We start from the raw sequence: 72,089 nt of genomic DNA, 5'->3' as shown, positions 1-72,089 counted from the left end.
CCAACAGCAGTGGTGGTACTCCATATTTCCACGCACCGTGGGTGGCGTCACGAACTTCTAACTCCCCTGTACATATTCCCCCCCTTTTCAAATTCGAGTATCCGCACGAACCCCTGGGTCCGGAGACCCCTCGAGCCACCGCGGCTCCGGATCCGAGTGGCTCGGCCGCTGACATGGGGGCGGTACACATGAATAGGCTCGGTGCTGAGGCAAAGATGTATAGCAGAGCAAGGGAAAGCTGGTTGCTGAGGGAATGATGTATAGCACAGCATGGGAATGCTGGGTGCTGAGGGAAAGATGTATAGCAGAGCATGAGAAAGCTAGGGGCTGAGGGAAAGATGTATAGCAGAACATGGGAAAGCTGGGTACTGAAAGAAATATGTATAGCAGAGGATGGGAATGCTGGGTGCTGAGGGAAAATTGTACAGCAGAGCATGGGAAAGCCGGGAGCCTGAAGGTAAAATGTAGAGCAGAGCATGGGAAGCCAGGTGCTGAGGGAAAGCTGTATAGTAGGGCATGGGAAAGCTGGGTGTTGAGAGAATGATGTATAGCAGATCTTGGGAAAGCTGGGTACTGAATCAAAGATATATAGCACTGAATGAATAAGGCTACTTTCACACATCCGGTTTGAGCAGTGCGGCTCAATCCGGCTGTGAAACCTATGCAACGGATGCGGCGAAAACACCGCATCCTTTGCATAAGTTTTTACATGCGGCCCGTCCGTTTTTTTCCGGTTGCGGCATGCTACTGAGCATGTGCAGTGGAAGAAACCGCATGCGGCGGTCGGATGCGTTTTTTTCCGCATCGCGCCGCATCCGGCGTCCATAGGCATGCGCCGCAGCGGCCGGATGCGGCGCGATGCGTTTTTTTTTTGCCGGAGCAAAAAACGTTGCAGGCAACGTTCCATCCGGCCGCGGCATCGGCTAAATCTGCCACATGCGGCAAAAACCAGACCGAACGCAAGCCCATGCGGCACAATACGACACTAATGTAAGTCTATGCAAAAAAAAAACGCAACCGGCAGCAAAAAAAACGGTTGCGGTTTTTCTGCAGAGTTGCCGTATTGTGCCTCAGAGCAAAAGCCAGATGTGTGAAAGTAGCCTAAGCTGGGTGCTGAGGGTAGAATGTATAGCAGAGCAAAAGAAAACTGGGTGCTGAGGGAAAGAAGTATAGCAAAGCATGGGAATGCTGAGTGCTGAGGGAAAGATGTATAACAGATCATGGGAAAGCCAGGTCCTGAGGCACAAATATATAGCACAGCATGGGAATGCTGGGTGCTGAGGGCAAATCGTACAGCAGAATATGGGAAAACCGGTTGCCTGAGGGTAAGAGGTGTAGCAAAGCATGGGAAAGCTGGGTGACTAGGGAAAGATGTGTAGTAGAGAATGAGATAGTCGAGAGCTGCTGAAAAGATGTATAGCATAGCATGGGAATTCTGTGTGCCGAGGTAAAGATTTATAGCGGAGCGTCGGAAAGCTTGGTGCTGAAGCAAAGATACAGTGCCTTGCGAAAGTATTCAGCCCTTTTGAATTTTTCAACCTTTCCCCACATTTCAGGCTTCAAACAAAAAGATAAAACATTTTAATGTTATGGTGAAGTATCAACAACAAGTGGGACACAATTGTGAAGTTGAACGAAATGTATTACTTATTCTAAACTTTTCTAAAAAAGAATAAACTGAAAATTGTGACGTGCAATATTATTCGGCCCCTTTATTTTCAGTGCAGCAAACTCACTCCAGGAGTTCATTGAGGTTTTCTGAATCATCCAATGTTGTCCTAAATGACTGAAGATGATAAATATAAGCCACCTATGTGTCATCAAGTCTCCGTATAAATGCACCTAGTCTATGATAGTCTCAGTGTTCTGTTTAAAGCGCAGATAGCATCATGAAAACCAAGGAACACAATAGGCAGGTCCGTGATACTGTTGTAGAGAAGTTTAAAGCTGGATTTGGTTACAAAACGATTTCCACAATTTAAACATCCCAAGAAGCACTGTGGAAGCGATCATATTGAAATGGAAGGAGTATCATACCACTGCAAATCTACCAAGACCCGGCCGTCCCTCAAAAATTTAATCTCAAGCAAGGAGAAGACTGATCAGAGATGCAGCCAAGAGGCCCATAATCACTGTGGATGAACTGCAGAGATCTACAGCTGAGGTGGGAGAGTTTGTCCATAGGACAACAATCAGTTGTACACTGCACAAATCTAGCCTTTATGGAAGAGTGGCAAGAAGAAAGCCATTTCTCAAAGATATCCATAAAAAGTCTTGTTTAACGTATGCCACAAGCCCCCTGGGAGACACACCAAACATGTGGAAGAAGGTGCTCTAGTCAGATGAAACCAAAATCGAACTATTTGGCACAATGCCAAAGGATATGTTTGGCGTAAAAGCAACACAGCTCATCACCCTGAACACACCATCCCCACTGTCAAACATGGTGGTGGCAGCATCATGGTTTGGGCCTGTTTTTCTTCAGCAGGGACAGGGAAGATGGTTAAAATTGATGGGAAGATGGATGGATCCAAATACAGGACCATTCTTGAAGAAAACCTGTTAGAGTCTGAAAAAGACCTGAGACTGGGACGGAGATTTGTCTTCCAACAAGACAAAGATCCCAAACCTAAAGCAAAATCTACAATGGAATGGTTCACACATAAACGTATCCAGGTGTTAGAACGGCCAAGTCAAAGTCCAGACCTGAATCCAATCGAGAATCTGTGGAAAGAGCTGTAAACTGCTGTTCACAAACGCTCTCCATCCAATCTCACTCAGCTCCAGCTATTTGCAAAGGAAGAATGGGCAAGAATCTTAGTCTCTCGATGTGCAAAACTGATAGACACATACCCCAAGTGACTTGCAGCTGTAATCGCAGCACAAAGTGGCGCTACAAAGTATTAACTTAAAGGGGCTGAATAATATTGCACGCCCCACTTTTCAGTTTATTATTTTTTATAAAAGTTTAAAATAAGCAATAAATTTCGTTCAACTTCACAATTGTGTCCCACTTGTTGTTTCTGCACCATAACATTAAAATATTTTATCTTTATGTTTGAAGCCTGAAATGTGGAAAATAGTTGAAAAATTCAAAGGGATGGATAAAAGCACTATGTCACAAACCAATGGCGCAAGTGGGCGTGAACGGACGCCTGTCAGCTCCATTTATTATTAGAAACGGCACCAGACAGGGGTGCCCCCTATCGCCATACCTATACATTTTGGTAATGGAATCCCTGGCAAATGCACTCAGGAAAGATCCTTCGGTAAAAGGGATACAGATAGGACAAACATCTCATAAACTAGCACTGTTTGCAGACGACCTCTTGACATATGTGACACAGCCAAGGACTAGTTTGCCCATCATACTACAGGAGTTCGAGACCTTTAGCAGACTCTCCAATTTTAAAGAAAAATTACACAAAACAGAGATCCTAAACGTATCGCTACCGTCTGTAGAAGAGAATATCCTCAAACTCGCCTTCCCTTTTAAGTGGACCAGCAATTACATTAAATATCTGGGGATCAAGGTTTCTCCCAAACACCAAGACCTATATGACCACAATTTTCCAGACCTCTTAAAAAAAAAATATACAAAAAGACCTCATGGCATGGCATAACCTCCCCATTTCGTGGTTCGGTAGAGTCAATACAATTAAAATGGATGTCCTACCCAAAATACTGTATCTGTTTCAAACTATTCCACTGAACCTGGGAGAAAATGTCTTCCTCAAGTTAAAGAAGATGATTAGCAATTTTATATGGCGCGGTACCAAACTCCGATTGAAATATTCTGTGCTGACTAAATGTCGCTGGGACGGAGGGGCGGGGCTACCGGATTTTAAAGCTTACCATGCAGTGGGCGGCTGCATACTGGATCTTCTCCACAATAAAGACAGAAAATTGTGGGTGGAGATTGAGTGTGACCTATGCCCGACTATGACACAAGGAATCTTCTGGATGTCACCTAGAACTGATCTAGAGACCCTGGGAGTTTCCCCGATTCTCTTATCTTTGGCTACCGCGTGGAGGAAAGCCAATAGACGATATAGATTGACAGGAGAAACGGGTCCTATGACGCCTCTGGTGGGCAACCAGTGTTGGCTTCACGAGCCTCATCCCAGTGTCATTTCAATGCCGATAAGAGGCATTGAAAAGAGGCATTGATCCCACGGGTTAAAGACGCAATTACCCAACAGGGTTTCAAATCATTGATGTCCCTGCTTGGAGACCGGCTAAGGGAACCAAGTCATTGGTTTCAATACCTACAACTATGCAGCTTCATAGACTCTCTGGCCCCGGGATCTGAGATACATAGGGATCTGACTCCATTTGAAAAGCTATGCCTCCTTCAAGAAACACCTCCTCACATAGTCTCAATAATCTACAACATGACAGTGCCTGGGGGGGGGGGGGGGGGGCGACCTGCCTGATTACGTTAGACATTGGCAATCAGAATTGAGTCAGACTTTTCCCAAAGCACAATGGCATAAGTCATTTAACCTAACACATAAATCCACCATTTCTTGTAGATTGCAGGAACTCAATTATAAAATCCTCTTACGGTGGTACAGGACACCCGCCAGATTACACAAAATGTTCCCAGAGGTATCGGACACTTATTGGAGGTGCCAGACCTCAGTGGGCACAATGCTACATGTTTGGTGGACCTGCCCGGGGATACAGGGACTCTGGAAAGATGTTTTTGCTTTCTATAATCATTTACATCACACGGCCACCCTCGCCAGAAATAGCTCTCTTATCAATGTACACGGGGACAGTCTCCAAGGCGAAGAGAGGTCTGCTTTCGTACTTCATGATTTCAATGAGGCAAATCATACCGAGGCATTGAAGGTCCCCCTGTACATTGAGGAGAGCAGACTGGGTGGAGGCTGTAGATAATCTGCGGCGTCTAGAGGAGATGAGAGCTTTTGACGAAAGGAGAGACTCCCTGTGTTTCTCTGCTTGGTATCTGTGGCTCCAATTCAGAGAGACACAGCAATTCCAAACTTGGCTACTTACAGGTGCGCTATCACAATAAATACTCAAGAAGTCGGGATGGATTCCCTGATAAAGAGGTGGTGCGGTATCACGTCACAGAATTTCCCCTCCTTCCCCCATTCTCCCCTTGTCTTCCCCTTTTTCCTCTCCTTTCCTCTACTTATCTTTCTCTTATTCTTTCTCTACCTCTCTTTCACATAATTGATATACATAGGTTCACATGTTTATATATACAACAAGATTATACAGAAGGATGTTGCCTTCTATATTCTAAATAGAATAAAGATAATGGATTACTACATGTTTGTATTAGGTGTCATATAGGATGTTATACAGATTTTATCTTTCACACGACTTGCGATATATTTTATTGTACCATATGCTTTATGAGACTTAAAGGCCCAGGTCATATTATAATCTTTTCATATTCTGTAACATTGGGCAACACGAAATACCTATATTCATTTTCTATCTTCTGTTGTATAAATTCTTGAAATAATAAAGAAATATTAAACGAAAAATTCAAAGGGGCCGAATACTTTCGCAAGGCACTGTATATAGTAGCACATGGATAAACTGGGTGCTGAGGGAAGGATATATAGCAGAGAATGGGAAAACAGGGTGCTGAGGTAAAGATTATAGCAAAGCATGGGAAAGACGGGTGCTTAGGGAATGATGTATAGCAGAGCATGGGAAAGCTGGGTTCCGAGTGAAAGATGTAGACCGGAGCTTGGAAAAGCTGGGTGATGAGTGAAAGATCAATAGCAAAGCTTGGGAAGGCTGGCTGCTTAGAGAAAGATGTATAGCAGATCATGGGAAAGCTGGATGCTGAGGTAAAGATATATAGCAGAGCCTGCGAAAGCCAGATGCTGAGGGAAAGATGTATAGCAGTGCATGGGAAAGCTGGGTGCTGAGTGAAAGATGTATAGCAAAGCATGGGAAGGCTAGCTGCTTAGAGAAAGATGTATAGCAGAGCCTGCGAAAGCCAGATGCTGAGGGAAAGATGTATAGCAGAGCATGGGAAAGCTTTATGCTGGGGGAAAGATGTATAGTAGAGCATGGGAAAGCTAGTGCTGAGGGAAAGATGTATAGCAAAGCATGGGGAAGTTGGGTGTTTAGAGAAAGATGTACAGCAGAGCATATGAATACTGGGTGCGGAGGGAAAGATGTATAACAGAGCATGGTAAAGCTGAATACTGAGGAAAAGATGTCTAGCAGAGCATGGAAAGCAAGGTGCTGAGGGAAAGATGTATAGTAGAGCATGGAAAAGCTGGGTGCTGGGAGAAAGATGTATAACAGAGCTTGGGCAATTTGGGTGCTGAATCAAAGATAAATAATAGTGCATGAATAGGCTGGGTGCTGATGGAAGGATGTATAGCAGAGCAAGGGAAAGCTGGGTGCTGAGGGAATGATGTATAGCAGAGCAAGGGAAAGCTGGGTGCTGAGGGAATAATGTATAATAATAGAAAAAGGCACTCCCAGATTAAAGTGAAAAACTTGGAAATGTATTAAACATTCAGTCTTAAAGGCCGCTTTACACGCTACAATATATCTTACGATGTGTCGGCGGGGTCACGTCGTAAGTGACGCACATCCGGCTTCGTAAGGTACATTGTAGCATGTAACAGCTACGTGCGATGGCGATTGAACGTTAAAACGTTCATCGCATGCACGTCGTTCATTCCTCAAAAAATGAACGACAGGTTGTTCATCGTACCCAGGGTAGCACACATCGCAGTGTGTGACACCCCGGGAACGATGAACAGATCTTACCTGCATCCTGTGGCTCCCGGCCAGCAATGCGGAAGGAAGGAGGTGGGCGGGATGTTTATGTCCTGCTCATCTCCGCCCCTCCGCTTCTATTGGCCGGCTGCCGCGTGACGTCATTGTGACGCCGAACGTCCCTCCCACTCCAGGAAGTGGATGTTCGCCGTCCACATCAAGGTCGTATGGACGGGTAAATACATGTGACGGGGGTTAATCGTTTGTGCGGCACGTTCAACAAATTGAATGTGCCACACATACGATGGGGGCATTGCAAATCGCATACGATATCGTATGCGAAATTGCAATGTGTAAAGCAGGGTTTAGGGTGCTTTACACGCTGCAACATCGTTAACGATATATCGTCGGTGTCACGTCGTTAGTGACACACATCCAGCGCCGTTAGCGACATTGCAGTGTGTGACACCAATGAGCGATGATCAACGAGCGCAAAAACGTGAAAAATCGTTGTTCGTTGACACGGCGTTCTTTTCCTTAATATCATTGCTGCTGCAGGTACGATGTTGTTCGTCGTTCCTGCGACAGCACACATCGCTATTTGTGACACCGCAGGAGCGACGAACATCTCCTTACCTGCGTCCACCAGCAATGAGGAAGGAAGGAGGTTGGCGGCATGTTCCGGCCGCTTATCTCCGCCCCATCTCTGCTATTGGACGGCTGCCGTGTGAAAGGAGGCGGATCGCCGGCCAGAGCGATGTCGCAGGGAAGGTAAGTCCGTGTGACGGGTGTTAGCGATGTTGTGCGCCACGGGCAGCAATTTGCCCGTGTCGCACAACCGACGGGGGCAAGTACACACGCTGGCGATATCGGTACCGATATCGCAGCGTGTAAAGTACCCTTTAGTGTATCAGACATTTTGGCACAGAAAATGGCCTTTGTCAATGACCAACAAATGCATTATACCTTCAAACCATAGAAATTCCTTGAGTAGGCAACATGTGCAAAGCGCTATTAGGTATGCGCTTGTGAGATAAGGCTCTATTGAAAATGGTATCCACTGCTATGTATTTATAAAGCACTAGATGGTGGCCCGATTCTAACGCATCGGGTATTCTAGAATTTATTGTGTAGTTAATGTATGATTTTTGTTATATATATAGATGTTGTTGTGTGTAGTTGCCAAGTGTTTGTGTGGGGCGCTGTAAATGTTCTGGGTGTTGTCTGGGTGTGGGGGTATGTGAGAGCGGTGGTTTTTGTGTGTTGCGTTGTGTGTGTTGCATTGATTGTGGAGCACTGTGTGTCTGCAGCGTTGTCTGTGTGTGGTGCTGTGTGTTGCGCGGTTTGTGTGGGTGTGTGTGTTTTGGGGAGGTATGTTTTGTGCAATGTGTGTGTGTTGCGCGGTCTGTGCGTATATTTGTGTGTGCTGCGGTGTTTGTGTGTTGTGTTGTCTGTGTGTGTGTCTGTGTAGGGCGGTGTTTGTGTGTTGGATGTTGTGTGCTCTCTGTGTGTGTCTGTGTAGGGCGGGGTTTGTGTGTTGGGTGTTGTGTGTTGGGTGTTGTCTGTGTGTGTGTCTGTGTAGGGTGGTGTTTGTGTGTTGGGTGTTGTGTGTTGTCTGTGTGTGTGTCTGTGTAGGGCGGGGTTTGTGGTTCCCAGTGTGTGTGTGGTGTGTTGTGCCTGCCCATGGTGCCCCTTGGTTGCTGCCCCAGTGCTGTGCCCTGCTGCCCCCCGTGGCTGCTGCCCACCTTCCCCCAGGTGCAGGGGATTGATGTCTCCTCTTCCTCATTCCCCTCCTGTTTACCTCTGTCTCTTCTCCTCTTTTCTTATCTGCTCCTTGCCCTTTTCTCCTCCAGCTGATTCCTATCATCTGCACTGCAGCACTAATGCTGGGAGTTGTAGTACAGAAATATTACTCCAGTCCTTGTGCCATTCTCCTCTGTCAAGTTCTTATTTTTGGGAAATGTCGAGTATGGAATGAAAACCACGGTCGCACTGACAGCGACTATCCGCACCGCCCAAAAAAACAGAACCGAAAAACTTACACACAGACGGGGCCAAGCGGGCTAATGTGTGTCGGGGGCGGGGCTAAGCGGGTCGCCGGGGGCGGGGCCAAGCGGGCCAATGTGTGCCGGGGGCAGGGCCGAGCGGGCGAGGCGTCAGCGTATGCCGGCTCCCTGCACATGTGTTACGGGAACCGGCGTACGCTAGTAACCATGATACATATCGGGTAACTAAGGGAAGCGCTTCCCATAGTTATCCGATGTGTATCATCGTTACCAGCGTATGCCGGCTCCGTCACGATCCCAGCATTGCAAGGTTATGTCTGGGCTGGGTTGCAGCAGTCACCTGGGAGTCGGGGCTTTGTTTGAATTCGAGGGAAGGGGCGTGGTCGAGCGGGCGATGCGTGCGGAGGGCCGGGGCGAGCGGCCAATCCGTGAGGGGGGCAGAGCCTGGGCGAGCGGCCAATCCGTGCGGGGGGGCGGAGCCGAGGCGAGCAGCCAATGCAACGGTTGTCACTGTAACGACATAATTTTGGAGCAAGACAGACAGACAGACAGAATAAGGCAATTATATATATAGACTAGATATGTGCTGCAAGATAAGCCTCTATTGAAAGCGGTGTCCACCGCTATGTATTTGTAAAGCGCTGTACGGGATCTATGAAGCAGCGGTATCTTCCTTTGAAGAAGGAAGCGCCAGTGTGTCAGGGAAAGGCGTCACAACCCATAGCCTGGTGCCTGGTGCATTAATCAGGTAAAATGTACTTTCTGACTTTTTACACTTAAAGTGCCAGCACCTGGATGGCATTAGTACTGATCACTGGTTCGTGATTAGGTGTTTGTGTGCATTTATACATGACTAGACATCTATTTACTTATGGTTATTTAACCCTCTGTTGCACATGACACTTTATACCAACCCTTTTCCTCTGTGGCAACATAATAGTTTTCCTTTGATTACTTATACTATATATTGTGTAAAGGCCCATTTACACACAATGATATCGCTAAAGAGATATCATCGAGGTCACGGTGTTGGTGACGCACATCCGACCTCATTAGCGATATCGTTGTGTGTGACACCTTTTTGCGATCAGTAACGATAGCAAAAAGGTGTCAAATCGTTCGTCGTGTACACGTCGTTCATTTTTAAAAAATCATTCCTCGTTTGGAACGCAGGTTGTTTGTCGTTCCTGCGGCAGCACACATCGCTATGTGTGACACCGCAGGAACGAGGAACAACATCGTACCTGAAGCCGCCGGCAATGAGGAAGGAAGGAGGTGGGCGGGATGTTCCGGCCGCTCATCTCCGCCCCTCCATTTCTATTGGGCGGCCGCTTAGTGACGCTACTGTGACGCCGAAGGAACCTCCCCCTTAAAGGAGAGATTGTTCGGCGGTCACAGCGACGTCGGTGAACAGGTAATTGCGTGTGACGCTGCCGTAGCGATATTGTTCGTTACGGCAGCGATCAACCCGTGACGCGCTACCGACGTGGGCAGGTGCTATCGCTCGCTAGCGATGTCGCAGCGTGTAAAGCCCGCTTAACACATGATTTTTACATTGATAAGCACTTTATTTTACATATATATGTATAACCTTTGGATAACCATATATGTGCCATAATCATCTTTTCATGCATCACAGTTTTATGAAAATTATATTTCTGATTCCATATATTTTTCCCTGTGCATAAATTTAGCTTATGGTGTGACGCCTTATTTCATTCCAGTTAATGGCTGGTATCTTATGAGATTTTTTTCATTGTATTTTACACTCAATAAAGGTTCTTATTATTATTGATCTATGTTCGGTTTTTCTTTCCCCCTCCCCCTCCTCCTCCCCTTTTGGTGTTTCATCATTCCGAACGATCCCCACGGTCTGGTTAGTCCCCACACATCGGATATTATTATAAGTACATAATTAATTTGTATTACATATTTTTTCACCTCGATGTGTGGCATGAGCCTATCTTAATCAGCATCTGTGATGCTGAGGGAAAGATGTATAGCAGAACATGGGAAAGCCAGGTCCTGAAGGAGACATGTATAGCATAACATAGGAAAACTGGGAGCCTGAAAGAAAGATGTAAAGCCGAGCATAGGAATGCTGAGTGCTGAGGGAAAGATGTATAGCAGAGCATGGGAAAGCAGGGTGTTGAGAGAATGATGTATAGCAGAGCTTGGGAAAGCTGGGTGCTAAAGCAAAGATATATAGTAGTGAATTAATAAACTGGGTGCTGAGATAAGGATATATAGCAGAGGAAAAGAAAGATGGGTGCTGAGGGAATGAAGTATAGAAGAGCATGGGCATGCTGAGTGCTGAGGGAAAGATGTATAGCAGATCATGGGAAAGCCAGGTGCTGACGGACAGATGTATAGCACTACATGGGAATGCTGGGTCCCGAGGGATAATTGTACAGCAGAGCATGGGAAAGCCAAGTGCTTGAGGGTAAAATGTATAGCAGAGCACGGGAAAGATGGGTGATGAGGGAAAGATGTATAATAGAGAATCAGATAGCCGAGAGCTGCAGAAAAGATGTATAGCATAGAATGGGAAAGCTGGGTGCTGAGGGAAGGATGTATAGCAGAGAATGGGAAAGCTGGGTGCTGAGGTAAAGAGGTATAGCAGAACATGGGAAAGCCGGATGCCTGAGCGTAAGATGTATAGCAGAGTATGGAAATGCTTGTTTCTGAGGGAAAGATGCATAGCAGCGCCTTGGAAAGCTGGGTACCTGAGTGTAAGCTGCATAGCGCAGCATGGGAAAGCTGGCTGCTGAGGGAAAGATGTATAGCAGAGCATGGGACAGCTGGATGCTGAGGAAAAGACGAATAGGAGAGCATGGGAAAGCTGGGTGCTGACAAAAAGATATTTAGCAGATTTAGGCATGCTGGGTGCTGAAGGAAAGCTGTTTGCTGAGGAAACAATGTAAACCAGAGCAGGGGAAAGCTAGGTGCTGAGTGAAAGATGTATAGCAGAGCATGGGAAAGCTGGGTGCATAGAGAAAGATGTATAGCAGAGCATGAGAATGCTGGATGCTGAGGGAAAGATGTATAGTAGAGCTTGGGAAAGCTAGTGCTCAGGGAAAGATGTATAGCAGAGCATGGGAAAGCTAGATGCCTGGGGGTAAGTTGTATAGCAGAGCATGGGAAAGCTGGGTGCTAAGGGAAAGATATATAGTAGAGAATGAGATAGCCAGGTGCTGCAGAAAAGATGTATAGCAGAGTATAGGAATGCTGGGTGCTAAGGTAAAGATGTATAGCGGAGCATGGGAAAGCTGGTTGCTGAGAGAAAGATGTACACTAGAGCATGGGAAAGTTGGGTGCTGAGTGAAAGATGTATAGCTGAGCATGGGAAATCTGGATGCTGATGAAAAGATGTATTGCTGAGAGATGTTTAGCAGAGAATGATATAATTTGATGCTGAGGGAAGATGTGGAGCATGGGGAAGTCGGGTGTTGAAGGAAAGATGTATAGTACAGCATGGAAAAGTCGGGAGCTGAGGGAAAGATGTATAGCAGAGCATGGGAAAGCCGGGTTCTGAGGGAAAGATGTATAGCAGAGCATGGGAAAGATGTAAGCAGAATATTGGAAAGCTGGGTGCTGAGAGAAAGATGTAAAGCAGAGCATGAGAAAGCTGGTTGCTGAGGAAAAGATGTATAGCATAGCATAAGCATGGTTGGTGCTGAGGGAAAGATGCAGAGCATGAGGAATCTGGATGTTGAGGGAAAGATGTATCGCAGAGCAGGTTGGCATGTGCGCGTTTAAGGAGTATGTCAGGTTAGCATCTGTGAGTGCTTTTTTTTTTTGTATGTGCTGTGTGAGTTGTGGGGAGTACATCAGGTTGGCATGTGTGAGTGTTTTATTTTGTTAGTGCTGTGTGAGTTGTGGGGAGTACGTCAGGTTGAAAAAAAAACAAAAAAACTCATCAGAACAAAAGCCACCAGCGAATTCAGGTTCATGGGGGGCCGGCTGCATCCTGCAAGTGCATTTGCTATTTTGACCTGAGTTGGCTGGTGGCTTTTTTTCTGGTGAGTTTTCGAGTACATCAGGTTGGCATGTTCTGGTAATGTTATGGTTAGGTTATGGTATATTCTGAAGCAGTCTTTCACACACAGTCCAGGTTTGTTGGGGCCATGTGGTGTCCCTTCTAATCCCTTTCCTATAGCACATGTGGCGCCCCAGGACCTGGTCGCCACAACAGCATTGCCCTCCCAAAAGGGTTAATGCTGAGCCTGGAGGTAATTGGGAGATCTATTGGCCAGTAAGTTAACACTCAACACAGTTCTCCCTCCGGCCAGCAGGGGGAGCTCTGAACCTGGAACTTCAGGGAGCATTCCTTAAGTCTGGCTGGAAGGAGGAAGTGGTGTTTAGTCTGGACACAGGAGTGAAAGAGTGCAGACGCAGAGTAGTGCTGCCTTGTAAACTGGGGCCTAGAGCTTGGATAGCTTGGCCCAGTGAAGCAAGGGGAGCAGAGAGGCACAGCAGGGACTCGGACATCGGAGTCTGTAGTTGCCAGGGCATAAAATCCATCCCTGGTAGCTGAATCCGCAGGGCAGGAGAGCTGCAAGCCCCCTGTCCCAGAAGCAATCTGAAGGTACAGCTGCATTCCAAGGGCCTGGTGTGGGCTCCAGCAGAGAAGCACCAGAGAGGGCCTGCGCAGTCTACCACACAGAAAAGGGGACGAACAACAAGTCCCAGCAGCAAGAGGGCAATTGCAAACCCAAAGTGCAGTGTCCTAACACAGCAGAGAAAGATTAAGGAGTAGGCCTCATACTCAACTGGCCAAAGATCACCCCAGGCACTTCCAGGCCGGCCGGACCATCTTTACCATCTGTGACGGTCTCCCTGGACTAAACTTCTGCCGAGTAAAAGAGGAAAAGGTAAAGAGACTACTGTTTGTGCCTGTTTCTTTCATTGCTGGTCGGCCCTGCACCGTGTTAGTCACGCAGCACCATAGACTTCCACAAACACCAACCGTGCCCCGGGCATTGCTCCACCTGTGGGGAGCAGTACTACCATTGCTGCCATAACATCATCCCGGAGGCCTCACACAGCAGCGGCGGCTTAGTAGCCGCATACCACAGGTGGCGTCACGAACACAAACTTTAACTTAAGCCACATATTCTACTGACACCCACCAGGGCCACGGAGCCGGGCCCAGCCACCACTGACTACCACCGGACTAGTCCAGCCCGGCACCGGGTGTCCCATAGCCCTGGGGTGGGCGAGTCAACTTTGGCGTCACGAACAGGATTTCGTGCCCGGTCACACCGGGTACTGTGCGCCTGAAGAACTGTGTAAAAGACTGTGTACTGGTTGTAAATTGCCGCCGCCATTAGCCGCGCCGAGCGCAGGAAGAAGGGGGGCGTGCCTGACAAAGAGCGCGAAGGGAGCGCGCCATCAGAGCAGAGCGCTGTTAACCCCGCGCGACCCGGAAGAAAATTTGAAAAGTGAACGGAGCCTGGTAAGGTTCACTAAGGGGGAGGAAGATGTCCGACTCCGAGGGAGAGCAGGTGGCTGCCATCGCCCAGGGCGCCGCAGCACCGGCCGAAGTAGTCCCAGTCGCCGTCGCCCCAGCCCCCACTGTAGCGCCGGTAATGCCGATCACCATGCCGTACATACCAGGAGCAGAATGGCTGCCGCAGTACTCCGGGGAGTCCCATACCTTGAGTGACTTCAGAGAAAGCCTGCACAGCTTGTTCCGGGTGTATCCTCTGACTGAGAGCCAGAAGGTGGGCCTAGTAATGGGACAGCTAGCCGGCGCAGCCCAGCGTGAAGCGAAGTCCTGGCCTGATACAGATAAAGGGACAGCAGCCCAGATACTGGCCAAGCTAAAGAGTACTTATTAGGATGTAAATAGTTATGCAAAATGTCTGTCATGTTGTGTACAAAATGTTTTCTTTTTCTTTGATTGCGAAAATGGACAATTGGGCCACTGGACTATGGGTGGCCAACACCTAAATTGTTCATAGTTAGCACCAGTGTGCTCAACACCCCTGAAGAAAAACCCGTCCGGCGTGCATAGAGTGGGGTCATCAATGCTCTGACGCACGCCCAGAGCCTACGTTGGGGGTTTGAACGCGGCGGGTCCCCCATGGAGCAGTGTAATGGACACCCGGCAGGGAGCCACACTGGACTCTTATAGTAATGTTTAAGGTTGTAACGTTAAAGTATTTGCGCCTCCCATAATGGGATGAAATGTTCTAACATGTCATGTTTGTTTCTACAGTCCGGGAGTACTGAATTTAACTAAGGGGGAGTGTGGCGCCCCAGGACCTGGTCGCCACAACAGCATTGCCCTCCCAAAAGGGTTAATGCTGAGCCTGGAGGTAATTGGGAGATCTATTGGCCAGTAAGTTAACACTCAACACAGTTCTCCCTCCGGCCAGCAGGGGGAGCTCTGAACCTGGAACTTCAGGGAGCATTCCTTAAGTCTGGCTGGAAGGAGGAAGTGGTGTTTAGTCTGGACACAGGAGTGAAAGAGTGCAGACGCAGAGTAGTGCTGCCTTGTAAACTGGGGCCTAGAGCTTGGATAGCTTGGCCCAGTGAAGCAAGGGGAGCAGAGAGGCACAGCAGGGACTCGGACATCGGAGTCTGTAGTTGCCAGGGCATAAAATCCATCCCTGGTAGCTGAATCCGCAGGGCAGGAGAGCTGCAAGCCCCCTGTCCCAGAAGCAATCTGAAGGTACAGCTGCATTCCAAGGGCCTGGTGTGGGCTCCAGCAGAGAAGCACCAGAGAGGGCCTGCGCAGTCTACCACACAGAAAAGGGGACGAACAACAAGTCCCAGCAGCAAGAGGGCAATTGCAAACCCAAAGTGCAGTGTCCTAACACAGCAGAGAAAGATTAAGGAGTAGGCCTCATACTCAACTGGCCAAAGATCACCCCAGGCACTTCCAGGCCGGCCGGACCATCTTTACCATCTGTGACGGTCTCCCTGGACTAAACTTCTGCCGAGTAAAAGAGGAAAAGGTAAAGAGACTACTGTTTGTGCCTGTTTCTTTCATTGCTGGTCGGCCCTGCACCGTGTTAGTCACGCAGCACCATAGACTTCCACAAACACCAACCGTGCCCCGGGCATTGCTCCACCTGTGGGGAGCAGTACTACCATTGCTGCCATAACATCATCCCGGAGGCCTCACACAGCAGCGGCGGCTTAGTAGCCGCATACCACAGGTGGCGTCACGAACACAAACTTTAACTTAAGCCACATATTCTACTGACACCCACCAGGGCCACGGAGCCGGGCCCAGCCACCACTGACTACCACCGGACTAGTCCAGCCCGGCACCGGGTGTCCCATAGCCCTGGGGTGGGCGAGTCACACACTCAGAACCTTTTTTGTTTCCTCCCTGTCCTTGCTTTTAGAGGGACCTCACCTGGGAAATGTTGCCCTGGTACAACAAGACTACCTTCAGTTTCAGAGGTACTAGGGCCTGCTGCCTCCTGATCTCCAAACATCAGGGCCTTGATCACTACCTCCTGAAACTGAAGGAAGATGTCGGTGAGGCCTGCACATCATGATAGCACACATGCATTGTACAGCGCCATCTGTACGATGTGCACGGCCAGCTTCTTGTACCACACCTTAGCCTTTCGCATTGCACTGTAGGGCTGGAGGACTTGATCAGAGAGATCATCTCCCCTCATGTATTGGTTGTACCCCAGGGCAAAGTCCATGGAATCCATGGATTGTGGTCAAGAAAAAGACATCCGTCTTGTCCTTGAACATTACCACTAGCATGTTGTCCCTACACTGGGCTCTGCTCTCGCCCTTTCGGAGCAGCTGCCCAGTTAACCACATCGGGAGGCCCCTCTGGTTTCTGCGCACAGTACCGCATGCTGTGGTAGCTCCGGCAGAGAGGGACTTGAAGAGTGGGATGATGGTATAAAAGTTACCAACATACAGGTGATAACCCTTATCCATCAGTTGGTGCAGTAAATCCCACATGATTTTCCCACTCACCCCCAGAGCAAGTGGGCATTCCGCGGGTTTGAACTGGGTGTCTTTCCCTTTGTAAACTCTAAAGCTGTGGGTGTACTCTGAGGTACTTTCGCAGTTTGTAGAGTTTGATCGCGTACCTGGCCCTCTTGTTGGGCAGGTACTGATAGAATCCCAGCCTCCTCTTAAAGAGGATGCGTGTTTCATCCACATAGATTTCCCTTTGGGGAATGCACACTTCAGCAAACTTGTTACTGAAGTGATCGATGACTGGGCAAATTTTGAAAGGTTGTTCAAAATTTGGGTCATCTTGGGGAAGGAAGATACTCCAAATTGTCCCTGAAATGGAAAAATGTATGAATGGCCTCAAAACGCTTACGGATCATCACCATGCGAAATACTGGAGTGTTATATAAAATATCTACACTCCATTATTGGCAGATTTCAGGCTTCTTCACCAACCTCATGTGAAGAACTAGACCCCAATACTTCATAATTTCCACTGCGTCAATGGGAGACCAGTCAGAAAATGATGAAGCAGGCTTTTGAGCAAAAAAACATTCCGCGTACAAATTGGTTTGCACCACCATGAAACTTACAAACTGGTCAGAGAAAAAGACTTTCAAAAAGTCTAATTCTGTAAGGTTGGCAGTCTCATTTTGGATTCCTGATTGGGGAATAAAATCAGGAATCCGTGGTGCAAAGTATGCAGGGGCCGGTGACCAGAGGGGCTCACTAGTGCTAGGCTGGGGGGTACAAGCAGTAGTGCTGTAGTGCTGGGTTGGGGATTAGTAACTCTAGTGCTGGGTTGGGGGTTAGTAGCACTAGTGCTGGGTTGGGGTTCACTTACCCTTGGCTGTTGCTGGCTTCTTCTCCTGCAGCTTCTCCATGGTGTTTCTTGAATCCTGGAGGAGGAAGAGTGGGGGGATTATAGAAATGCTAGTGTGACGCCCTGGCAAAACCAGGTTGTCACAGGAGACTTCTTCCATCTTCAAGATGCAGGATCCCCTCCTCCTTGTCCTACCAACACCACCACACACACAGGTACAAACACCAGCCACAAAGCCTAGTCAACCCCCAGGACAATAGGGATACACCAGTGGACGGGGCCAGGAAGATGGTGACGCCCACCTAGATGTCCTGAGGTGTCAGGGGAGGGAACAAGTGAGTCTGAGTCAGACAGAGAAGCAGAAAGAGTCTAGCAGAGGAAGTGAGAGGAGTGAAGTGGTAGTCGGGGATTGTAGCTCCTGGACTATCGGACTACCTGAGCTGATTAGGTGGTAGACGGCAGAGCAGGGCCACAGGCGACGGAGATCCGGTCGCGGGAGACCTTAAGTGGACTGGGGCAGGGTTGTAGCCCGCCGGTGCCGACAGCGGGAATTCGGTCCTGAGGCCGTGCACAGTCGGGGTGCCTGCACCCTAGGGCGAGCACAGCTTCAAGCCCCCTGTCAATTAGCCAGCAGGGGACAAGATTCCACGTCTTGTCCCACCAGTGAGCCCAGATAGAGCGAGCTGGAAGCCCAACGTGGGGGATAGGGCGTCTGCAAGTGCCTGCAAAAATCCCACGGACTAGTTAACACACAAGACAAAAACACAAAAGTCAAGTAATGCCAAAAAAGTGGGTGTAATTTTATTATTATAATTATGTGCAACCAGCAAAAAAAGAAGAAGATAAAAGTATAAGGGATGTGAAACACATAAGCAGTTATGGATTTTTTTCATGATACAGAAAAAAAGCTCAGGATCCAGGATACGCTGGTCCTAAAGGGACTTAATGAAACAATGAGCTTTGCCCCGTTCCTCTGACATTTTTGATTTTACATTTCATCATCACTGGGTGGATTTTATATCCATCCTAGGGTTTGTGTGTGTTTTTGTCTTTATTTATTTTTGTTTTTATTACTATTTTATTGCTGTGCTTTCTGTTGTGAATGTTAGTTATGTCTTGGCTGCTGGGAGACTCCCTCTGGTGGCCAGGAAAGGTTTGGACAGAGACCAGGTGTGTTGTGCAGTGGGTGTTTCCTTTGCTAACTCTCTGCTTATTTAAGTCCTGGTCTGATTGCAGGCTGTTGCCGGATGTCAGTTGTTCTTTGTATCTCTAGCCTACTTAATCCTGCTCTACACCACATCTACTCCAGATAAGTGCTTGCTCTTTATTTATTGTCTGGTTCTTTGCTTATCTGGGTTTGTCATTTGTTGTGGTTGGTTTCAGTTTATTTCCTTCCAGGGATTTTCCCCCTCAGTGGATTGTTGAGGAACTCCCTGCAGTTCTGTGTGGAGTATAGCTCCTTTGGGTCCATGTGTTTGTAGCTTGTTGAATTTGTTATAATTCTTGTTTTCTGCTCATTGGTATGACAAGGGCACCTGGTATAGGACGGAGTTCAGATCGAGCGATCTGAGGACCTTTTTGTACTATGAGGAAGTTGGTATTTTGCAGGGTTTTTCTCTGGCAACCATCAGTCCCTTTCCTGTCCTTTCCTATTTTAGTCAGCGGGGGCCTCACCTTTTGCTAATCCTGTCATCTACCTGTGTATTGTGTTTTTCCTATATCACCGCAGTCTTTGAATGTGGGGGGCTTGCTATTCTTGTCTATTTTCTGAGGCAGAGAGTTATTCATCTTTCCTACCTTTAGGATAGTTAGTTCTCCGGCTGGGTTCGCGGTGCACAGGATGTTAGTTCACCCCTCGACTACTTCTAGTTGTGTTGGTTAGTAAGGGGATGGCAGCCAGATTAGTTGCCAATGCTCTTGTCACCTTTTTGCCAATGATTTGTGGTGGTCTTCCATGGTTCCGGATCATAACAGCTTTCCCTTTCTCTCTCTCATTACTTGCCATGTTGGGGTTTTATTCTGTATCATGAAAAAATCCATACATTTATTTTTTGCGCCCAGCTTTGTAATCTACATGCTTTTTATGTATATTTCCAGCATTCTGTCTACTTGGACTGTTGCCCCTCTTCTTTTTTTGAAACTGGATTTTCACCTCCTCCGGACATATTGTACCATGACAACATTCAAGCCAGTCTCCGGATTTGGTTTCTATATCCATGTTATATTTATAATGCCTCTATGTCTGTAATTTATATTGTTAAGAATTTCTTTACCTCATTTTGTAGTGAGTCACAGTCCAGCCCCTGTGTTTACATCTCCCATGCTCACACACCTCTGCACGCGCAGCGCGCCTGTGTCCTCCTGTTGGTGGCACGCCCGCCGTCGCAACTGCGGCTGCGCTCTCGCGGGGGTGGGATGACGCGTCCCTGCTCCCGTGCGTGTGCATTGCCGCTTGAAGGCTGGCCCGCCCCCACCAGGACGCCACTGACGCGTGTGCGCGTCATCTGATGAAGTGACAGATGCGGAAATTAGCGGGCACACTACAATAAAAAAAAACCTCGACACAACGAGCATGGCGCTGCCTTCTCCCTCCCTGAGGAAGCCGAATTTGGGCACCTTATCCCAAAGAGGCGAACTGTACGTTGGTGGGGTATGGGGGAGCTCTTTTCTCACATACTCAGGACTATGCACTGGCCACTTTAGATGCACTGGCCACTTTATCTTTGCTATAACAACTATTACACTTAGTGATTTGACCTGATTCTAGCTGTTTATTGGGGGTGTCTGGATGGGCTTATTTATATGCATTCATTATACTGTATATGCACATGCACTTTTTTGACCTTGATAATTCGTTCCGACATTACCCCGCATATTATGCTTATGTAATTGGTCACTTCATAACATTATCTGTATGACTGTCCTGCTTATGTGTTTCACATCCCTTATGCTTTTATCTTCTTCTTTTTTGCTGGTTGCACATAATAATTATAATAATAAAATTACACCCGCTTTTTTGGCATTACATGACTCTTGTTCTCTCATTTTAAAATGTCTCTTTGAGTCTGTGCAATGGTCTTACTGACCAACTTGGGCTAAGCCATGCCCAGTATAACTTTCTATACTGCTGTATGGGGATCCCTATATTTAACAAAAACACAAAAGTGCAGGAATAAGGGCACCTGTCCTGTCAACCGGTGTGCGGGACCCGAGCACACCCCTCCGGAGGCTACCGGTATCCGGCACTTGGTTTACTACTTGGACTTTGTGTGGTTTATTCAACAACAGTGAGTACACCGGTGTCATCCGGTCCAGCCTGCAGACGGCGCTTCAGCACTGCACTCCACCTACACCTGGGCCCCGGGACAACACTTCCCCTACCCGTGGAGGGGATACCATCCTGCTGCCTCGCTCCATAAGCCCCGGGCGTCCCACACAAAGGCAGCGGCGGTGTTACTAACCATCACCACAACCCACGGGTGGCGTCACTGACAAACTCTTCCCCTGTAAATACCCCCTTTATTACGTTGTGGGCGACGGGCTGCTGCAAGAGCCCCGGATCCGGCTGCCACTCGAACCACAGCCACGCTCCCGGATCCGAGCATCTCGAGTAGCTCCCTCCTGGCCGTGGCCTGCACCCCTGCTCACGAGAAACGTTGGCGTTGTGAACAGGATACTTACCCCATCCACTAACCTGGGTGAAGTGCGCCTTTTTCTGGACTGTCAACCCGTGAAACGCTGACATTTTTGGACTGCTGACATCTTGCCTGCCATTTAAGTGCCAAAAACAACAATCTCACCTTCTTCATCCCCAAAAAGAGCGCGAATCTGAAGCTCCGCCCACCTCCAGTGAACGCAGCCGGTGATTGCTGCCTTGGAGGAGCGGGTAAGCAGTGACCCACACCTCTATGTTTCCCAAGAACTGGCCTCCCCGGCTGAGGGGTCCTGTCTGCTCCCGTCCGCCACGCCGCCTCCCTCGTCACCCGTGTCTGCAGCCAACGCCCTGACCGACCCGCTGCCTCAGTCCGTGGCAACGGAGCCCGTACCATCTGCGGGGAAGGACCCAGTTGCTGGGCCCTCCGGCCTTACCGACACTATCGCCCCGACACCGTTGACGACATTTCACCCGACCCCGAGCCAGGCTGCACCGCATGTGACGTACGTCCCGGCCCCGAGCCTGGCTGCACCGGTGATGACGTCGGCCCCGGCTATCCACCCGGCCGCTACGGAGGCGGCACCTGTTCCTATCTATACCCCAACTGCAGCACTAACAGCTCCCAAGCACCACAACCCGGCTGAGGAGCAGCCGGCGTGTTCCTGCAGGGAAGCGCAGCAGGCCACCGATCGTTGGGGCCCACGGCAGTATGAGAGGCCGGTCGTAGCCGGCACCGAGGGCATCCGAGTGGGCCTGGCTCCTGCGCAGGAGGAGGAGCATGGAAACCGTGCCCCTTACTGGGAGCAGCAGCAGCAACAGCTCCGCAAAGAGATAGCTGCCCAAGAGAAGAAAAGGGCGGATGTGGTTGCCCGAACCTACCAGGAGAAGGATTGTCTCCAGAAGGCTACTTTCCGGGTCAGGGGCCTGACGTACCAAGGACAGGTCCGCCATTTTGACCCCCAAAAAGGGTGGGGGTTCATCTACGAGCCAGGACTGGAAGCTGAGATATTTGTGTCCCGTAGGGATGTAGCCCCTCATCTACCGACCGGCCATCCAGACAGGAATCTGGAACCCGGAGATATAGTCGGCTACACCAGGCATTGTGGAGAGCGAGGGTGGTTTGCCCTGGATGTCAAGAAGTGAGTAGTGGTCAATGAAGAGCCATGCCTCTCCTCCCACTGTCATTTGTATGAAAAGAAGGGGTAATAGGTAGCAGAACCCGGCTACCCCCCTTTCCCAGTTAACCCAGCTTTTCCCTGTTGTTATGGACCATGGCCTCAGGACTGGCAGAGGCCGCCCAAAAACTTTCTTGGGTTATTGTATATACTCCACATTTGCCTTCTTGTTTTCCCCACCACCAGAACTGTAACATCCGCTGGAGAGGATTGGTTGGAAGAAGAGCCTGCGGTAGAGTCGGCTGAGGCCCAGTCACTAACAAAACCGGTGGCTAACCTCAAGGCCAGAAGGTTCCGGGACTGTGGAACTCTTTGGGGTGGACTGGTGGGGAAGGGACTTCTATCCTGTCACCAAGGACACTGTAAGAAACTCGGGGTGGTGTGACATCAGAGTTAGCGGTGGCACCAGGGGTTCAGGTGTTTTGGGTGGCGGGTTGAAAGGAGAAGAAAAATTCATGCAACGTTTAAGAAAAGTGCCTCCCTGTAAAGGGAAGAAATGTTTTATTGCTCTAATGTTTACATGTTATGCTTTTACCCATTTTCTACGTTTACAGTTCCAGAAAAATAAATACCGGTACCGGAAAGCCCGAGGACGGGCTGTGGTTTACCAAGGGGGAGTGTGACGCGCTGGCAATACCAGGTTGTCACAGGAGACTGCATCCATCTTCAAGATGCAGGATCCCCTCCTCCTTGTCCTACCAACACCACCACACACACAGGTACAAACACAAGCCACAAAGCCTAGTCACCCCCCAGGACAATAGGGACACACCAGTGGACGGGGCCAGGCAGATGGTGATGCCCACCTATGGGTCCTGAGGTGTCAGGGGAGGAAACAAGTGAGTCTGAGTCAGACAGAGAAGCAGAAAGAGTCTAGCAGAGGAAGTGAGAGGAGTGAAGTGGTAGTCGGGGGTTGTAGCTCCCAGGCTATCGGACTACCTGAGCTGACTACGTGGCAGACAGCAGAGCAGGGCCATAGGCGACGGAGATCCGGTCGCGGGAGACCTTAAGTGGACCGGGGTAGGGTTGTAGCCCGCCGGTGCCGACAGTGGGAATCTGGTCCAGAGGTCGTGCACAGTCTGGGTGCCTGCACCCTAGGGCGAGGACAGCTTCAAGCCCCTTGTCAATTAGCCACAAAGGAACAAGATTCCACGTCTTGTCCCACCAGTGAGCCCAGATAGAGCAAGACGGAAGCCCAACACAGGGGATAGGGCGTCTGCAAGTGCCTGCAAAAATCCCAAGGGTCAGATCTCACAGGCAACAGCTCCCACAGCAAAGACACCGGGAGCGGACTTTTCCTGTTTCATGAGGACTAGTCAACACACAAGACAAAAACACAAAAGTTCAGGAGGAAGGGCCCCTGTCCTGTCAACCGGTGTGCGGGACCCGAGCACACCCCTCCGGAGGCTACCGGTATCCGGCACTTGGTTTACTACTTGGACTTTGTGTGGTTTATTCAACAACAACAACAACAGTGAGTACACCGGTGTCATCCGGTCCAGCCTGCAGATGGCGCCCAAGGCACTCCACCTACACCTAGGCCCCGGGACAACACCTACCTGTGTAGGGGATACCATCCTGCTTCCCCGCTCCATTAGCCCCGGGTGTCCCATACAAAGGCAGTGGCGGTGTTACCAACCATCACCGCAACCCACGGGTGGCATCACTGACAAACTCTTCCCCTGTAAATATCCCCTTTATTAAGTTGTGGGCGATGGGCTGCTACAAGAGCCCTGGATCCGTCTGCCACTCGAGCCACAGCCACAATCCCAGATCTGAGCGTCTCGAGTAGCTCCCCCCTGGCCGTGGCCTGCGCCCCCGCCCTCCACATTAGGTCTTCTCCCTCGCTATCGGTGTCGGAGGCAATTATTTCATATGCCTCCTGAGCCAAATAAAGACTGGGATGAGCGGGACATTGTGTGTGGTGTGTGTAAACAAAATAGCTACATTTTATTGGTGGGTTTGTGTGCGAACGTTTCTGAGAATCTTTATTTTCTTCATAGAAAAGTAGAAAAAAATCTAGAAAGAAAAAGAGGAAAAAAAAGATTAAAATTTGGTAACATAAAAAAACTTATAAAGTAAACTTATAAGTAAACAGATGTCAGTAAATTTAAAAAAAAAAAAAAATAGTACTGAGCTCTGGCAGCTGGCCCTAACCCTGACTATACTCAGTAAAAAATACTGTAGATGACGACGATTACTATGGTATATTTTTACTGTCTTTACTCTAGGCCTAATAACTACATTTTGTATTTGATTCTTATTTTACTCTAAAACAAAACAAAAAAACAAACAAACGACTAGATGCCGATCAGCCGCAGCAGGACGCACGCACGGATGAAGTGCAAAAAAGGATGGAGAAGACGGAAAAAACGAAAAAATCCTGCCCAACATCGAACAGATGCCAATAAGTGATATGGATCACTGATCAGCGCTCAGAATGGCGCTGTATCCAACTCTTCCAGCTGCCCTGATGCCGGGTGGCTCGCTGGGTAATAATGGGGTTAGGGTTAGCTGTATATTATCAGCTGGCCCTAAGCCCGAAATTCATGGTGTCACGCCAATATTAGACATGGCCACCATGAATTTCTAATGAAGATAAAAAAAACACAACACACAGAAAAATATTTTTATTAGAAATAAAACAGAACACAATTAGTGACTCCATCTTTATTGAAATAAAGTACCCCCCCCACCTCCGCAGTAATCCTGGGTCAAGGTTCCCGCGCCGTCCAATCCGGATCCAACATCATCTGATCGGTTTGCTGGAAGGCAAAGCGATCAAATGATGTGTCAGGCTCAAGGACGTGAATCACATCACACATCAGCTGATTGTATAAAAGCCGTTTATACAATCAGCTGATGCATCAGTGCAAAAAAACCCCCAAAAAACTCACTTATGTGCAGACTCCCGTCCGATAGCTGCAGGAGCTGCCAGTAATCAGATGATGAAGTCTCCTGACGGCATCAGCTGATAGTTTAAGCCGGGCGGGCGGTAAAAAGCCGGCGTCACCGCGAGACTTACGATCAGCTGATGCGTCAGGTGCCGCATCATGTGACCACATCAGGTGATCACCGCCAGGTCCTGCAGCCATCGGACGTGCTGCCCGGGAGTCGGCACACAGCCGGAGCGGGGGTGGTGGTACCGGGAGAGGAGCTGGGAGCGGACATGGCACCAGGAGTCTGCCGACAGGTGAGTATGACTGTTTTGTACTGTTCACTTTTGATTTTGCAGCTGCTTCCATCTCCCGCCCGGACATGGCGCCGCACGGCAGCGGACATGGCACCGGACGGGAGGTGGAAGCAGCGGTGGGGGTACCAGGAGGATTCACGCTTCTGTGTTTACCAACAGAAGGAATCCTCTTCCTGTACATGTCACTTTACTACCCACCCCTTCCGTTTATAGCTGCGTTTTTAGTCATGGAAACGCACTAAAACGCAGCTATATTTGCAATTTGCGTTTATCATTGTGTTTTTGAATATCTTATTGAACTCAATGGGTGGAAAACGCAGTGAAAAACGCAAAAATAATTGATATGCTGCGTTTTTGTGGGCACCACAAAAATGCAGCTAAAAAAACCGCTGTGTGCAGACAGCAAAAATGTAAACTCATAGGCTTTGCTGGGGAAGCAAAGTCATGCAGTTTTCTGAGCAAAAACGCACCCGGAAAACGCGCAAAAACTCCGCAAAAAATCAGTGTGTGAGCTTACCCTAAATGTCCTGCTGTCCCCGGAAGTGAGGGCACCCGGCAGCGCATGTGCAGTGAGACATGGTCACGTCACTGCTGTTCCCTATTTCTGCTGCTGTGAGGTTGAGATGTACTCGTCTGCGCATGTGCGGCATAACACAGTTGCATCCACGTTGAGTGTGGCAATGTCCGTTCCAGGAAGTGGGGATTCATAATGCAGACCATGCGCAGATTATGATAATCCGTCACCTTGCCTTTCTGGAATGAATACATTTCTCATGCAACAGCATTGGAGTGTTCAGTAGCTAGAATTAAAACATGGCACAGGCTGCATGGTGTGTGAATGTGTAACTAGATACTGGATGAAAACATGAAGTATAAATTCTGTGTACAATTATATTACAATAAGTAAATGGGTGGGAAATGGTGTAGATATGCTATGGGAAGGACCACTGTCTTACCGTGCGTGCTCAGGGGAAGGAAGGAAAGGATTTGGTGGGATTTCAGGATGGGATTTGGGAATTCAGGTGCAGACATCACGATACCTAATAAAATAAAGAGACTCATGTTATCCAATCTATTTCCCTTTTAAAACCTCTTGCTGTTAAGGTTTGTAGCGTAAAAATCCAGTAACGTTCTTGTTCCTTGAGCCGTCGGACATGATTCTCTCCTCTCCTAGATCTTGTGACCTGTTCAAGAATCTGAAACCTCAGTTGGGCTACGTTTAGAGTTGAGTGAATACCTAATTATTCGTACTCGCTATACTCATAACGAGTACGGTCTAATTCTCTAGTATTCATTCCCAATAGCGTGCGCAGTGCAAGTCAATGGGTAAAAACTCGCAAAGTAACGAGTAACCCGTATGACGTACTTTTCGTACGAATAGCGAAAAGTGCGGAATTCAGGATACTTGTTCCATGGCGAGTATTCCCCATTGACTTGCATTGCACATACTATTCAGAACGAATACGCAAATAGTAGTTAGGTACTCGCTCAACTCTAGCTACATTATGTCTTGCTTGGCAAAAGTGATGTGGAAAAGGGAGCCAGGTTTTGTTACATCTGATTGTGGATTTTTGGCTCGCAATGCAGTCTCTTACATGCTGGGTGGTCGCCCCAACATATAAGGCTATGTGCGCACTTTGCGTCGAGTTACTTGCAGTTGTAAACGCATCCTTTGGCAGAAATTGTCTTTATTAAATTTAGTTTTGACCAGAAAAATGTTAAAAATACGCATGCGTTTTTACCGCGTTTTACATGCTTTTTCCTTGCTTAAAGTCAGATGTGTTTTGAATACAAATACACTGCTAAATAAAGTTTAAACATTCAAACACTATGAAAAAAAATCGGAAAAAAATGATAACAAATATCATGAGTGGGGGCGGGGCGATGTAGCCGACCAGAGAGGACGTATGGGAAGAGAGCTCCTATAATCCTGATCTTATCCTGGCCATTTACACCCGGTTACCTGACCCATTTACTCACTGACCTGCTGCTGTGACAGGAGACACCATCTGGAGGCTGGCGATTTCCACTGGAGCTATTCCCTGACTCTCGCACGGCGTTGCTGGATCTCCTGAGGCTGGAGAGTGTGGAGCAGCAGCCATCTTCCCTACAGCCTGCATTTTCACAGTGAGCAGCAGGGCATGACTCCAGACAGCAGTGAGGAGTGACAGATTTATGGCCAGAGGTGAAGACCCGGGAGTGTGAGCACAGGGAGTTAATCCCTTAGCTGTGTAACTGGCAGTCAGTGTGCAGCACATTAAGGGGCCGGTGGCTGTGTGGGAGACTATAACCCATAGAGTGCTGGAGGGTCTGGAGTGTGTGCCTTGCAAAACAGGCCCTGCAGATTCTTCCTGACACATGAAAACAAATATGTGGCACATATTGAAGTCCCCACGCTGCGCAGGCCTGCATAATCCTGATAAATACACCCTGAGTGCTGTGCTGCCCTGGGACTCCCTTCATTCTTATTATCCACCATATAAGTGGCTGTTTTCCGGCTCTCTGGACGTGGTGAGGAAGTGGAGACAGACATATTACTAAATATACATTATAAAGGCACAGATTCAGACGCACGGGGGCACGATAAGAGAAGGGTGCAGAATCAGCAAATCCCCAGTGTATCAATATGAGTCCCCCTAAACAAAGTGGAGCTATTGACAAACTTAAGGAGTTCGCAAGGGGTGGTCAGGCAGATGCCCCTAAAGCCAAGAGAAATGCCACCCCAAAAGGTCAGGCACTATTGGATGACGAGTCAGAGGATAAAGATGATTTAACCCTGAGGAAGGTGTATGAACAGCTTCTACAAGCAATTTCTACAAGCAACAGCTCCCTCACAGGGAAAATTGAGCAGGTACATTCAGAGGTGGGCCTCCTGTGTCAGGACATGCAATCCTTGAGGGCCCGAACAGCGGAAGTTGACACGCGAGTATCTGAACTTGAGGATCAAACTGTAACACTCAAAACAAAAATGACCACAATGGTCGGATCGGTAAATGCATGGTGCCAGAAAGCAGACGATCTGGAGAACCGCATGCGTCGAAACAATATACGAATCATAGGACTGCCAGAGCGCTCGGAAGGTCAGCATCCGGAACAATTCCTGGAGGAGTGGCTGAAATGTAATCTCGGAGATGAGTTCTCCTCGACATTTGCGGTGGAGAGGGCGCACAGAGTTCCAACGAGGCCTCCTATTCCAGGCGCGCCACCACGTCCCTTTTTAGCAAGGATGCTCAACTACAGAGATAAAGACACAGCACTCCATCTGGCCCGACAGAAGAGCCCACTCAAGTTCAATAATGCTGCGCTCTCGATCTTTCCGGACTTTTCGGTGGACCTCCAGAAACAGAGGGCCCACTTCATGGAGGTGAAGAAGAAATTAAGGGAGCGGAACATCATCTACTCTATGCTGTACCCTGCCCGGCTCTGCATAGTGCATGAAGGGTCGCCTCTGTTTTTTACTACACCTGCTGAGGCTGAGGACTGGCTACAGGTACACCCGAAACCTAAGGGGCAGAAGCAATGAGATTACTTTCCTAGGTGACATTTTCTGTGCCCCCTGGCGACCCTCTTCTTCCATTGTTGCTTGAAGCCCCCTTTGGAGACAGATGGGACTTCCCCGTGCCTCAAGTGATGGAGGAATTGGCCAGGAATTGGTTCTTGTGAAATGGGAGCCCTATCTTGTGCACCCTTATACCACCTATACCAGGACACTGTATTCAGTGGTGGTATCCCCATTGATGTTTGAAATGTTTTACAGGACTTATCGGAAAGGTCCTGAAGTTCAATATTGGTTCTATATGTTTACAGCTGCAATTGCATTAACTTTATTTCTTTGCAGGGACAGGCTTATTACTGTTGGAGGGTTAACCACACTTAATTGCAGGGTAGAAAGCGTCTTATACCTGGGATCCTGGTTCTATAAAAAGATGTATGTAATATGGGGTCAGAGCTAATATTTATGACCTGGAATGTCAGAGGCCTTAAATCGCCCAAAAAACGTATTAAGGTATTCTCCCAAATTAAGCAAGTCAAGGCCCAACTGGTGGTACTGGTAGAGACTCACCTCACACGGGACACAGCCAGACTAGTAAACAAAGCGTGGGTACAATGGTCGGCACATGCGTTCCACACCAGCTACTCCAGGGGTGTCTCTCTATTGGTCCATAGACATATCCGTTGGGAAGTGAAGGTGGTGAGGCGTGACCCGGAGGGGCGATTTGTGTTTATGTATGCGTCTATAAACTCTAGAGATTATGTGCTATTATGTATTTACAACCCCCCGCCAGCTCGCATCTCCATTCTTAAACAAGCACTGAGCTTTGCCCTCAATTATCCAGATGCGTATGTGTTATGTATGGGGGATTTTAATCTTGTGATGAATGAGGAGCAGGACAGGTTTCAGATGGATGGAGGGGGACAACATTCGGCCACACACTTGATTGATTTGCAGCAATGCGCGGAGGGAGGTGGGTGGATTGACCTTTGGCGACTCTGGCATCCTAACACCCGAGAATATACATGCTATTCTTCCACTAGACGCACGCTGTCCCGACTGGATTATATTTTTGGGTCGAGCAATATCGCAACCTGGGTGGATGACGTGGTACACGGGGTCAGGGGCATATCAGATCACAGCCCAGTGATTTTTACTATGAAGACTAACCAAGGTGTTGGTAAACCCTTTTGGAGGTTAAACCCCTTTTGGCTGAAACTAATAGATCAAAGTGATAGAACTCTGACCCAAATAGAGGATTTCCTGGAAGCCCACCCTAAACCCTGGAATATTAACTTGGTGTGGGACACTCTTAAAGCCTACCTTAGAGGGTGTTTGTCTTCAACCATAACATATCTTAAAAGAGTGACTAAAACTGAGGATGATATAGTAAAGGGGAGACTTAGGGACTCAGAGGCAATATATATATATATATATCGGCCCCAACCGATGGAAATAGGGTGGCCTGGATGCAATCATATAGGTTATATATGCAGCACTCTGAGACCAAGTCCAAAAGCAAATTGTTCTTTACCCGACAATCATATTTTGAGCTTGGAAATCAATCCAGTAAATTATTGGCTTATATGGTTAGGCAACACAACACTTCAAATACAATATTGGGTATACGGAGGATGGATGGCTCAATAGCTATACCCCCTGAAGATATTTTAGAGTGCTTTTGTGAATACTATAAAACACTATACACTTCTAGAAATCCTCATGGAGTTCAAAGTTGCGTGACATATTTGTCGGATTTGGAGTTTCCCACTTTGAGTGGATCACAACGGGAGTCTCTGGAGGCGGACATCACACTGGATGAAGTGATTACTGCCATCTCGGATATGGCTAGGGGGAAATCTCTGGGTCCAGATGGCCTTCCCATAGAATTCTATAGTAAATATTGTGACGTATTGGCCCCGATTCTTTTAGAGGTTTTCTCACATTTTTCAGCCAGCGACTCTCTACCTGCCTCCTTATACGAAGCACATATAGTCGTGCTGCGGAAGGAGGGTAAAGACCCACTAGACTGCGGTTCATACCGTCCTATATCCCTAGTTAATGTGGATTACAAGATCTTTACCAAAATACTGGCGTCCATGCTTAATTCAGTCATATAGAGTATAGTTCCCCCAGATCAAACCGGATTTATGCCTGGGAAAAACACCTCTATAAATATAAGACGGGTCCAGTCCATAGTGCAATATAGCACACTGGTCCAGGAGAACGAGTGGACGCTGGTCACGGCCAAGGCATTTGACTCGGTAGAATTGCCATTTTTATTTGCCTGCCTCCAGAGATTCGCCTTTGGGCCCAAATTCAGTAACTGGATTCATATGTTGTATAGGTCCCCGACAGCCAGGATACTAGTCAATGGTGCTCTGTCTACACCCTTCTCATTGAACCAGGGCACAAGACAGGGATGCCCTCTGTCTCCAGCATTGTTTGCACTAGTTATTGAAGCTTTGGCAATTAGAATCCGCTCTCATCCACAGATCACTGGAATCACTATAGCCGACCGCACAGATCAAATAGGATTGTATGCAGATGACATGGTTGTCTTCTTAGATCGAGTGAAAGAGACTCTACCGGTGGTTATAGACACTATAGATAAATTTGGGGAGTTTTCGGGACTACGCATCAACTGGGATAAGTTGGCTTTGATGCCATTTATGCATGGGTCTGGAATTTCAATGGAGGGTAGGTCACCTCTCCAAGTGGTAACTAGCTTTAAATACCTGGGAATACACATACAGAAAGACCATACACTAGACCTGCAGACAAGTATAACACCACTTCTGGAGCACGTTAAACTTAAATATAACTTGTGGAGCAAGCTACCCCTGTCAGTGGTTGGCAGAATAAATTTAATCAAAATGATATTACTTCCAAAGCTTAGTTATACACTACAACATAGTGCAGTATCAGTTACCAAGTCCTTCTTCTCAATGTTGAACTCGCTTACTACTACTTTCATATGGGGGAAATCCAGACCCAAACTTCGGTTATCCATTTTACAGAGATCCCAAAGACTGGGAGGGATGGCTTTTCCGGAGGTCTTCCTCTACTACCTCGCGGGACAGTTTAGGGCACTAGAGACTTGGATGCCTGGATGTCGGCTGCCAAACTCTGAGAGTCACTTGGCACACACGGCTGGGACTGATTGTTTAGTGGGTTTTCTGGAATCAGATGGACTGAGAACACCACGGCAATTACCCCTCCTCAGGTTGGCAAGATTAGTCTGGTGACAAGCCAAGAGGGTGGTACACTTCAAAGGGGTGGTGGCGGAACTCCCATTATGGGGGAATAGCCACTTCCATACTCTGAGAGATCACCCCTCGGCGCAATTATGGGCCACTCACAGCGTCAGTGCATTAGGTGATCTTTTTGTCCCGGGAACCACAACCTTCAAGTCCTTTGAACAAGTCCAGATTGAATATAATGTTTCAAGATCACAGTTTTTTTTGATACCTGCAGATTCGCACAGCGATTCAATCCCACATACAGAAAATTGGAGTGAGGAAATTGATATCATCACTTCCTATAATAGGTATTCTAAAATCACAAGGACCTCGAGGCCTCATCTCAGCTATATATACTTACCTGTTGTCGGTGGGGGTGGAGTCGGACCCCTTGCCAGCCCAGGATAGATAGAAATCTCTAATTCCCTCTCTACAGGGAGAGGAATGGGAAGAGATATTGGAATCTCCGACTGCGGTATCCCCTTTGGTTAATAATAAGTTGATTCAATGCTACATTGTCCACCAGGCATACCTTACTCCAACTCGATTATTTAGTATGGGCCGTTCTCGTACATCGGAGTGCCCGAGGTGTCATCTCTCAGGGGCAAATTTCATACATATGATTTGGAGCTGTCCCAATATATCTTCGTACTGGCGGGGAGTGACATCTCTGCTGACATCGATTGTGTCGATTCCTGTTTTGTCTGACCCTTTGATATGCCTGTTTGGAGTGGTGGAGGAAGAGTCCTGGGATCATTACATGACAATATTCCTCAGAGAGACATTGTTTCTGGCTAGGAAATTAATAGCTCTGAGGTGGATGGGAGATTCGAATCCAACTGTGCGGTCCTGGGTTAAACTAGTCAATGCAACCATAGTCTATGAGCGGGTGGTATATTATAATAGGGGGTGCCCGGGAAAATTTAACAAAATCTGGGGTTTGTGGAATTCTTCTCCAGACACACTTGCGGAGGTTTGAGGGAGATTATGCGGATAATGGTGGTTCCCGCTAGATGTTGGGATATGAAATACTGTCCAATGGTATATTGAGGTATAATAATGCAATGTGGCTGTTGTTGTTCTTTCTTTCTTCCTTTTTCTCTTCCTCTTTCTATCTTGTTTTCAAAATATGGTCATGCTGAGAGATAGAGCTGTTCTTATGCTCAATATAAAATTAGATATATGTGCAAATGATAAGAAGTTTGGATAATAACCTTCTATGTTAAGTGCTAAAGATATTATGGACTTTATATGACTGTTCATTGTTATATTTAAATATTACTATCTATATACTGAGCTATCTTTACATGGCAAATGTCAGGTGTATCATGTTTGAAATTGTTAATAAAACGAAGTTAAAAAAATAAAAATATCATGAGTAAAATCATACACTAGCTAATTTTATTAAAATTATAACTGATTTATTAATATTTATGCATAAAATAATATTAAATTATGGATTTTCATTAATTTGTCGGACTGTGTGTGTGTGTGTGTGTGTGTGTGTGTGTGTGTGTGTGTGTAAAGGGACATATCATGCCCATAATATAAAGTAAAAAATGCATGTATTTATTTTGTCAAAAAAGCATGTTTTCTGCATCAAAAAAGCATGTAAAACGCTAGGATTTTCATGTAGAATGCGTTTTGAAAGTCCTCATTGACTCTAATGTTAGCAAAACGCTGCCTAAATGGCAAAAACAATTGACATGTTGCTTCTTTGAACGCTGAGTTTTTGCCACATTTTCTGAAACTAAAACGCTGCGTTTTTAACAGCATTGTGCACACAAGAAATCACAATTTCCCATAGACTTTGCTTGAAAATCAAAACACATGCATTTTGGCATTAAAACGCTGCGGAAACGCATGAAAAAACGCAAAGTGCACACATAGCCTTGGAGACCGCACGGACATTTCACCACATAGACTGCAAAGTTTGTATCAAAGGTATTGTGACGCCCTGGCAAAACCAGATGACTGTACCCCCACCAAGGGTACAGGAATCGCCTCCTCCTTTGGATTCAACACCACATCCCACACACAGGAACAGCAGCCACAAAGCCTAGTCACCCCCCCATGACAACTGGGACACATCAGTGGGTGGGACCAGGCGGATTGGAATACCCACCTAGGGGTCTTGAGGTGACAGGGGAGGGAACACAAAGAGAAGACTGTGAGACAGTGAGAGAGTGCAGTTGATTAGAGAGAGTCGAGAAGTGAAGAGCTGAAGTGGCAGAGTGGTCAAGGGTCGGAGCCCTTGGACCACGGGAGAACTGACTAGGTGGCAGATGGCAGTGTAGGGCCACAGGCAACGGAGATCCGGTCGCGGGAGACCTGAAGTGGACCGGGGCAGGGTTGTAGCCCGCCGGTACCGACAGAGGGAATCCGGTCTGGAGGCCGTACACAGGTGGGGTACCTGGACCCTAGAACGAGGAAGGTTGCAAGCCCCTTGTTAAGTCATCAGCAGGAACAAGGTTTCAGGCCTTGTTCTAGAGAAGCCCAGAGAGCGAAACGGAAGCCCAACGCGGGGGATAGGGTGTCTGCCAGAACCCACTGAAATCCCAAGGGTCAGATTTTGCGGGCAACGACTCCCTCTGTATACAACGCCACTGGGGAGTGGATTTCTCAAGTTCCAAGCGGGTTACATCAACACACAGCAGAACACAAGTGCAGGAGGAAGGGTCCCTACCTTGCTAACCCATGTGCGGGACCAGCACACCTCTCCAACGGCATCCGGCCTTGGTTTACAGTTCAGACTCTGTGTGGATTATTCTCAATCGTGAGTACACCGGTATCATCCGGTCCAGCCTGCCAATGGCGCCATAGCACTGCTCCCCACCTATACCTGGGCCCCAGGACTACACCTCCCCTACCCGTGGAGGGGATACCATCTTGCTGCCCAACACCATCCGTCCCGGGCACTTGCACCAGAGGCAGCGGCGGTGCCACCATCCCATCACCGCAACCCACGGGTTGCGTCACAGACAAAAACTATCTCCCCTGTAAATACCCCCTTTTCACTGTTGCGAGGACGGGCGGTTGCACGAGTCCCGGGTCCGGTCACCACTCGAGCCCCAGACACGATCCCGGATCCGAGCGCCCCCGAGCAGCTCCTCTGCCGCGGCGCAGCACCCGTCCGTGACAACAAAAACCTGGCGTCACGATCAGGATTCTTACCCCATCTGTGACCTGGATGACATGCGCCTCACTTTGAATTCTGTGAAACGTTACAAAATCTTGAACTGCCGCCATCTTGCCCGCCATCTTTGGCGCCAAAACAACAACGCCATCGTCTTCTTCCCCGAAAAGGGCGCAAAGCCAAAGCCCCGCCCCCTAAGAACGCGGGTGGAACCCTTTGACTCCACATGGTGCTCCCTGACTGCTGAGGGTGATATCAGCATTGCCTGTACCTACAAGCGGTATTACCTGGGATTCGTTACACCATGGATCTGCATATCTGATGCTAACTATCCCTTATCTAATCTTCAATCAGGCCTCCTGAGGAACCATTATATATTTATGGGGAAACGCGTCGAGGCAAGCAAAAATCCACCAGGCTTACCACCTATATATTACAGTACAACATACTGAGGACTTCCATATTCCAGCTTAACGGCATTCTTTCTATCGGTCCACAGAAGTGGAGGCTATATCTGTCATGGACTATTGCTATCTAGCAAGATATTGCTGAGCATTTGCTTATTGGGAGTCTTTGTAATACATTTATGTATCCAATGGTAACCTGTGTGAAATATTGTTGATTATCTTTTAACTGGCTCTCCGGTTTGCCCTAGAACAGACTGGGGGTTATAGTTATATCTATATGACCTAATGAGAACATCTCCAGCTTGGATATTTAGATTGGGATCATTAAGTCCGGGGGGGCTCAATGAGCAGCTCTCTTTTAATTGCTTCCTCCCCACGTAATTGTCGATAGGTCTTTTAGCTTAGAAGTTAGGGTTCATGTCTAGGGAGAATATATCCCCTTTTGGGGATTATCCATATTATTGGAATTATCTGAGATATTATATTTTTCACTTGTTGGATAGGTTCTGATATTCTGATTCAATGAATTGATGGGGGGATCCTCAACCTTTGATCATTGTGGTATCTGGGTTTGGATTATAGCGATTCTGTCAGTTATGGACCCACTGATTGCATGTATGCAATATGCATGTAGTCAGTATGTACTGGGGACCACTGACTGTATATGCACAATTGGTGAATACTTTTATCATTATGGCCGGGTATGTGCATTAATGTAAGTGTGGGATCCCGATCATAATAACTGTCTTATAATGAAAATCTGTATATGCTGCCTTTTGAATGTCCTTATGTCACCGTGGATACTGTGGACTGCCTGAATTCCCTATATTATAGTGCGACTGCTGTGCACCCTATCTTAGTGCGGCTATGTTTAAGGGTAATGCCTTATACTAATGTTTAAATCGTGAAGCGCTACAGGTTCCTTCTGTATCTTTATATGGTGGCGTTTCATACTGTTTTGAACACGCCCATCATCGATCATGTGACCCCGTGAGCTCACGATGAGGAAGGCGTTGCCCTGCATTGTGTAGGGCTTTCCCTTCACATTACGTATTCCGGGCATGCGCACTAGTGGTGCCGGCGGCGCATGCGCAGTTGAGACTGTGGTGACGCTGAATGGGGAAAGACAGGGATTTTCCACAGCTGTTCTGAGTGACTGAGGGCTATTTAAGGCAGCGTGGGATATGCAGCTCCATGACGCCTGGAGGACGGGAGCATGTCATCAAGACAGTATTTACTGCAATGCTACTGATCTATTTGCCTGGCGCCATGGACCTGCATACCCCAAGCTGTACGATCTGACAAGTGAGTTATCTATTTTGTTACTGGTGTTTTGAAACTTTGTGCACTGTTGTATCTTTATGTCTGTTGATTTAAAGCTGATAAGACCATACTTATTTTCCCAGCCTCCTGATGAACCACATGCCTATGTGGGGAAACGCGTCGAGGTGGAGACGTCTTAAACTAATGTGAAATGGTTGGCGGTTCACCATATTGATTAAAGGACTGTTTTGTCAAACATCTTGTGTGGATACTCCTGGATGAATATTATGGACTGTGACCACAGAATCAGCACGTTTGTGCCAGCATAGTCACAGTGGGAGCTACCAAGTTAAGTTTGGTTTATACAATTAATGTCCTGTTGTGAACCAGCTCTTGGTTATGTATGTGTAAATTGTATCAATTTGTCTTTTTTTCATTGTAAACCCTGTTCTTGACATTCAAGATCAGGGGTTGCCATAGAGTTGTCTTAAGACAGTTGATCAGTGTATTGTTAATGTGCACATAATGGTGTGGTGTTAATTTTTTACCTGAATAAAAATAAATATTTCATACGATTGGGGATCAGTATATGTGTAAAATAGACTACTAATATCCCCGAGGCCCTAGAGGTAATTAAATTTGATACATAATTCCCTGGCATGCGGGTTTTCTAACAGGACCTGTTAATACCTCAGTTTGGGTGGAGGAGGCAAATCAGGTGTTTTCCACTAACGAACTATATGTAGGAAGCAGTGGAGCAAATCTAAAAGATTCCTTTAACCTCATAACGACGGCTGTACGACTTAAAGCGGCGGCAAAACAGGGTACTTATTCTGTTCCGCCGCTTTAAAGCGGCGGCCCGAAAAAACCCTGTAGCGCCCCCCAGCGACCGAAAATCTCGGGGGTTTCAGCTACCGGGGGTAGCTGAGACCCCCCAGATTATGAATCGGGGTGTTTTTTTTGGACCCCGATCATGTGATCGGCGGTATACACTGTATACCGACGAACACATGAAAAAAAAAGAAATGGCCGGTAAAACTGATTTCTTTTTCATCTGACATGATCAAACATGTCAGATGATAAAGAAATCTAAACCCCTAGTGCCCCCAAAGCCCCCGGTACCGGAGAGTCCCCCCACCCCCACCCCTACCCCCACCGGACATCCAAAATGGCGCCGAAGCGCACAGAAAACTGCAGCCGCCGCCGGCTCTGCAGTCATTTCCCTCCGATCTGAAATGATCAAACATTTCAGATCGGAGGGAAATGTCCTCCCCCTGACCCCTCCTCCGGTACACCGGAGATCTCTGGTCCCCGGAGCCCCCTCCGGTCTCCAGAGCCGCCTCCCCCCTCCCCCCTCCGTAGCGTGGAAGATGGCGGCGCCGCGCGGCCGCATTCATTCTGCTCTTTCTGCCGCATGTGACACGTCACATGCGACAGAAAGGTGTCCCCAGGTCCCGCTAGGTCACCCCCCGTCACCCCCCCCCCCCAGCCCCCGGTCATACGTTACCTGTCTGCTGGTGCTCCGGGCCCGCGATCGCCGCCTCCTTCTTCTTCTTCTTCTTCTTCAATGCTGGCGGCGCATGCGCAGACAGCGGCTGTCAGCTGGATCCCTGCAAGCAGGGACCCTGACGTCGCTGCTGCACAGGCTCCACTGTGGACCGGGGGAGGGTGAGTGCGGTAATCTGCAGTCACACTCCTCACATGGAGAGACTGCTGTTCCAGAAAATGGGGGGTACGTTCTGTGAGCGTGCCCCTCATATTCTGGAATGAGGTTACTGCAGGTCACTCTGCCCTAGGTTGGACCGGGGCAGTGTGAGTGCAGTATTCTCAGATTACTGCACCCACACTGCTCATGGAGAGCTTGCTCTTCCAGAAAATGGGGGATACGTTCCCTGAACGTGCCCCCCATATTCTAGAAGGTCCAGAGTCGCCGAGGGACCTCCAAAATGGATTACAGCGACCGGAATTTCTTTATTTTCAATAAATTGGTAAAAGAGGAATGTTTCGGGGAGTTTTTTTTTCAAATAAATTTTTTTTTTGTCTTTTTTTTTCTATTACTTGACTGGGTTAGTAATGTCGGGTATCTGTTCAGATGCCGTGACATCACTAACCCCAGGGCTTGATGCCAGGTGACATTACAGCTGGTATCAACCCATATATTACCCCGTCTGCCACCGCACCAGGGCGCGGGATGAGCTGGGGCGAAGCGCCAGGATTGGCGCATCTAATGGATGCGCCACTTCTGGGGCGGCTGCGGCCTGCTATTTTTAGGCTGGGAAGAGTCCAATAACCATGGCTCTTCCCACCCTGAGAATACCAGACCCCAGCTGTCCGCTTCACCTTGGCTGGTGATCAAATTTGGGGGGACCCCACGTTTTTTTTTTTTAAAAAAACGCCTGGGGAGGCCTCCAAATTGATCACCAGCCAAGGTGAAGCTGTCAGCTGTGGTTTGCAGGCTACAGCTGTCTGCTTTACCCTAGCTGGCTATCAAAAATAGGGGGGACCCCACGTCGTTTATTTTAATTATTAATTTTTTGGGGGGCTAAATACAAGGCTAGGCACCCTTTACTGCAACATGAAAGGCACTAAAGGGCGCCAGCTTAGAATATGCAGGGGGTGGGACGTTATATATGTTTGACATCTATCCATTCATCCATTGTAGCATTTTAGGCTGTGCGCCCACAATCGGGATTTGCAGCGTTTTGGGCGCAGAGTGTTTTCCCTGCGTCCATAGCGCTGCATTGTGCAGTAGAAGCACAGTGGAAGGATTTTTAGAAATCCCGTACCCAATGTGCTTCTTTTCTCCGCAGCAAACACTGACCTGTGGCGCAGCTTCCTGAGCCTCAGCATGTCAATTTATGCTGCGGAGACAAGAGTGTTCTCTGCAGGTAGCATAGAGCTCCACAGCGGCCTGAACCCAAATCCTGGGCATGGGCAGCTGCGTTCTCCCGTGGACAACACTCACATCTCTGCAGGAAGGCTGGCACTGTGTACTGGACGCCGTGTCGCTGGATCATGGCCACATAGCCTAACAGTGAGACATTTGTTGCTACAGCAACATTTTTGTGAAGTACCTGTGGATTCAAAATGCTTACTATACTCCTGAATAAAATCCAGTTTCCAAAATGGGGTCACTTGTGGGGGGTTTCTGCTGTATAGGTACCCAAGGGGCCCTGCAAATGTGACATGGTGCCCGCAATTTATTTTAACTTTTCCAGAATTCAAATGGTGCTCCCTCCATTCCAAGCCCTCCCATTTATCCAAACAGAGGTTTTTGGCCCCATGTGGGGTATCCCTGTGCTCATAAGACATTGGATAACAACCTGTGGGGTCCACGGTTTGTTGTTGTCTCTTGAAAAAGTGAGAAATTTGATGCTAAAGCAACATTTTTGTGAAAAAAATGAAAATTTTCAATATGGCAACCTAAGCTTATCAAATTCTGTGAAGTACTCGTGGATTCAAACTGCTCAATATACACCTAGATAAAAGCCTTGAGGTGTCTTGTTTCCAGAATGGAGTCACTTGTGGGGGACGGCCACTGTTTAGGCACCTCAGGGGCTCTCCAAATGCAACCTGGTGTCCGCTATTGATTCCAGCCAATTTTGCAGTCAAATGGCACTCCTTCCCTTCCGAGCCCTGCCATGCGCCCAAACAGTTGATTTCCACCACATATAAGGTATCGCCAAACTCAGGAGAAATTGCACAATAAATGTTATGCTGAATTTTTTCCTTTTACTCTTGTAAAAAAAAAAGCTACCTGGTTGAAATAACAATTTTGTGGTAAAATTTTATTTTTTTTTTTTCATGGCTCAACGTTATAAACTTCTGTGAAGCACCTGGGGGTTCAGGGTACTCACCAAACATCTAGATAAATTCCTTGAGGGGCCTAGTTTCCAAAATGGGGTCACTTGTGCGGGGTTTCTGCTGTTTAGGTACCATAGGGGACCTCCAAATGCGACATGGTGCCTGCAATCTTTTTCAGCCAAATTTCCTTTCCAAAATTCAAATATTGCTCCTTTCGTTCCAAGCCCTCCCATTTGTCCAAACAAAGGTTTCAGACCACAAGTGAGGTATCGCCGCGCTCATAAAAAAGTGGTTAACAAACCTTGAGGTCAAATTTTTGGAATTACTTCTTGAAAAAGTGAGAAAATTGATGCTAAAGCAACATTTTTGAGAAAATTATTAAAATTTTCAATATGACAACGTAACGTTAACAAAATCTGTGAAGTACCTGTGGATCTAAAAAGCTCACTATACCCCTAGATAGAAGCCTTGAGGGGTCTAGTTTCCAAAATGGTGTCACTTGTGAGGGGTTTCTTCTATTTAGGTACCTTAGCGGACCTGTAAATGCAACATGGTGCCCGCAATCTATTTCAGCCAAATTTGCTTTCCAAAATTCAAATATTGCTCCTTCTGTTCCGAGCTCTCCCATTTGTCCAAACAGAGGTTTCTGACCACATGTGGGGTATCAGCGCGCTCATAAGAAAGTGGGGAACAAGTTTTGGGGTCCATTTTGTTGTGTTATTTCTTCTAAAAGTGAATAAATTTGGGTTAGGGCAACATTTTTAGGTAAAATTTAATTTTTGCTTTTTTTCATTCCACATTGCTTTTGTTCATGTGAAGCACCTGAAGGGTTAATAAACTTCTTGAATGTGGTTTTGAGTACTTTGGGGGGTGCAGTTTTTAGAATGGTGTCACTTTTGGGTATTTTCTGTCATCTAGGCCTATTGAAGTCACTTCAAATGTGATGTGGTCCCTAAAAAAATGGTTTTGTAAATTTTGATGTAAAAATGAGAAATTGCTGATAAACTTTGAACCCCTCTAACTTCCTAACAAAAAAAAATTTTGTTTCCAAAATTGTGCTGATGTAAAGTAGACAAGTGGGAAATGTTATTTATTAACTATTTTGTCACAGAAATCTCTGGTTTAACGGTATAAAAATTCAAAAGTTGAAAATTGCTAAATTTTCAAAATTTTTGCCAATATTCAATTTTTTTCATAAATAAACGCAAAAAATATTGTCCTAAATTTGGTACTAACATGAAGTCCAATATGTGACGAAAAAACAATCTCAGAATCACCGGGATCCGTTGAAGCGTTCCAGAGTTATAACCTCATGAAGTGACACTGGTCAGAATTGCAAAATTTGGTCTGGTCATTAAGGTGAAAATTAGCTCCGTCACTAAAGGGTTAAGGAATTATTGACTAACTATAAAAATAATATCCGGTCCTGGTGGGAAATAAAGGGACTTGAAAATTATCTTAAGCATCAGATAGTGCCTAGGGGTTTGAGAATAAATATTGTCCCATCTCCAAGAACATCTTCTGAACAATTCCTTGATCTCTGGCGGAAGGAATCTATAGCTTCCTCCCTGAGGTTGATGAATTTATTATTAGAGGAGGAGAAAAAAATTTTTGCAGAGTCTACAGTGTTGTTGAATACAGGTATAGATAATATCTTGCGTCTAAAAAGCGATCCAGATTTTGCTAGACGCGAAAGTCTGCTACAGACTTCTATTGAGCGCTTTCAAAGTAATCTGAAAGAAAGAAAGCACTCACAGTTTGTACGAGATCTTGCAGAATTTAAGGAAGATAAAGCATACTTACCCCAAACCACTAATAGACAACAGTCTGCAGTGTCTTCATCAAACATTGATACCTCCGACTCGGAAAGACCTGTCACGACTGGTAGTATCCCTACTGAGGTGTCTGGGCGTGGACCACATACATGGATCCCCCCAAAAAACAGCGAAAGAGGAGAGGGGGACATTTTGGGTATCAGGGACCCCCGCACTTTTCATCTTCTGGTCCCTCTGGGTCTTTTTTGGAACAGAGACAAACAGGGGGATTGTATCCACATACAAGAGCACACCAGGCCAGGGGCGGATACTAAATTTATCTGACTATTCACTCAATAGCCTTGACTATGCGGTTCTGTCTAAGGGGCTGAACTTTATACCCTCGAACTATTTTGATTGTTTTGGTTGGATCAGGGATCTAGAATTGTTTGGAAGAAGGCTAAGATGGAAGTTGTTCTTTGAACACAATAGCCAGGAACAACGTAAGGCCTTGGGTATTGCAGAAGAGGATTACGAGTGTTTCCAGACCCTTACGGATTTATTGAAGGATGGTTCTAAAAAGAGTGGGGAGGGACCATTTACCACTTTAAAAAGGCCGAGTAAAAGATCCCCCCCAGTGCAGAACTGTACAAGTGTGGATATCTTTTTGAAATTAGTACAGGAAGATCTAATGAAGATTCCACAAGGGTCCCGGGGCCACAATGATCATGATCATAATCTAACTAGAGAAGAACTGAAGGCTTTGGAGTCTTTATCAAAAAATACTAATTTGGTGATCAAGAAATCCGATAAAGGGGGGAACCTCGTTATCCTGAACCATTCCAGATATCTAAATATGTGCCAGACCCTTCTTGGTGATCGGAACACCTATGAACAAATACCCTCTGATCCAACCAAAATATTTACTGAGATTCTACTATCTATTCTGGATTGTGCTAAGCAAAATAATCTAATATCATCCAATGAATTGGAATTTTTGACTCCCCAATTCCCTGTTACACCTGTGTTTTATGCCTTGCCGAAGGTGCATAAGGGCTTGGACCCTCTAAAAGGCAGGCCAATTGTGGCAGGAATCAATTCATTGTCTCAGAATGTCGGTATTTACATCGATAGGGTACTTAGGCCCTTTGTAACATCTTTACCCTCTTACGTACGGGATACTCCACACCTTCTCCAGATCTTGGAGGACATCAGTGTGGGCCCGGATACTATTCTGGCCTCCATTGATGTGGAGGCCTTATACAGTTCTATCCCCCACGATCTAGGGATCCAGGCAGTCCATTTTTTTCTAAAAACGAGATCCATTGAGTGTATGAGGCACAATGCTCTTATTACAGAGCTTCTGTCCTTTACCCTCCACCATAATTATTTTTTGTTTAACACCAAGTACTTCCACCAGCTCAGGGGTACAGCAATGGGGAGCCCTTGTGCCCCCAGTTATGCTAATTAATTCCTGGGCTGGTGGGAGGAAACGGTGGTTTTTGGGGGGGAGGATGAGGACTTTCATCAATGTATCGGACTATGGGTCCGGTACATTGATGATATCCTCATCCTTTGGACTGGGTCTGTTTATGATTTTGAACTGTTTGTAGGGTCTCTCAACAACAATACCTTAGGGTTGAGATTCACCTATACCTGTGATCAGAATTGTATAACCTTCCTTGACCTGACTATATCGAAGGATGAGAATGGCAAAATACAGACTGCTACTTACAGAAAGCCAACGGCTACTAACTCTTTGCTAAAATGGGAGAGTCATCATCCCCTTCCCCTTAGGAGAGGGATTCCTAAAGGGCAGTTTCTGCGAATTCGCAGGAACTGCTCTAGGGAATCAGATTTTAGGATGCAGGTGTCGGATATGTTTGGGAGGTTCCTGGATAGAGGGTATCCCAAGCGTGTCCTACAGCAATCATATGCCTTTGCTAGGAACACCAATAGACACTCTCTGATGACGCCAAGAAGTAGGAAGGAAGATGATAAGATCTTGCGCATTATCGGTACTTATGATCTTCAAGCTGAACGTGTCTTTAGCGTAATTAAAAAACATTGGAATGTGCTAAGGGCGGACCCCGGTTTGACCAAATTTGTATCAAAGGCCCCCTGTATTACATACAGGAGGGGTCAGTCTATAGGGGATAAGCTTGTACATAGTATGTACCAGGGACCACGCCCAGAAGGCACGTGGTTAGATAGACGGGTGGTAGGTATGTATCGATGCGGCAACTGTAGTTTTTGCGATTCGATGGAACACTGTAAGAAGGTGAGAAGCTCTGCAAATGGAAAAATATTCTATTTGCGGGATTTCTTTAACTGTAAGACAACGGGGGTTGTATATAGGGCCACCTGCACGTGTCCTCTTGACTACGTGGGGAAAACCCTGCGTGAGCTTCGAAGACGCGTGGGTGAGCACTTGTCGGATATACGAAACAAACGTGACACCCCTATTGCTCGTCACATGAATGAGGTGCACCAAGGTGACACTAAACTCGTGTGTTTCTCAGCATTGGAGCTTGTCAAACGTAGTCCGAGGGGCGGTGATTTTGACAGGGTTTTGCTACAGAGGGAATCAGCTTGGATATTTAGATTGGGATCATTAAGTCCGGGGGGGCTCAATGAGCAGCTCTCTTTTAATTGCTTCCTCCCCACGTAATTGTCGATAGGTCTTTTAGCTTAGAAGTTAGGGTTCATGTCTAGGGAGAATATATTCCCTTTTGGGGATTATCCATATTATTGGAATTTTCTGAGATATTATATTTTTCACTTGTTGGATAGGTTCTGATATTCTGATTCAATGAATTGATGGGGGGATCCTCAACCTTTGATCATTGTGGTATCTGGGTTTGGATTATAGCGATTCTGTCAGTTATGGACCCACTGATTGCATGTATGCAATATGCATGTAGTCAGTATGTACTGGGGACCACTGACTGTATATGCACAATTGGTGAATACTTTTATCATTATGGCCGGGTATGTGCATTAATGTAAGTGTGGGATCCCGATCATAATAACTGTCTTATAATGAAAATCTGTATATGCTGCCTTTTGAATGTCCTTATGTCACCGTGGATACTGTGGACTGCCTGAATTCCCTATATTATAGTGCGACTGCTGTGCACCCTATCTTAGTGCGGCTATGTTTAAGGGTAATGCCTTATACTAATGTTTAAATCGTGAAGCGCTACAGGTTCCTTCTGTATCTTTATATGGTGGCGTTTCATACTGTTTTGAACACGCCCATCATCGATCATGTGACCCCGTGAGCTCACGATGAGGAAGGCGTTGCCCTGCATTGTGTAGGGCTTTCCCTTCACATTACGTATTCCGGGCATGCGCACTAGTGGTGCCGGCGGCGCATGCGCAGTTGAGACTGCGGTGACGCTGAATGGGGAAAGACAGGGATTTTCCACAGCTGTTCTGAGTGACTGAGGGCTATTTAAGGCAGCGTGGGATATGCAGCTCCATGACGCCTGGAGGACGGGAGCATGTCATCAAGACAGTATTTACTGCAATGCTACTGATCTATTTGCCTGGCGCCATGGACCTGCATACCCCAAGCTGTACGATCTGACAAGTGAGTTATCTATTTTGTTACTGGTGTTTTGAAACTTTGTGCACTGTTGTATCTTTATGTCTGTTGATTTAAAGCTGATAAGACCATACTTATTTTCCCAGCCTCCTGATGAACCACATGCCTATGTGGGGAAACGCGTCGAGGTGGAGACATCTTAAACTAATGTGAAATGGTTGGCGGTTCACCATATTGATTAAAGGACTGTTTTGTCAAACATCTTGTGTGGATACTCCTGGATGAATATTATGGACTGTGACCACAGAATCAGCACGTTTGTGCCAGCATAGTCACAGTGGGAGCTACCAAGTTAAGTTTGGTTTATACAATTAATGTCCTGTTGTGAACCAGCTCTTGGTTATGTATGTGTAAATTGTATCAATTTGTCTTTTTTTCATTGTAAACCCTGTTCTTGATATTCAAGATCAGGGGTTGCCATAGAGTTGGCTTAAGACAGTTGATCAGTGTATTGTTAATGTGCACATAATGGTGTGGTGTTAATTTTTTACCTGAATAAAAATAAATATTTCATACGATTGGGGATCAGTATATGTGTAAAAGAAACGCGTCGAGGCAAGCAAAAATCCACCAGGCTTACCACCTATATATTACAGTACAACATACTGAGGACTTCCATATTCCAGCTTAACGGCATTCTTTCTATCTGTCCACAGAAGTGGAGGCTATATCTGTCATGGACTATTGCTATCTAGCAAGATATTGCTGAGCATTTGCTTATTGGGAGTCTTTGTAATACATTTATGTATCCAATGGTAACCTGTGTGAAATATTGTTGATTATCTTTTAACTGGCTCTCCGGTTTGCCCTAGAACAGACTGGGGGTTATAGTTATATCTATATGACCTAATGAGAACATCTCCATGTTTGAAACCTGTTTAGCACTATTTATCAATAAAAAATTTTCACTGGGAATAGCTTCTTGTTGGGAACCCGTTGACTCCACAAGCAGGGAGTTGCAAAGGACCGTGGGTCCCGCGAGACTGCTGTTGAAAACCAAGGGGGAAAGACCGGAAGGATGTCGGTGCCCGATGGTGATGGTGGAGCCGCGGCTCCTGCAGCCGTGCAGGATGACGGAGAATCAGAAGGCCCCGCTCCGGTCGCAAGAGCGGCGGACCCTGCAATCCCGGCGGTCACGCAAGTTATGCCGATTACTCTGCTTTATGTGCCCGGTGCTGCCTGGCTGCCTCACTATAATGGCCGACCTGACACCCTGCAGGTGTTCAAGAAAAAGATATGTACTGTTCTCGACATGTATGCAATGACCGGCAAGCAGCGTGCGTCCAAGGTGCTCGAACAGCTGACAGGCGCAGCTGAGCAGGAGGTTGAGACATGGACTGATGAAGATCGGGCCTCCGTACCCGCCATATTTGATAAGCTGCAAGTTGCCTTCGAAACCCATACGGAGGCGGATCTACGAATGAACTTTTACCACTGCAGGCAGCGTACCCAGGACAGCATCCGGGGCTACACCCTGAGACTACAAACCGCTCTGCGTACTCTAAGGCGGGCTTTGCACGTTGCGACATCGCAAGCCGATGCTGCGATGTCGCACGCAATAGTCCACGCCCCGTCGCAGGTACGATATCTTGTGATAGCTGGCCTAGCGAAAATTATCGCTACGCCAGCTTCACATGCACTCACCTGCCCTGCAACCGTCGCTCTGGCCGGCGACCCGCCTCCTTCCTAAGGGGGCGGGTCGTGCGGCGTCATAGCAACGTCACACGGCAGGCGACCAATAGCGGCGTAGGGGCGGAGATGAGCAGGATGTAAACATCCTGCCCACCCCCTTCCTTCCGTATAACCGCCGGCGGCAGGTAAGGTGATGTTCCTCGCTCCTGCGGCTTCATACACAGCGATGTGTGCTGCCGCAGGAACGAGGAACTACAGCGTACCTGTCGCGGCACCGGCATTATGGAAATGTCGGAGAATACACCGATGATACGATAACGACGCTTTTGCGCTCGTTCATCGTATCATCTAGCATTTACACACTACGATGTCGAAAGTGACGCCGGATGTGCGTCACTTTCGATTTCACCCCACCGACATCGCACGTGCGATGTTGCAACGTGCAAAGCCGCCCTAAGGCTAGTAGATCCTATCAACGAGCTGGAGAGCAACAAAATGCTTGTGGAGCAGTTCTTGCAAGGACTGGGGTCAGCGGACGACCGTAAAGAGCTATGCCTGTGGGCCCTGGAGCATCCGGACTTAAACTTTGCAGTTTTAAAGGACCGAGCCATAAAGGCTCTTCAGGCCCCTTAGGCCAGTGACCCTACATCATCATCCTGGCCAGTGGACACCTCCCACCTGCTGGTGAAGCCCTCTCTACTGGCTTTACCAGCACCTGCAGTGCTAACAGAGTCCCCAGGAGTTCCCGGTGATCTGACTTCCCAAGTCCAACAGCTGAGCAAAGACGTCGCCAGGATCCTCGAGGCCATGCAGCTATAGTCAAAGACCAAGCCGCTGGAGAAGATCCAGCTCGCCGACAGCCCTGAAGACGTCCCCTGGATGCAGAGAAGGAGCAACAACCGGTATGGACAACCCGTTTGTTACAGGTGCAACAAGACCGGCCATTACTCCCGTCGGTGTCCTTTAAATGGGCCACCCCTGAGGCCAAGGGTGAATCCTCAGGAATAGACCAACAAGGCCCAGCTGATTGGTGTGATCGGTATGTCAGAGGCCGCCCCATCATCTCCCTTACCGTGGATGGGATCCCGACGTTCGCGCTCCTGGACACCGGCTCACAGGTAACGACTATACCCTATGTACTGTATAAGCGTTACTGGTCAGATGACGACCTTACCCTGCCAGATTCTGGCCTATCATTGCAGCCAATGGACTCCCTATGACCCAAGTGGGGTTTAAGGAAGTGACTCTTAAGGTGGGGAGGGTGGAGTTAGAGCACCAAGGACTCATAGTGGTGCAGAATGACCCTAGTGACCGTAACCCGAAAATAGTCCTAGGGACCAATGTAATTGAAAATTGCATGGGGAAAGTGTTATACTTGCTTCAGCAGCTGTTTGCAACAGCAGGAGTGGGCCGGCAGAGGGCTCTGCAACGTGAGATCCGAGCCCTCCTGCAGCGGCAACAAGTGAACTTATCTGGTGGAGAGATTGGCGGTGTGCGAGTCATGAATGTAGCACTCCTTGTAGTGCCTCCACGGAGTGAGATGATGATTTGGTGTAGGGCAGCTGTAGTTGCTAGAGGACAAGATTATCAGGCAGTGGTGGAGCCCCTGCCTTCAGAACACTGGCCCACAGTTTTGACAGCCAGAGATGTGATTGATGTCCGGAAGGGGAGAGTGCCTGTGAGAGTGATGAATTGCGGAGAGGAAGAGGTTAGGCTACCTAGATATGCCACTATTGCCAAGCTTTTCACAGTAGACACACATGCCATCTAAGGAGCAGCATCCACTAACCCTACACCCCAACCGGTCAGTGAAAGCTCACCAAGCCAGTCAGAGGAATGGTGTCAGGAACTACATGTAGGCACTGACTCCACGCCTTCACACCACAAGAAGGGGGTCTACAGGGTAGTGCAAGAGTACGAGCAGGTCTTCAGCAAACACCCATTAGATTTTGGGAGGATCAAAGGGGTCCAACACCACATTCCCACAGGTGCACATCCACCCATCAAAGAGAGGTATAGGCCGATACCACCTGCACATTACCAGTGTGTCAAAGACATGTTGAGGAACATGAAGGAGGCGGGGTTATCCGTGATAGCTGTAGCCCCTGGGCAGCTCCGCTGGTTCTGGTAAAGTAGAAGGATGGTACCATGCGGATGTGTGTGGAGTATCGGAAGATCAATCAGATCACACATAAGGATGCGTATCCACTCCCCGTATTGAAGAATCACTAGCTGCATTGAGAACGGCAAATTATTTCTCTACCCTTGATCTCACTAGTGGCTACTGGCAAGTGTCCATTGCTGAGGAGTACCGTAAGAAGACCGCCTTTGCCACCCCGATGGGACTCTGCGAGTTCAACAGCATAGCCTTTGGCTTGTGCAACGCACCAGGAACCTTCCAGAGGCTGATGGAGTGCTGCTTGGGACACCGCAACTTCGAGACGGTACTGTTATACTTGGACGACGTCATTGTCTATTCAAAGACGTACGAAGATCATCTAGAACACCTTGCCGAAGTCTTTGAAGCCCTCTCCAATATGGGATGAAGTTAAAACCATCCAAGTGCCACTTGCTGAAGCCTACAGGCCAATACCTCAGGCATGTGGTGAGCGCAGAGGGTGTGGCCCCAGATCCGGAGAAGATAACTGCCATCCAGAATTGGCCGAGACCTACTACCATCAAAGAGGTACGACAGTTCTTAGGCCTAATGGGCTACTATCGCCCTTCGTCAAGGGCTATACCAAGATGGCAGCTCCTATGGTCGGGCAAGCCAAGCACGGCAGGGCTTCTGGGTCCCCGTTCACATGGGGTGAAGAGCAAGAAAGGTCCTTCCAAAAGATGAAGTCGGTCCTGACCTGAGAAGAGATCCTGGCATACCCAGACTACGGTCTCCCGTTCATACTGTATACGGATGCCAGCAACGTGGGATTGGGGCCGTCTTGTCCCAAATGCGGAATGGCAGGGAGAAGGTGATAACGTTTGCAAGCAGGAAGCTCCGCCCAACAGAAAGGAATCCTCAGAATTACAGTTCTTTCAAACTGGAGTTCCAGGAATAGCCCGGACTGCTGCCCCTAAGGGGCTCAAGGGAGGGCAGCATGACTAGGAGGGATGCAAGGCCATAGGGTGATTAAAGGATTAAGTGTAAATTGCAGGCTGTGTGAGAAAGCTAGGGATGCAAGGCCATAGGGTGATTAAAGGATTAAGTGTAAATTGCAGGCTGTGTGAGAAAGCTAGGGGGGGAACTCGGGAGGCAGTTAGGATCAAGGGTCAGTTTGATTGGTCAGGGGATGGTGCGAGAGAGGGGTCGTACATAGGTCAGGGGTGAGAGTGGGCATTCTTACCTTGGACGGCGTCCTGAATCGTTCCTGCACCGTGGTCGTTGGATCCCGAAGATGGAGGCCCTCGTGGAACAGATAAAGAGGATGGTGGAGCAGCATGGCCAGCAGTGGATATAGGAGCAGCTGCAGCGATGGTCCGGTGACGGCGGCAGCGCGGAAGATGGGACCCCTCTGCCTCCGAAGCGGCAGCGAAGATGTCGGCCTCCTGTGCGTCTCAGCCCGGAGATTAAACCACGGAGATGGCAGCGGAGGAAGAGCCCCAGCGGAAGACCCTAGGCGTCGGCGGCAGCGGATCCAGGAGAGATGGCATCATGGGGCCTGAAGAGGAAGTCTGGCCGCAGGCAGCAAAGCAGCGGGGCGGTGAGTGACATGGCCGGCCCCCCCTCCACTTCCGGGTCGCGGCGCGGAGTGGTGACGCGTGCGTCGCAGTCACATGGTCTGGCGACACGGTCACGTGCCTCGGTGTCAGCTGACCCGGAAGTGTCAGCGCAGCACCATGCAGCAGCTGCCGGCAGACGGGCACACGTACGGCGGCCTTCCGAGGATCGACGGGCGGGGCCTGTGCAGGAGCACAGGGCTCTGGTGGCAGCGGCGACATCACCAGCTTTAAGGAGGCGACCAGGATCAGCTGGGTCAGGCCGGCTGGGAAGGAGCATGGAATACAGCATGGCGGCATCGGGGGCAGAAGGATCGCGCGGGGATGCCTTCAGGCATGCCCCAAGCGGAAGTACAGCAAGATGGTCAGCTCATGGGGTGCCGGGGATGGCACTGCATGCCCTTGAATTTTTGGGCGGATCAGGTTACAGGTTGAGCCTGCCGGATGGTGGGCTCCCTGGACCAAGGTCCAGTGAGGAGGATGACATCGCGGAGGACCGCATCGCAGAGGATGGCATCGCAGAGGTCGGCATCGCGTTTGACATCACTGGCGGCTATTTCGGGGCCCTCTCGGAGTCAGCCTTGTATGACCATGGTTTTTCCTATTACTAGTGTGTCTGGTTTTGCGGTTGGTGGTGAGTCTGGTGGGATGAGTGGCGTGCAGGGTTTGAATGTGGTCTCTGGTGGTATGGGTGCTTTGACTGGTGGCCCAAGTGGTGGGCAGGGTCTGAATGTGGTGCCTGGTGATGGCAGTCTGGCGTCCGAATTGTTGCGGTTAGTTAGGAGTCTATTCGCCCCAGTGGGGGGCCCTAGCACGGTCTGGCAGGGTGCGTCTGGCATGGCGGTACAGGATAATTTGGGCTCCACAACTGGTGCGGTAGCTAGAGGAAGTGGTGTTAAGACCCGCAACACACATCCGTTTAATTTGTACGTGTGCGGTACGTATTTGCACGTACCGGAGACACGTACACACGGAGACCCATGTTGTTCTGTGGTAGATGGCACACACACGTAAAGTCACACGGAACATGTGTCCGTGTGATAAGTACGTGTGTGCGCTTTTCTACACGGACAACATGTCCGTTTTTGGCCGGCATCACGCAGGCACGGACCCGCTAAAGTCTATGGGTCCGTGCCTGCACGGACCGCACACGGAGTATGTCCGTGTTCAGCACATTTCGTGCGTGTGCGTTTTTACACTAGCGATCTTATTTTTTTTTTTTTTAAATTAAATTCAGTATACTTACCTTTTTTTATGCTGTTCTTAGTCATACTTACATTGGCGCTCGGTTTTTTTCTTCCCCCGGCTCATACCGCTCCCCAATCACCAGCGCCATCACCATGTCACCTTCATTAGCTGCGTGGAGGTGACAGGAGCGGCGGTGACTTCTGCAGCTCCGGTCACCTCCATGCAGCAGAGCTGGATGCGACGCTGGAGCATCCTGGATTACGCCGGACATGGAGGGCTTTTTCGGGCTTATTAAAGTGGTGAACCAGGGTATATGTTTGTGTTTTTTATTTCTAATAAAGGATTTTTTCGTGTGTGTGTGTGTTTATTTACTGTCACTTACAGATTAGGTATCTCGGGGAGACGCCTAACATGATTAATCTAGGACTTACTGGCAGCTATGGGCTGCCAAAAACTCCTGATTACCCCGATTTGTCAACGCACAAGGGCAAATCGGGAAGAGCCGGGTATAGTCCCAGAACTGTCGCATATAATGTATGCGGCAATTCTGGGCGGCTGCTGACTGATATTGTTAGGCTGGGGGGCTCCCCATAACGTGGGGCTCCCCATCCTGAGAATACCAGCCTTCAGCCGTATGGCTTTATCTGGCTGGTATTAAAATGGGGGGGACCGCACGCCGTTTTTTTTAATTATTTATTTATTTATTTATTTTACTGCACAGTATAGACACGCCCACCGGCTGCTGTGATTGGGTGCAGTGAGACAGCTGTCACTCAGCGTGGGGGGCGTGTCTGACTGCAACCAATCATAGGCGCCGGTGGGTGGGGAAAGCAGGGAATACGAGATTGATTAATGAGCGGCCGGCATTTTCAAAGTAATTGTTGCCGCGTATTCTCTGCACAGCTGTTCCTCGCCGCGCTAGAGATCGGGGAGCGGTAAGTATGAGAGAGGGCTGCTCACTTCAGTCACTCGGGGGATTAGCGGTCACTGGTGAATCCTTCACAGGTGACCGCTAATCAGTACGCGGCACACAGACAGAGCCGCGGCATGACAATGAAGTCGGGTGAAGTTCACCCGAGTTCATTCTCATCGCGCAACTCTGCTGTCAGCCGACATGTATCAACGACATTGTGCAACACACAAACGGACATTCCACACGGACATTCCACGTTCACATACACGGGCATTTTACACACAAACACGGATATTTTACACGTACACACGGCTCGCATACGCCATCACAAGGATGCCATACATACCGGAGAAATGCCCCAAAAAAACGGCACACGGACCCGAAAAAACGGACCGTAAGACACGTACGTTTTTTTTGTGGAAGTGTGTTTTAGGCCTAAGGGGGTTTTACACGCTGCGACATCGCTAACAATACAGTCATATGTAAAAGTTTGGGCACCCCTATTAATGTTAACCTTTTTTCTTTATAACAATTTGGGTTTTCGAAACCGCTATTTCATTTCCATATATCTAATAAATTATGGACTCTGGACGTAATATTTCTAAATTGAAATGAGGTGTATTGTACTAACAGAAAATGTGTAATCTGCATTTAAACTAAATTTGACAGGTGCATAAGTATGGGCACCTCAACATAAAAGTGACATTAATATTTTGTAGATCCTCCTTTTGCAAAAATCATAGCCTCTAGTCGCTTTCTGTAGCTTTTAATGAGTTCCTGGATCCTGGATGAAGGTATTTTTGACCATTCCTGTTTACAAAACAATTCCAGTACAGTTAAGTTTGATGGTCGCCGAGCATGGACAGCCCGCTTCAAATTATCCCACAGATGTTCAATGATATTCAGGTCTGGGGACTGGGATGGCCATTCCAGAACATTGTAATTGTTTCTCTGCATGAATGCCTGAGTAGATTTGGAGCGGTGTTTTGGATCATTGTCTTGCTGAAATATCCATGCCCTGCGTAACTTCAACTTGTCCAAATGTGCTTTTGCATACCTCAGGTGACTCTGTTTGTGGCGTGCTTGCAGAAAAGGCTTCTTTCGCATCACTCTCCCATACAGCTTCTCCTTGTGCATAGTCCGCTGTATTGTTGACCGATGCACATTGACACCATCTGCAGCAAGATGATGCTGCAGGTCTTTGGAGGTGGACTGTGGATTGTCCTTGACTGTTCTCACCATTCTTTTTCTCTGCCTTTCTGATATTTTTCTTGGCCTGAAACTTCTGGGCTTAACAAGAACTGTACCTGTGATTTTCCATTCCTTACTATGTTCCTCACAGTGGAAACTGACAGTTTAAATCTCTGAGACAACTTTTTGTATCCTTCCCCTGAACAACTATGTTGAATAATTTTTGTGTTCAGATCATTTGAGAGTTGTTTTGAGGAGCCCATGATGCCACTCTTCATAGGAGATTCAAATAGGAGAACAACTTGCAAGTGGCCACCTTAAATACCTTTTCTCATGATTGGATACACCTGCCTATGAAGTTCAAAGCTCAATGAGGTTACAAAACCAATTTAGTGCTTCAGTAAGTGAGTAAAAAGTAATTAGGAGTGTTCAAAACAAGAAATTGCTAAGGGTGCCCATACTTATGCACCTGTCAAATTTAGTATAAATGCAGATTGCACATTTTCTGTTAGTACAATAAACTTCATTTCAGTTCAGAAATATTACTGAGTCCATCATTTATTAGATATATGAAAATGAAATAGCTGTTGCAAAAACCCAAATTGTTATAAAGAAAAAAGGTTAACATTAATAGGGGTGCCCAAACTTTAACATATGACTGTATATCGTCGGGGTCACGGTGTTTGTGACGCACATCCGGCGCCGTTAGCGACATCGCAGCGTGTGACACGTACGAGCGACCGTAAACGATCGCAAAAAAAGTCAAAATTGTTTGCCACGGAGAGGTCGTTCTGAAACCCCTCCACTTAGTGATGCTGCAGTGACGTCGCTATGACACTGAACGCACCTCCCCCTTGAGGGAGGGATTGATCGGCGGTCACAGCGACGTTGCTAACAAGGTATGTGCGTGTGATGCCTCCGTAGCGATACTGTTCTCTACGACAGCGATCACATATCGCACGTACGATGGGGGCGGGTGCTATCGCGCTCGACATCGCTAGCAAACGCTAGCAATGTCGCAACGTGTAAAGCCCCCTTTAGTGTGCCGGGCGTGGCGGCTCCAGTGACCTTGTCAGCGGCTACGGTAGATGCAGTCCGGTTGGACAACAACGCGAGAGGGGAGGTATATGTATGCTTCGATGGGCCGTTGGGGGCGCATCTGAAACAGGAGGTTAGGGAGAAAATATGGAAAGACGAGTACGTGGAAATATTTTCTTTGCTTCCTTTGGAGAAGTTTAACCTTGATCGGGTTAAACCGGATGAGAGTAGAAAAGATGAGGAAGAGTGGCGGTGTTATCGCTTTATTCCTCGCACTTTTCAGAATTGGTTGCAAGCGTTTGTGATTTTGGCCAGCGTAGTAGGGGAAAAGGCTCCGGACAATTTTTCGGCTCTTTTTTGTTATCTGGACTCAATAAGTGAGGCATACAGGACTTATGGGGGGACTGCTTGGCTACGTTATGACAAGCAGTTTCGTCAGCGGAAAGCGGTTAGACCCAGTCTGCGGTGGGATCACAAAGACATTAGCTTATGGATGCGGCTGATGGCTACGCCAGGGTCGGCCTCGCAGTCCTTTCCAGGAACGTCCGGTGGGGGGGTCATTTGTCGACTCACCGGGGGCCAAAAAAGGCATCTGCTGACAGTTCAACGAAAAGGAATGCCGATTTCGGTCCAACTGCCGTTTCAAGCACGAGTGTTCGGGCTGTGGCGGCACCCACAGTTACCTCAAGTGCTTTAGGAAAGGAAAAGGGAAGGCCGCAGAGTCTTCGGCAAAAAGGGAGGACCCCGGTTAGGGTAGATCGGATGGTGCCGTTTTTAAATAGATACCCAGATCAGGAGGTGGCAGAATTGTTGCGTGAGGGTTTTAGTTTCGGTTGATCACAAGCTGGAAGAATCAGGAGAAGGCGCTGGAAGATGAAAAAACATAACCCCTGTCATGCCCCGTGATTGTGCTTCCGCCCTGACAGGAGCAGCACCCAAGTAAGCTGTCTGCCCCGCAACCAAACAAAGAAACGTACTCCCGACGCGTTTCTCTCTAGATAGCCAGAGTTCCTCAGGGGAGACCAAAAATAAATGATCAACCTGCAATAGCAGTGACCAGTGGACTGATCAACCTGCAGTGGCAGGGATCAGAAGGATAAAGCCTATGTGTGCAGATAAACGGTGGTACCCAAGTAAGCTGTCTGCCCCACAACCATACAAAACAAACAAAGAAACGTACTCCCGATGCGTTTCTCTCTAGATAGCCAGAGTTCAATCACGGTGCATGACAGGGGTTATGTTTATTCATCTCCCAGTGCCTTCTCCTGATTCTTCCAGCTTGTGATCAACCTTGGATTGGTGTGTCATCTTACCTTTGAAAACATCTGGGTGAGATTATTCCTATTTGTAGCCAAACGGCACATATTTTTACTGCACTAATTAATTTAACCAATATTGATTTTTATTGAGCTCTATATATATTAAAAGTTAAGTTTTAGTCCCTGCTTTTGTCTATACTAATTGGACTATTGGGCACCATCTGTCTGCCTGTCAGATTTTGCTATTATATTATCTTCGCAGTGTGCCCTTTTGCTTCGGACAGTGGAGCAGGTTGCTCGCCACTTTGGCGTTCCGTTCGCGCCTGAGAAGACGGAGGGTCCAGTTATGGTTTTGAAGTTTTTGGGAATTGAGTTGGATACGGTTGCCATGGAGTGCCGCTTGCCGGAGGACAAGTTGTTGGATTTGAGGTCTTGTGTTCAAGGGCCTTGGAAGCCAAAAAACTTTGCTTGCGGGATTTGCAGTCCCTTCTGGGAAAGCTTAATTTCGATTGTAAGATTTTGCCGATGGGAAGAGTTTTTTCTCATCGTTTAGCCCAAACCACTGCCGACGTGTCGCACCCTTTGCACTTTATACGTCTGAAGGCCGAGAAAAAGGCAGACCTTGGAGTGTGGTCCCGTTTTTTACAGATGTATCATGGCCGGTCGTTGTAAATTCGGGAAGTGGTGTCGAATGAGGAGTTGGTCCTTTATACGGACGCGGCTGGGTCCAGTGGCTTTGGGGCATACTTTGGGGGAAGATGGTGTGTCGGCAAGTGGCCTGAATCTTGGTGGGTTTCCGGTTTGACTAGGAATCTGGCCTTGTTGGAACTTTTTCCTATTGTTGTGGCTGTAGAGGTTTGGGGACAAGACTTGAGAGACAGAAAGGTGCGTTTTATGTGTGACTACCTGGGGGTAGTTCAGTGTGTCAATAAGCTGACAGCGGATTCCCCTCCAGTGGTGGATCTTTTGAGGCATATGGTGTTGCAATGTTTGGAGCTTAATCTGTGGATTTGTGCAGTACATGTGCCGGGGTTATTGAATTCCGTGGCTGACACTTTATCTCGCTTCCAGTGGGACAGTTTTCGAGTGCTGGCGCCGGACGCGGAGTAGCAGGAGACCGTATGGCCTGTCTGGTTGTGGGACCTGGTTTGCGACCAGCCTGGGAATTGATCCAAAAGTAGGTTGTGCCCAGTACTTGGCGGAGCTATACTGCAGCGTGGGATCATTGGCTCGAGTTGTTTGACGAGGTTGGGGGTGATGTACCTGAAGGTGACAGGGTTTATTTAGTGTTGTTCTTGTTGGGCAGAGCGAGGGAAGAAGGATTGTCCTGGCTGGCAGGCTGGCTGGCATGGCTTTCTTTTTTAAATTGCTGAGCTGGAAGGATGTCACTAAAGATTTCATGGTGCGTCAGGCGTTGAAGGGCTACCGTAAGACAGAATGTCGTTTGTTTGCGGCCGCCTTTGTTTTGGCCTTCTTTGGTGCTTTTAGGATTAGTGAGTTGGTTAGTAGGAACAAAAAGAGTCATGGAGGTTTGTTGTTGGAGGATGTGGAATATGGGGTGGATGCGGTACGGTGTTGTTTGAAACGGTCCAAAAAGAGATCTGCTGGGTTGAGGCCGCGTGCTGGAACTGTGCGGTGTACCGGGTTTAGTGGAGTGTCCAGTCAGACAGGTGGCGTTGTTTTTGGAGGTGAGGGGAACCCGCGCGGGGTCCTTTTTGTCTCATCAAGACGGATCAGCCTTGTCCGGATACCAGTTTGTCTGCATCTTTCGGAGGTGCCTGCAGTGTTGCGGTCTCAACGAGGCAGAGTTCGCGTCCCATTCCTTCCGGATTGGGGCAGCGACTCAGGCGGCTCGTTGGGGCCTGAGAGCGCGGGCTGTCTGCAGGATTGGATGCTGGGAATCGGCTAGGTATAAATCTTACATTTGGCCTGCCCTGTTGAAAGATGTTCAGGGTAAGGGAGGGTTTTCTGGTTGAATTTTGCCTGGTCCTGATTACCATTTCCCTCACCCATGTTCCCCCTCCCCATGTTGTCACCTTTTGTCTCAAAGGTTTACCATTGTTGATGTGGGTGCTAGGTCACTCATATGTCTACTGGGGCGCTCTTCGTGCGGGCGTCAGACCCAATGGCCATCAGTTGAGGGTCCCCAGAGATAAGGCGACGGTGCGATGGATCGGTGTTAGAGGCATGATGTGGAGCGAAGTTTTGCCTACCTGGTGCTATTATTCGAAGTTGGACAGACCACCGGATGTGTTGGTGCTACACACGGGTGGGAACGACTTGAGTCTTCGGGCATTTAGGGACCTGATCCAGGACATAAAGTGTGACTGCCTTCGGCTCCGGTCATCCCACCTGGGTCTAGTGATTGTGTGGTCCGACATTGTGGCGCGGCGGGTATGAAGACGTGCCAGATCGGTCGAGGGTGTCAACAAAGCGCGGGTTAAGGTTAATCACTAGGTTGCGCGTTTTATTTCTCGCGTGGGGGGTGTCGCGGTTTGGCACCAGGAGTTGGAATCTTCGTCTCATGAATTTTTGCGTCGGGACGGTGTCCATCTGAATTCAGTCGGCAGTGATATCTGGGCCTTGGGGCTAATTTATGGGGTAGAGAAGGCTGTGGCGTTGTGGGAGGACTCGCGCGCACGCATGCACGCTCATGGTGGCAGAATGGAGTGGGGTGTCTGAAGGTGGGGGTTGCACAGAAGAGAGGACGGAACCCAGGGCAGGAGCCGGTTACCTCTAGTGGTGCAAGTGTTTGGTGAGACGGGTCCCTTGCTGGGTTGAGTCTCAGCGGGACATAGGGTGGGCAACATCTGGCCAGGTGCTCTCGAGTCAGTGTGGTGCGGCTGAGGGCAAGAGGTCGGCCGATATTGCACTGAACAGTTTTTTGTCAACCTTCAGTTACCCCCCCTCCTTTGGGTGTTCTTCAAAGAAGATTTGAAATGTTATATTTATTGATTATGTTTTGTTATTAATAAATGGGGCTGCTGTGGCCTTTATATTTATAGTAGTTGTATTTGTTTTAGATAAGAATCCTAGTGGGTGGGGGACGGTTGGTTAATGGTAAGGCCTTTAGTCAGACATTCCGGAGTCAAGGAATAGCCGGACTGCTGCCCCGAAGGGGCTCAAGGGAGGGCAGCATGACTAGGAGGGATGCAAGGCCATAGGGTGATTAAAGGATTAAGTGTAAAATGCAGGCTGTGTGAGAAAGCTAGGGGAGGATCTCGGGAGGCAGTTAGGATCAAGGGTCAGTTTGATTGGTCAGGGGGTGATGCTAGAGAGGGGTCGTATATAGGTCAGGTCAGGGGTGAGGGTGGGCATTCTTACCTTGGACGGCGTCCTGAATCGTTATGGTGGTAGATTCAACGACTGGAGATGAAGAGGAGGAAGATCGTGATTTGTCGCAGCGGCGGAAAGGAGGGGGTGTCTGAAGGTGGGGGTTGCACAGAAGAGAGGATGGAACCCAGTGCAGGAGCGGGTTACCTCTAGTGCTGCAAGTGTTTGGTGAGACGGGTCCCTTGTTGGGTTGAGTCTCAGCGGGACATGGGGTGGGCAACATCTGGCCAGGTGCTCTCGAGTCGGTGTGGTGCGGCTGAGGGCAAGAGGTCGGCCGATGTTGCACTGAACAGTTTTTTGGCGACCTTCAGTTACCCCCCCCTCCTTTGGGTGTTCTTCAACGAAGATTTGAAATGTTATATTTTTGGTTTATGTTTTTTTTAATAAATAGGGCTGCTGTGCCCTTTATGTCCAATGTCATGCAGTAGTTGTGTTTGTTTTAGATAAGAATCTTAGTGGGTGGGGAATGGTTGGTTAATGGTAAGGCCTTTAGTCAGACATTCCGGAGTCATGGCACTTGTCTGGGCTGTGACAGAGAGATTTAAGCATTACCTGGCTTCTGCGAAGTTCACTGCATATACGGACAACAACCCCTTGACTCACCTGGATACAGCGAACCTTGGAGCCCTAGAACAACGCTGGGTAGCCCGGTTGGCGAACTATGACTTCACCATAAAGTACAGAGACGGTCGGAAGAACACCAATGCTGACGCGTTGTCTAGGATGCCACACCTGTCCGATGGTGGAGTAGATGACGACGAGCTGGAACAGATTGAATTGCCTGCATTCCATCAACCTGATAGTCCGGAAAATACCAAGCACTACAGCACTCAGCAGGAGGCAGCATTCAACCCGTTACCCCATGACGGTTGGCAAGAAGCACAAGATAGAAATCCTTCCGTCAGCTTGGTCAAGACGCTGATTTCGCAGGCTGATTCCAGGTTGGAGCCGGCAGAAGCACGGAGGTTGTGGAAAGAGAGGAGGCGGTTGAACCTACAGCGAGGCAGGTTGTGCAGGGGACTGATCAACCCCAAGACGCACGAGAGGATCTGCCAGATAATCATACCTCAAGCATACGTACCAGTGGTCTTGGAAGCCTATCATGATGGAGCTGGACACTTCGGCTGGAAAAAGTTGGAAATGCTGCTAAGGGAGCGCTTCTACTGGGCTGGAATGAGGGAATCCATTGAGGCATGGTGTCGGGATTGTGGTCCCTGTGTGCTAAGAAGAAAGGATGGTACCAGCCAGAGAGCCCCGTTGCAGCCGATCATCACCAATCAGCCGTTGGAACTCGTTGCTCTAGATCATGTCAAGCTCACACCAAGCCGGAGTGGGTATACATATGCCCTCACCATAGTGGACCACTACTCAAAATTTATGGTCGTGGTACCCGTTAAGAATCTAACGGCCCGTACTGCGGCAAGCGTCTTCAAGGCGCATTTCTGTAGACTGCACGGCTATCCAGAGAGTGTCCTTACGGATCAAGGCCCTGCCTTTGAAGCAGAGATCTTCAAGGAATTCTGCAGTCTGTACGGATGAAGGAAGATACGTACTACACCTTACCATGCCCAAACCAATGGGATGTGTGAGATGAACCATCTAGTTATCAACATGCTTAAGACTCTACCCCTTGAAGAGCGGAACCAGTTTCCTGAGAGGTTGCCCCATCTGCTGGACATGTACAACAACATTCCCGTCAGTTCTACTAAGTGTACGCCTGCTTACCTCATGAGGGCGAGGCCCGGGAGATTGCCAGTGGACCTGGATATGGATGTTGAGGTGCCCGAAACCATCTCCCCGACCACGGACCGGAATTCCAAACGTTAGATGCAGTACAAGCAGATTCAAGAATATGTGGAGGAGAATCTGAACCAAAGCCGGAAAAAGCAAGAGCAGCACTTCAACAAACAGGCAAAAGCTGCTCCCTTTGTACCGGGAGACGTGGTACTGAAGAGGAAGAGAAGACTGCATAAATTGGACTACCATTGGGAAAAGGTCCCCTATGTCATACAACCCTCTGACTCCGAGAATCAAAAGACCTATCTCGTCAGTCGAGACCAAATAAAGACTACAGCTACCGTCTCGAGTGACCACCTGAAAAGGTGCCCAGAACCCCTGAAGGTCTTGGAAGACGTGCCCACTACAGTCCCGGGTGCAGAAAGAAGGAAAGAGGTGATCCACACTGTCCTAGGTGACTTCCCAGCAGATTGGCCTATACAAAATGGAGCCGTGATCATTCCCGTTCTAACGTTCCCACAACCTGTGGAAGAACCACAACCAGAGAGGCCCGCTGACCCTGCATCTATACCTATACCTAGAGTTGAACCTATACCTATGCCACGCACCCGGCGGTCGTTACCCACCTTACCTATCACAGGGAGTGGGGAACCCGTAAATAGTTTCACCCCACTGAGCCTAGGAGAGAACTTAGGGCTGAGGAGGTCTACACGCCCTAACCTAGGTCAGCCACAACTCAGATACAGAGAGTGAGTGAGGCCTGTATGCCTGTGTATATAGTAATGTATAAGCAAGTTTTAAATGCCAATTAACCGTGTACTTCACCTGATCTCTATGAAAACAAGTAAGGTAGCGGATTATGGCTACCTTTCTTTACAGTTGTTTTGATGTTTACCCCGGTTAACAGTAAAAAAAAAAAAATCGACCATGGTTTTAGGACTGGCGAAACCACCCCAAAAACTTTCTTGGGTCTTGTAAATAACCCCCCATCTACCTTCTTGTTACCCCATTGCCAGGAAGCGGAACCCGCTGCAGAGGTTGGTTGGAGGAAGGGCCTGCGGTAGAGTCGGCCGAGGCCCAGTCACCACAGAAACCGGTGACTACCGTCCAGGCCAAAGAGTTCCGGTCCATGGGACCCTTTGGGGTGACACAGTGTGCGGAACTTTTACCCGGACACTAACAAGGACACCCACAGGAACCCGGGACGGTGTATCACCTATGACTAGCGGTGGCACCGAGGGTGGGTTCAGGTGTTTTGGGTGGCGGGACAAAAGGAAAATAGTAGATGTCAATCGTTTAACGTTTAATCAATGTGCCTCCCATAAAGGGAAGAAATGTAAAATGTTTTAATGTTTACATGTTTCAAATTTTTTTACCTTTTTTCCAGTTCCTGAAAAATAAATACAGGTGCCGGACAGCCAGCGGACGGGCTGTTTTACAAAGGGGGAGTGTGACGCCCTGGCAAAACTAGGTAGTCACAGATGACTGTACCCCCACCAAGGGTACAGGAATCGTCTCCTCCTTAGGATTCAACACCACATCCTACACACAAGAACACCAGCCACAAAGCCTAGTCACCCCCCATGACAATCGGGACACACCAGTGGGCGGGACCAGGCAGATGGGAATGCCCACCTAGGGGTCTTGAGGTGACAGGGGAGGGAACACAAAGAGAAGACTGTGAGACAGTGAGAGAGTGGAGTTGAGTAGAGAGAGTCAAGAAGTGAAGAGCTGAAGTGGCAGAGTGGTCAAGGGTCGGAGCCCTTGGACCACGGGAGAACTGACTAGGTGGCTGACGGCAGTGTAAGGCCACAGGTGACGGAGATCCGGTGGCGGGAGACCTGAAGTGGACCGGGGCAGGGTTGTAGCCCGCTGTTACGCTCACCGAGGAGCGGCGAGCGTCCGGAGGTGGACCCACTGGACCGTGCACCAGACTCCCCTGAGAAGGCGACCAGCAGCGAACCCCTATACAGGGACTGTGCGGCGCCTCCCCAGAAGGCCTAAATGCACGGCAGCCAGGAACCGGTAGTAGGAGTCTCTGTAGGGCCAGGTGTAGCAAGGTTGTGACGTCCACAGCCGGCAGAACATGGAAACGGCACCGGAGATGTTCACAGCAGGTGACGTCCACAGCAGGTACTGTACAGATAATGTCCACGGCAGGTAGGGCACGGTGACGTCCACTGTCGGTATGAGCGGTGACGTCCACTGCGGGTATGGCCGGTGACGTCCACTGCGGGTATGTATAGATAGTGTCCACGGCAGGTATGGCACGGTGACGTCCACGGTAGGTATAAGTGGTGACGTCCACAGCCGGAATGGTATAGATGGCACTACGGTGAGACACAGGATTAGAACCAGGTATCAAATGCACGGATAACAAATAATAGCACAAACGGATCTGGACACTGGCAATCCACTAATAGAGGCATTGCTCGGGCGCCTGCTGCCAGGGGAGGTGAACTTAAATACCATATGGCAACAGGTGACCTCTGAGGTAACTTCCAGGTAATTGGGCGCTACCACTTTAAGAAAGGGGCGTGGCCTCACGCGCAGCCTAGAATCAGACACTGCAGAACTATGTGTGCTCTGCAGACAGGAAGAGGCTGAAGCAGCCCCAGGGGCATGATGTCTGACCCGGGAGTGAGCAGGAGCAAAGTCATGAGACCGGTAAGAGGAAGACCATCGCTGCCTGGGGCTATGACTGGGAGTGCAAGTGGGAGACATGCTGGGACTGGGCACATGTGAGGGAGCGCGCCCCCCACGGGGTCTGGTGGGACCAGGCGCTACACCCGCCGGTACCGACAGCGGGAATCCGGTCCGGAGGCCGTGCACAGGCAGGGTACCTGGACCCTAGGACGAGGAAGGTTGCAAGCCCCTTGTTAATTCACCAGCAGGAACAAGGTTTCAGGCCTTGTTCTAGAAAAGGCCAGAAAGCAAAACGGAAGCCCAACGCGGGGGATAGGGTGTCTGCCAGAACCCACTGAAATCCCAAGGGTCAGATTTTGCAAGCAACGGCTCCCTCTGTATACAAAGCCACAGGGGAGCGGATTTCTCCCATTTTAAGCGGGTTAAGTCAACACACAGCAGAACACAAGTGCAGAAGGAAGGGTCCCTACCTTGCTAACCCATGTGCGGGACCAGCACACCTCTCCAATGGCAACCGGCATCCGGCCTTGGTTTACAGTACAGACTCTGCGTGGATTATTCTCAATCGTGAGTACACCGGTATCATCCGGTTTAGCCTGCCGACGGCGCCCCAGCACTGCTCCCCACCTACACCTGGGCCCCAGGACTACACCTCCCCTACCCGTTTTAGGGGATACCATCTTGCTGCACAACACCATCGGTCCCAGGCACTTGCACCAGAGGCAGCGGCGGTACCACCATCCTATCACCGCAACCCACGGGTGGCGTCACAGACAAAAACTATCCCCCCTGTAAATACCCCCTTTTCACTGTTGTGAGGACGGGCGGTTGAATGACCCCCGGGTCCGGTCACCACTCAAGCCCCAGACACCATCCCGGATCCGAGCGCCCCCGAGCAGCCCCTCTGCCGCGGCGCGGCACCCGTCCGCGACAGTATATTAACCCCTGATGGTGTATAGGCCGCTTTACACGCAACGACATCGTTAACGAGATGTTGTTGGGGTCAAGGAATTTGTGACGCACATTCGGCCTCGTTAGCGACGTCGTTGCGTGTGAAACGTACGAACGACCGCTAACAATCAAAAATACTCACCTTATCGTTGATAGTTGACATGTCGTTCTAATCCCAAATATCGTTGATGGTGCTGAATGCAGATTGTTCGTCGATCCTGAGGCAGCACACATCGCTATGTGTGACACCTCAGGAACGACGAACAACACCTTACCTGCGTCCTCCAGCAACGAGGTGGGCGTCACTTTCTTTCGGCTGCTCTCCTCCCCTCCGCTTCTATTGAACGGCTGCTGTGTGACGTCGCTGTCTCGCTGCACGAACCGCCTCCTTAGGCTGCTTTCACACTACGTTTTTTTAACATGCGTCATGAACTTTTTAGCTGTAAAAGCGGATCCTGCTTTTACAGCAAAAAAACGCATGCAAACGCATGTGTTATTTTGCAGGATCCTGTCACTTTAAGTTTATGGACGGGCATTGGAGTCATGTGATCGGGAGTCAGTGGAACTGAACGTGATAGACTGGGAGCCGGCTCGTAACCAAGGTAAACATCTGGTAACTTGCTTGGATACCCGATATTTATCTTTGTTACGAGTGTCTGCAGATGCTAGGAGGCGGGCTCCCTGCACACGTAACCAACGTAAACATCAGGTAACTAAGAGAAACACTTTCCTTGGTTACTCGATATTTATCTTGGTTACGAGTGTCTGCAACTCTCAGGCAGGGGAGAGAGAGAGGAGAGGGAGAGGGAGGGGAGAGAGGGAGGTGGAGAGAGACAGAGAGGGAGGGGGAGAGAGAGACTGATCACTCGAGGCTGGTTTCTGTGCATGCTCAGTAGAGCAAGCAGGATCCTGTCTATCAGCATGCCAGCGTTCATATGCGTTTGCATGCAGTATAGTCAGGATCCAGCAATTTGCAGTATTTGGACGCAGCTCAAAAACGCTACAAGTAGCGTTTTTGAAAAATGTTAAAAAACTGCAAGTCGCTGGATCCTCACTATAACGCACGCAAACGCATGTGAACGCATGTTGACGCGAGTCCATTGCAAATGCATTGAAATGAAAACGCATTTGCACTGGATCCGTTTTTGCGTTAAAAAAAAGTTCAGGACGCATGTTAAAAAAAGTGTGAAAGCAGCCTTAGAAAGGAGGTGGCGGTTCGCCGGCCACAGCGATGTCGCTAGGCAGGTAAGTCCGTGTGACGGGGACTAACGCTATTGTGCGCCACGGGCAGCGATTTGCCCGTGACACATAAACGACAGGGGCGGGTGCCTTCACGAGCGACATTGCTAGCGATGTCACTGCATGTAAAGCGCCCTTATGTCTTGCCTGTTTTGGGTCTTTTAGTACACATTAAGGGAGATGACTTAAAGGTTTCAATGTTGGGGTACGACTGGTGTAATTGTGACCAGTATTTTCTGATTATAGTGTAGATTTTGGGTATTGACCGGTGGGATTCGTGTGGTAATCGGTCCTGTTTCTTGGGAGTCAGATCGGTATTTAGTCCGGGTTCTAGGATGCGTTGTTTCTCCATTGTAAGGAGCTTAGTGGAATAATGGCGGACTCGAAATTTTGCAAACATTTCCTCAAGACGGAGTGGTACCTTGATATCACCATAGGGCAACCATACAGTGTCAGGGTTAGTACTGTCAATTGGTGGCAGTGGGAGAGTGGAGTGGTCATTACATTATATGTGATAAGCTGGCGCTCCTGCGCTGTAGCTGCTATGTCTGTGATGAGGTGTAAGGAGATTGCAGTTTAACTCTCCCGTTGTCCCCAGAAGTGAGGACACCCTCCAGCAGCAGTGCAGTGAGACGAGGTCGCGTCACTGCTCTTCACTATGTCTGCTGCTGTGAGGAGGAGATGTACTTATCTGTGCATTCGCAAGGAACAACAGTGATGCGACCACATCTCACAGCGCAGGCACCGGAGGGTGACCTCACTTCCAGGGGCAGAGGGAGATTTAAACTGCAATCTCCTTACACCTCATCACAAACACAGCAGCTACAGTGCAGGACCTGATCTGACAGTTACTGGAGGGCGGTGTAGTGGTTAACGATACTGCCCCAGACTGTGCAGCAAGGGGTTAATCCTGCTGCTGTTGTAATTGTCAGCCTCGTCCACATCCCTGGATCCTGCTCTCCCTGGGGAGGAGGGGACTCCTCCCAGCTCCTCCTTAGAGTTTGAGCCCCATTATATCACGTGCCCCTTTCCTATATATAGGGAGTCGGGGGTGAAGTTTCCCCCTCTTCCCCTGGGGGTTTCCAGGATCCGGCAGCAGCTCGTGCCTCTGCCCGGTGGAAGCAGGAGAAAACCCCGATGGACCCACAGATCATCGAGACGCTGCGGGCCCATGCGCGGCAGGAAGGTGAGGGATGGCTGGCCCGTTTATTTGCGGAGCTCAGCTGTCCTCAGTCACAGTTAGGCGATGCATTGCCAAGCTCTGCAGTGCCTGCTGGGGAAATGTCTTTTCCCCCGGGTGCTGTACCGCGAGGCCGCCGCTCGTCCCGACGCTCTCGCCTCCCTAACAGATTCAGCCCGTCTGCACACCCGGTCTCTGTCTCCGGAGGTCGCAGCACCAGAGCGCGGACTTTGGCCACGCCCACTTCCCCTCCAGTTCTCTCACGTGAGTCAGCGTTCTTCCCAGCGCCGCCATCTTACCCCCTTCGGTCGGATCCCCAGGCGTGCTCTGCTCCACGTGTGTGCTCTGCTCCTTCCCTGTCCCTGTTTCCAGCTGCTGCGGCAGGCTCTAATACACTCCCCTCGAGTGTCGCTCCCTCAGCCCCCCTCCCTGCTGTTTCCACAGCACAGTTTATGTCACCTCCCCTCACCTCCTCTACAGCTCCCAGCACTTTTAGTTCACTGACACAACGGCAGTGTTACATTAACCCCTTATATTCTGCCATGGGCAATAATAACACCTCTGCCTCCTCTTCTGGAGAGGCTTCAGGCTCTGTGTCTGCTGAACAGCCTGTAGCCCTGACCCAAGGGCCACAAATAGTACCCCCCTCCAACCCTAACCCCCCTCTTGCGTTGCATACCACTCCTGGTCAGCAGAGTTCACAATTAACCCTTGATGGCCAAGCTGTAGCTGCATTCAGTTTACCACCTACCTTGACCCCCCAGTTGCTGCAGCTTCCCCCTGCTTCACATGTTAATCCACAACTTCTTATGCCTAATGTCCAAATCATCGCAGACCCCAGGGGTCCCGCTTATGTCCTATCCAGTGATCAGTCCCGCCCCCACTCTGCGTCGCGTCGGTCGGATCGGCATAGTCAGCGCCGCTCGCCGGATCACAGGAGGCGCTCGAGGCATTCGTCACGAAATTCCTCCCGTACGCGCAGAAGCCGGCGTTCACGCTCGTCGGGTAGAAGTCGCCGTTCCAGGTCCTCCAGGTGGCGCTCTCCCTCTACGTCATCAGAGGGGTCAAGTGTCTCGAGAACAACTGGGGAGCGTGCACGGACATCAATGGCGCAGCCTGTGGGGACGCAAGGAGCACAGTCTACTACTGAAATGCCCGGGGATGTGAGGGATGCCCCTTCCCACGTCAGCGGTGGTGTATCATCGGCGATTCCCCCAGGGATGGCATCCACTTCAGCATCTGGTAAGTTCACGGAGGCTTGGGGGGGTTTAGACAGTTCAGCATTACCGCCGGTCCTGAAGGCCTTGGCAGATCATCTGGCTAAGCAGGGTTTGTCAATGCCGTCTCAGTCACCACAACCCCCTCAGGCAAGTATACACAAGGATTCCTTTTTCTGCGGGGTTATCCCGCTAGGTTCTCATGTAGAAGACGTTGTCAAACATAAAATCTGGGACAACGCTTATATTGATATATGGTTTCTACTTTCTCCTGATCAACATACTGTTGATAAGGAACGCAGGTTTTTCACGGACAGGTCATATGATAGAAAGCCTAGAATAGCAAAAACAATTAATAATTGGTTGCAGGCCTTTTCAGTACTTGGCTGTATTATGGGACAGAAACACCCGGAGCGTTGCTCTGAGATGTTCATTTTATCAAGACCTAATCTATAGTTCATATAAGACACATGGTGGTTCTGGCTGGTGGCGGTATGATGAGGATTTTCGCCGCCGCCTCGGCCTTCATCCAGAAATCGGCTGGGGAGTAAGGGCGACAGATTCGTGGCTTCGTTTAATGACTATTCAAAAGCAATCGCACCCCTTTCAATCCGCGGCCACTGTGCCGGGATCTTCACAAGGTCCAGGCGCAATGGCCGTGCGCCGTCCAGGAGCGTGCTGGTTGTTTAACGAGGGCCATTTCCGCTTCTTCGGGTTATGTAAATACAAACATGAGTGCTCCGCTTGTGGCGGAGCACATTCAGCCATTAAATGCCCTCGCCCCCCATCAAAACTCCCTGGGAAAAGCGGGAAACATGATCAAAAAGACCCCGGTGAGGGTAGCCAAGATGTCCCCTTGGCTAGACAAGTATCCCAATAAAGTCGCTGCTAGTCAGATCAGGTTTGGTTTTTCTTTTGTTTTTTTCATACCGTTTAACTTGTCTAAATCCCCCATCTTTGCCAATAACCTTACGTCAGCCAGGAAACACCCAGAGATTTTAAGGGAAAAGGTTTACAAGGAGCTTTCATTAGGAAGGTTTGAGGGCCCATTTACAACTCCTCCTTTTTCCAATTTGCGAGTTTCTCCCCTCGGCCTTGTACCAAAAAAAGGAAACTGGAACATATCGCTTAATACACCACCTTTCTTATCCCCACGGCGAGTCAGTAAATGACGGTATCCCTCCTGAGGATTCCTCGGTATCCTATGCGTCCTTTGACAGTGCAATTGCCCTCATACGCGAGTCTGGTCCATCTGCATTGTTAGCTAAAACTGATATTGAATCGGCTTTCCGATTGTTACCGGTTCACCCAGACTGCTATCACCTGGAAGGTAGCTATTTCTATGATGCCTGCCTACTCATGGGATGCTCTATCTCGTGCCACTATTTCGAACTTTTCAGTTCATTCCTTGAATGGGTAGTCCGTTATGAGACAGGCTCAAAATTCGTCACGCACTATCTGGACGATTTTCTATTCATTGGCTCCAAGGATTCCCCTGGGCTCCTCTTCCCCTGGGGGTTTCCAGGATCCGGCAGCAGCTCGTCCCTCCCTGTTGCTATTCGTTTTCATTGTTTATGACATTATTCTCTTTTCTGTTGTCAACAGTTAATAACATTTTCTCAAGTGAAGTCACAGCGGCATGTTTAAACAGGAGTTTGGTGGGAGAGCGGAAGTCAACGGTCGTGTGTCTGAGATCCCTTCTCACCTCCGAAGTTGTTTGTTGATGTTTACATTTTATACGGAGTGAAAAATTTTATAAAAAATGTATATATCCAAGTAAAGCTGTGACCGATACCTGCCAAATATTGTGTCTGTGTGTTTTCTGTTGGGACGGGGATGTGTTTTAGAGGGAATAGTGTTGATTCATGTCTGTACAGTCTAACCCTGACACAGAGCTCAAGTTCAGGAAGACGTTACAGAGGCGTGCCTGATAAATATCTCCACGGTGAGGGGACCATCACCTTACCGACATTAGTGTCCGGGGCACAGTAGCAAAGAGGGAACCTGGGATCGATGACAGAGGTCAGACCCACGAGGGATTCAAGCTGCCTGCTGTACTGGCCAGGACGGAGTCAACAGGAGGGGACCCCAAAAACGCTCCAAGCTACGGGGACCCATCAACTACAGACTACAGGGTGCATGGAAGTAAAGCTCATTAGTTCACTACACCGGCACTGGAAAAAAAGGGAATACCGGATTGGTATAGACCAGCACAAACCGGGTAGCAGCAACTCCTAAACCAGTGAGTAAAGCACAAGTTAAACCACAGCCCCTATGTTGTCTGAATTCTTCCCACACGTCTGCACCAGTATACTACAACCACCATCATCCTCCCCTGGGGCCTAGCTCTACTTGCGGAGAACCATCACACCTAAGCTGCCCAATACCATCGGCCCCAGCAGTGAGACTATGCAGCGTCGGCTTTCCCCATATAACCGCATACCGCAAGTGGCATCACAAAATAAAAAAAACCTTTTTATTTTTAGTTTTCCCCTGTACAAAACCTTTTTTAAGCGTCCCCCAGGGTCACGGAAATGGGCAACGGCCACCCAGTAAATATACTGCCTGGGACCGAGTACCCCACAGCCCTGGGGTGCGTCAGCTTCTTGGCGTCACGAACAGG

Source organism: Anomaloglossus baeobatrachus, chromosome 4 (assembly GCF_048569485.1).
Source record: "Anomaloglossus baeobatrachus isolate aAnoBae1 chromosome 4, aAnoBae1.hap1, whole genome shotgun sequence".
Taxonomy (NCBI): Eukaryota; Metazoa; Chordata; class Amphibia; order Anura; family Aromobatidae; genus Anomaloglossus; species Anomaloglossus baeobatrachus.
Note: the sequence above shows the minus strand (reverse complement) of the source record.